The sequence below is a fragment of the Mesoplodon densirostris genome, chromosome 6 (genome assembly GCF_025265405.1).
Source record: "Mesoplodon densirostris isolate mMesDen1 chromosome 6, mMesDen1 primary haplotype, whole genome shotgun sequence".
NCBI classification, from domain to species: Eukaryota; Metazoa; Chordata; class Mammalia; order Artiodactyla; family Ziphiidae; genus Mesoplodon; species Mesoplodon densirostris.
In genome coordinates, this window is record NC_082666.1 from 50,543,326 (window position 1) to 50,615,414 (window position 72,089).

General features: G+C 39.7%; 1 protein-coding gene across 1 annotated transcript; it reads right to left on the bottom strand.

Annotated features, from left to right (window-relative positions):
• Window positions 1-39,145: 39,145 nt before the first annotated feature.
• On the bottom strand, window positions 39,146-40,033 carry LOC132492113 (protein disulfide-isomerase A3-like). The gene is made up of 2 exons (XM_060101346.1): window positions 39,499-40,033; window positions 39,146-39,321 (listed from the first exon to the last, which is right to left on the bottom strand). The coding sequence occupies exons 1-2, from the start codon at window positions 40,031-40,033 to the stop codon at window positions 39,146-39,148; spliced, it is 711 nt and encodes a 236-aa protein (XP_059957329.1).
• Between the last annotated feature and the right edge of the window lie 32,056 nt (window positions 40,034-72,089).

Genomic DNA, 72,089 nt, shown 5'->3' on the forward strand with positions numbered 1-72,089 from the left:
GCACATGGGTTTCAGTAGTTGTGGCACGCAGGCTCAGTAGTTGTGGCACACAGGCTTAGTTGCTCCGCAGCACGTGGGATCTTCCCGGACCAGGGATTGAACCCATGTCCCCTGCATTGGCAGGCAGATTCTTAACCACTGTGCCACCAGGGAAGCTAAACTTTCAATTGTAAAATTCTATTTAGATTGGTATTAAATTTTTAAAATATCATGTTATTGGTTTAGATATGTCTGATTATCTTCTAATTACTTCTGAAATGGATTTTATGCAATTAGTGTCCACATATGTCCTATCTCCTATTCCTGATAAAAGGTCACCTAGGGCACATTATGTTTCCAAGCAACCTTAATTTAACTGGAAGGACTTCAGCTACTGTACTGTTATAGAACTTCACGGTGAACTTTGAGAGCCTCATCAAATGGGAGAAGAGGTATGGTACAGGGGAGTCCTACTTTTCAGCATGGTTTCATCTGAAATGTTAATGAAACACATGAAAATTGAGCACTGGTTTAATATGTAGCTTATTAAGTGTATTAGGATGCCTAATGGAAAACTATATTAGTATTCACCTTTAGCACGCACATGCCCCTTCCCATAGGTTACGAAATGCATAAAGTCGTAATATTATTGGAACAGGTTTTCGTAGTCTAAAACATGTAAGTAAAATGAAATGTTTATTTTTTCCCCTTTTCCTCTCTTTGTTGCTTCATCATGCAAAATACGGCGTGATAGATTTTTACCAAGTTTAGAGGATATGGTCAAGATGTCTTTCTTATAATATAAGCTATGGCATATACTGAATTTACTTTGGGAGATCCTGGGTCGTGGAGGTGGGGGAAGGACCTTCAACGATGCAGACAAACTACTTCCTGTGACTTCTCGTAGCTTATTAAAATGCGAGCAACCGCAGGGAAGTACCCAGTTGGTAACGTTTAGCTAACTTTGTCTTCAGCATCTTATCTAGGTAGTCTTTTTAATTAAGTTACTCTTCCTCCACTGGCAGTCAATCTATGTATCTCTTGGCCATTTTCTTCTCTAAATAGGTCACATCCATTATACCAAATTTTTGGAAAATAATTCTAGTTCTGAGGAGATATTTCACACTAATTAGAAACAACACATAGCCATTTGATCTTTCCCAAGAGGTCCTGGTTCAGATCATACTTATTGAGTGCCTACCGTGTGCCAGGTCCTCTGCTGGGTACCAGATCCGAGATGCATTGGAGGATTTAGAATTTTCAATAAATGTGGCAAGTGACACAACAGAGTTTTCTTCCTCAAGCATGTATCTTTATTAGAATCTCCTACAAAGTTGCTGTGACTGTATCTCCAAAGTTATACATGGTTGTAAATGATCACATAAAAAACGTTTAGCTTCAAGGAAGGGCACTCACATTTCAAGATCTTCCCAGGATGCGGTCAGCAGCCCTTGCTTTCTCTCCTGCCTTTGTCTGCCAACACTAATGCTCCTGGGCTGAGAGTGTAAAAGTGATGGTCTAATGGCAAGGGATTATTTAGGCTAGCAGTACACTGCATTTTCAGGCTAGAAGCTGGGGCTTTTAAAATGCCATTTTCCAGGAACAAAAGGGTTTCTGCAGTGTTGAAAAGTGTCATAATGTGACTGACATTAATATTTAATTGGAAAAATATTACAAGTTTTGGCAAAGGTGACAGTTGAAGAAAATTGATGTTTAATGAGTACTTACTATGTGCTAATTGCTGCAATAAATACAGTCGGTGAATGACTTAAGTCTCGCAATGACCCTAAGATCTTGGTATGCTGAAAGCAAGTTACATGGCAGTGTCACAGCCTGCCTCACCCAAACGCCCATCTATGTCATTATCAGAACAAAGAAACCTTTGCTTCTTGTGGGAGATTGCCACTAATGCTCCTCGTAATGACCAGGGATTTTTTCCACAGAGGTGTCTGCAGCACTGTGACAAGGAAATGAGTCCTTTCATTCTGGAAGAAAATGTACTGTATAAATTGCCTCTTACATTCCTATCTCTTAGGCAGTGGAATCTTAGAACGTTCTATCTCAGAATTCACAGAAAGGCAGAGCCCCGGCCCCACTGCAAACTGCAGCTAGGGTAACTAGCAGAGAGATGAAGAGCATGTGCTTGGAGGTCTAACTACCTGAGTTTAAATCTTATCGCTACCACTTGCTACCTCTGTGACCCTGGACAAGTTACTTAGCCTCGCTTGGCATCACTTATTCCTGCCATAAAATGGAAATGGTGATAGCACTTCACACATAAAGTGATATGAACGATAAGTATATAAAGCACTTAGTCCCATGCCTGGTGCATAAGGGCTCAATAAACTAACTTTTTATGACCCTCTGTTATAAACTATTCACTATCATTAAAGGATGTGACATTCTTATTATTGCTCACACAAGTAAGGAAAGAGGCTGCTTGGTCTTGGATAGTGAAAACTGCCTTTCAGTTTTTCAGATTTGATCTTAATCCCATGCTAAGGGTTTGATTTATATGGCCATTACTATGCTGTACACTGTGTGTTTATCAGAGGACTTAGACATGAGAGATGCCAGAACTTCATCCAGGGGCCACAAGGTGGAGAGCGAGGGGAGAAAGCCAGGACCAGATGGAATAGTGATTACTATGGTATTTGTAAAAATATAATTTGGTGTTAAATTTTATCATAGTAGTTTGATGGTGAAAGCCAGAATCTGTAAGGCATAGCAGTCTCAGCCAGGGTCCAAATGTGCAGCCTAGAAGCAGGTCTGGTGTGTTGCTAGAACATATCTGAACTTCAGGTGTCATCACTGTTGCTATTTATTTAGCCCTTAATTGTACTAAGTCATTTTATATACGTTTAGCCCTTGAGCGATGTTGGGGGGAGGGGGTGTTAGGGCTCCTGACCCTCTGACGGTTGTAAATCTACGTATAACTTATAGTCATACCCATTTCCCCTACATCCCTGATTCAACCAACCATGGATCAGCTAGTATTGATATTATAGTATTTACTATTGAAAACAATCTGCGTGTAAGTGGACCTAATGTGGTTCAAACCGAGTTGTTCAAGGGTCAACTGTATATATACTTAAAAGAAAAGCTTCCACAGACTACTTATTGATCTAGCTGGCTGTTACTCAGCAACTCATGCATTGGATTCTCTGCTGAGCAGACAAGATGATTAGTACTTTTCTGGGGCCAGCATAGAAAGTTAAGTTCTGGTTTGCAGACGTCTGGGTATTCCATATTCCACTGGGACTGCTGCAACCAAAGGGCTCCTCCCACTGCTATTAAAGTCTTATCCTTGCTGGCAGTGGAGGAAATTGGGGTGTACTGAAGGCTAGCAGGTGTAGCTGGGCCACTCATGTCACAGGTCTGGAAACATGAACCAATAAAATGCTCTTTTATTTTTTTTTAACATTTTAAAGAATAGTGCTTTATTGAATGAGTTTTGGGGTGGGTTTTTTTGGGGGGTTTTTTTGCGGTACGCAGGCCTCTCACTGTTGTGGCCTCTCCCATTGCACGCGGAGGCTCAGTGGCCATGGCTCACGGGCCCAGCAGCTTCGTGGCATGTGGGATCTTCCCAGACTGGGGCACAAACCCGTGTCCCCTGCATCGTCAGGCAGACTCCCAACCACTGTGCCACCAGGGAAGCCCCTATTGAATGAGTTTTATTCACAGAAAAATAGTCTTTATGCTGACTGCCAGATTATACAGTAGAAAGCAATTTTCTTAGTTTTCCATACTGCTGGAACAGTTTCTACTAAATGAAAACAGCCATAAAATTATATTCACAAATATAGTACTCTATCTCACACCTTTCACATGATTATTCACAACAGTAATACGACATAAGAATCAGTCATTTTGTCAGGTTAGATAAAGTATAACAGTAATGAAAAAAATGCAAAATCTTCTAACAAAAATTACATTAAAGCCTTTGTTACATCAAATAAAAAATGGAAATTTGTTGCTAAGTATAGAAAGAATGACAAAATATGTAATAATTTTAAATGTTACACTAATGATACACAAGGGTGTGGTAAATGCCAAAAAATCTATGTGCATTTCTGCAAAACTTTAGACTTCAAAATAGAATCTTACCACCCAAACATTAACGTAGTATTGTACAATTTGAAGCTATATGTATTTAAGATTGTCCTGTTGTATTAGTTATAAAGTGTCATTCAATATGTAGTTATGGTTATGGTATGGTATAGAAGAAAAAATAAACACTTGAGACCTCCCTGGAGAGGCAGCTTGAAGCTTTTCACCATCAAACTATGTCCCAGTCTGGGCTATCACTAATTAACTATATAGCTTTGAACAACTCGTTTTACCTTTGAGCCTTAGTTGCCTCATCTGTAAAACAAAGGGAATGAATTATATACTCACTAAGGTCACTTCTAGCTCTGACACCGTATGATTCTATTATGCTGCAAATGAAATTCACATTGTGCTAAATGTACAGGAGTCAAACTGAAACTGATTATGAAAGTGGGAATAAGCCAATTGTTTCTATTAGGAAAGCTCAACTGAATTAGGTAAGAATATTTTTTTTCAAGTTTTTAAAACAGGAATTTAAATATTTTTAAGGACTTGACCTACTTGTTTTTTATAATTTGCATCTTAACAATGACAAACAACAAAAAAAGATGAGTAAGAGTCACTGAAAGAGTTATCATCTAAGTTTTAGCCCAAATTTCCAGAGTCAAGGCAAATCCATAGAAGGTAAAGAGTGTTAGGATGGGAATTAACATTTATAACATTTGTAATTAACAAGTAACATAATACATACATTATGTGTATGTATTTTACACATATGGTCTCCTTGAACTCATAAGTTTGTAAGAGTATTCTTAGGTAGGTACTATTCTCATTTCACAGATGAAGAAATGGTTACCCCTTTTCTTTTTTAAAGCAGATTTGGCTAAAAATAACCATATTTGCCAAATATTCCCTCCCATTTTATTTCTCTAATGGAAATGATACACAACCTATCCTATTTCTATTTCTCCCACCTCTCCATCCCTTTTCTCCATATTCAAAAACTGGGTAATCAGGAAGTAAAACAATGATTTCCGTCTAAAGGGTACAATACGAGGAACTAATGCTGTGGTGGCAATCTCCATTCAGAGTTCAAAATACGAATTTTATCCACTAAAATGAAAACCGGAAAAACACTACCAACATTTAAATAATATAACAACAAAAGATCATAATACACAGGGCATTTTTTTCCCCTTTGATTAGGGACACAGATGGGGTAGGACGAGTGTAATGAATGCATATGATGTGATTTGGCCCTGTGTGTTAAGATGCTGTTTTAGATATGAGTGTCTCAAGAACTACATAAGGGCCCTCTGTGTACTTGGCTCAAAGCTGCTGGCAAAGGCATGGGAGTAGGTGGAGAAAAGGGATAGAGATGTATGTTGGATCCTCTTGGCTATTCCTCTGTCTGAGTGCTGAACACTACATATAGGGATCTATTCCATGGTCATTCCATGAAAAGATCACCAGAGAGGACCAAGATTGAATGAAGAATGGAAGAATCTGACTCTCATTGACAGGTAAACTTTCAAACTTAGGGAACCCAATAGAAAAATAATTTTCTCCTAAATGAATTCCACTTATAATTCTGCTTAGAAGTGCTTTTTCTCTTGAATAGAAATGTTCATAGAAGTGATAATCGGAACAAATATTAGTAAAACACGTAAAATGTTTAAAGTGCCTTGTTTTCTTGTTGTATAATTTATGTCTTGTTGCAATAATGCTGCATAACAAACAGCCCTGCATCTAAGTGGTTTAAAACAACTGGCTGTTTTTATTCATGAGTCCATGGGTGAGCTGGGCAGTTCTGATGACCTAACCTGGGCTCAGTTAATCTGTGTATCTCAGCCCAAGTCTGTAGTAAGCTGGCAGATGGACTAGGGGCTAACTGGCCTGGTACTTGGCTCTCCTGCACCTGTTCTCCTGTTCTCCAGAAGACTGGACTGGACTTGTTCTACAAGAGAGAGTGAGCAGAAGCACACAGGGCCACGTGAGGCCTGGGCTTGACACTGACATTGTCATTCACTACACTATGTTTGTTAAAGCAAGTCATGAGGCAGCCCCAATCTGAAGGTTGGGAAAGTTGAATTTAATGGGAGGAACTTCAAAGTCATATCGCAAGGATTATGGATACAGGGAGAGAAAGAATTGAAGCCATTTTTACAAACAATCTAGCACACTTGCTATTTAAATTTTCCCTGTACTGAAGGAAACTTCAGTAAGATGATAGCCTGGAGGTAAATGATATGAAAACTGAACATAATGACTCCACAGAAGTCTCAGAAGCATGTGGCTGAGGTGGAATGTGGGTCTTCACTCTCCCATCACCCAGCGTTTGCTGCATTGTGCATGATTCTATTTGCGATGTAGTTTTTTCTTTAAAAAATTGTCAAGCTCACTTTTGACATATATAAATTCAGAGTTGTTAACTTTGAGACAAAGTATATCTGAACTAGTTTTAAAGACTCTTTACTTTTTATTAGGCAGGAGAAATGATATTGTGACCTAATCAAGCTCAGCTTGCACGTATAGGAACATCCATAAATATTCTTTGATTCAAATGAGGTAAAGTCATGGAGGTGTTTGGGTGTTTGGGAAGGTGAAACTGAATTTTCAAATTAGTTATATTGGCTGCCTATCTTGTAAAAAATTGCAGTTCAGGACCCATGGCTTTGGGTGAGAGCCATGGAATGCAGGCTGATTCTCTTCTCTCTAGTTTCCGAGTTGTATCCTCTTTTTTTGAATCTGAACCAGCATCAACTTTTCATTCCGAAAATAGTGCAGCATTTCTCCAGGGTGTTTGGGTTTTTTTGTTTGTTTGTTTTTCTGGCTCAGAAACATCTGTGCACATAAACACACAGATGTTTTCTTTTATTATTAAAAAATATTTATTTTCAGGTAAGGTAGCATGTGCTTGTGGTATGACATAAAATGCTTTTAGTGAAAAGCAAGTTTCCCTCACACTGCTATCCCCCAGCTCTTTGTCCAGAGGTAAATGGGACATATTCCTTCAGAGTTGTCCTATGTATATAGTATATATAAGCAGAAGCAAATATTTTATAAGCTGTTTACACCTCTTATTTTAATATAAATACAAACTCCTGTGTACATTGTTCTTTACTTGTTTCACTTAATAATTTTCCTTAGAGATTTCCTCATCTCAGTATAGAGAGAGCAGCCTCATTTTACTCACAAACACATCCCATTTTCCAGGTGATATACTTCTCAGGTGCCCCTTACTTTGTCTCTCTTTTCCTGTTGTCCACATGCTATTCTGGGGGATTCCTATTTCCATACTGGGGACTTTATCTGTCCCAGATGGGTCCTGCCATCTTGATGACTCACATGAGGTAACAAGGAATCCATCTTTCTTCCCATGTCCCACTTTCTGGGAGAGCTGGAATGTTTCCCATGGCATAGGGCTGCTCTGCCTCAGCTTTGCCACTGAGTCTGAAACTGACCAGCACTGGTTCCAGTAATGCAGAGATCGGTCACATTGGACAACTTGCTTCTCAGTTTCTGACCCAGTAGTATTTCTTGTTTTGTTTTTTGACACATCAGAAACGTATTTCATCAGTGCTAAGCTATTTCTCTTATTCTGCTGGCTTATTGAGATTAAAGCCAGACTGTGACGGCTCTAGCTCCTCAGAGCCCCTCAGAAAAGGCACCATTTAAGGTTGATATGTCAAAGCCATACCTCATCCATTCTTGGGTATCTCAATTGTTTTGAAGATACCCAGGATGGGTCAGTTAGAAGGTACCCTTCTCCTGCTATTGTTCTCATGGTCTGGGAGGTGCAGATAAAACAAGACTTCTAGGGTATGACTTTTATATGTCAATGCAATCAGATTTTTGTTAAGCACCTTATATTGTAGAATACAACATAATGTTTAATTTTAAACTATAGTACAATGTTCATGAGCATGAAATTCAGGGTTAGCTGGATCCTGTGAGACCTAAGTCAAATTATCTGACCACTGTAAGTCTCCAAGTACTCATCTGTAGAAAAGATTAATAATACTTCCTAGCTCAAGGGTTCTTTTGAAGATTAAATTAGATATTGTGTATAAAATGGTCACAGAGCATCTGATACAACAGTCAATGGTAGCTGTGCCCTTGAACCAAAGACCAGTATTATCAGCTCCTGCAAAAGCTGCTCTCATATCTTCACCCTCCAGGGATCCTCAGCTCTTTGAAATCCATCCTAACCCCTGGCTTTCTCCATTCCAAAGGGAATTATATATCCAGACTCTGGCTCAGAGACCTCAACAACACCCAGTAGTCCTAGACGAAGCATCTACAATGTTCAAGGCAATTCTTTGGCATTACACAACTAATCAAGAGTTTCACTTTTCTTTTTTTTTTTAATTGAGGTAAAAAACCATAGTATAAATAATAGAATTTGACATCAGAGGGTTTGGATTCCTTCTCTTTCATCTACTACTGTGTAACATTGGGGGATGTGAGCCTTAGTTTCCTTGTGTGTTCAATGGGAATAAGAATACCTACCTCATATGTTTTTAACAAAATACATTGGTTAGTTTGAGGGATTAAATAATATTGATGAGTTCCTGGCACATACTACATGCCTGTACATGCCTGTTAACTGATAATTTCCTTCAGCATGTGTGATTGATATCTATGTAGCTATTTTGTTGGAATGGAGAGATAGCCTGCTTGCTTATTACAAACATTTTATTTATATTCTATCCTCCTGCCTTGAGTTGTCAGGTGAGGGCTCAGCACCCAAAGGTGTATAATAGATGCAAAGTGAGTGATACTTTAACATTTTTTTTTTAAGGCCAAGAAAACAAAGAGTTTCGTTAGAATGATTCTGGTACTAACAAAGGTTGTCTCTTTTAGAAAAATATAACCCGAAAGCAGACTGTAACAAATTCTTTAAGTCAGTGTGCTGTGGGTCTCTGTGTATAGCCATTGCCTTCCTATCCTTGCCTTTCAGAATGCACCAATTCTCTTTTAATTAATATTTCATCAGATTGTGCTCTAAGATCCAAGAAGGTCTAGGAAGATAGGCACAACAGAGTAAAAATGACAGCATCATGATGATTAGTTAATTAAAAACTGGATCCCAATCTTGATGTGACACACAGTGTACAATTATTCTTACATGAATTTCCCAACACGTGTCATCTTAACTGTTCTTTATTCCTCCCTCACTTTCACTTCTACTAGGTCAGTTCCAGGCTTTGCCATTATTATAGTTAACACTTCTCAAGAAAAAGTAATCACTATGGATAAATAAATATGTCTGATGGCCTTCTCAAGATTGTACATTCATTAGATTTGGTATGTCTGCTCTTAATATGACACCAGTATCCAAAGTTGAGAGAGAGAAAAAGACCTCAAATTGATTAGCTACTCCATGCGAGGCACTGTGCTTGGCATTTCATATGTGTTACTTTATTTAATCTTCATAGAGGCCAGCTCTAACCTGGAACTGTAAAGAGAAGGGAAGTGTCATTCCTGGCTTTCCCTTTGTGATGCAAAGGAAATTTTAGAATGGTGTAACATTGATGTCAATACAATAATAAACAGATTGCAATAGTCAACCTATTACGAGGAGGAAGTGGCAGCTTTTCTTGAAATCTGACCACTCTGAGGGAGAGTCTTTTCATAAACAAAGCAAAAGCGCCTTTTAGAAGTAGGTTCTAACCACCACCCAGTGGCTCAGCCATATTGAACACTGATCGCTCCTTAAAGCAACCAGGTTTGGTCTACAGAGCCAAAAGGGGACTAAGGCCAAGGCCAGGGATTATAGAGCCTCACAGAGCTATCTCGGAGCAAGTACTCAGACTTCTTCCCCACAAGGAGGTCCTTGTGCTCACCAAAAGCATACCCTGTTTGGGAATCTTGCTCACAGACAGGATGGTTAGCAAAGCATGTGAGTCTTAGAGTACAATCCTATCCTTGAAGATGGACACTGAAACCTGGGAGGTGCTTTTAATTGAGTGGGGAAGCAGGCAAGGAAGGGTAGAGTTATAATATCATGGATCAGTACCAAGACAGAGGTAAGCACCTGGTGCTTTGGGAGCACCCGAGTGTACCTGGAGGTGGGAACAATAAGTGACAAGTGTAAATCATTATGGTGATGCCAGAGGGAAAGTTGGAGCCCACTAACTGAGGCCTTATAAGATTGCACAATCACTACAAAGGCATCTAGAATTTTGTCTCTGATTTTCCTGGCTGAAGGATGATGAGATGGTAGGACAATTCAGACAAAGAGGAAATGAGGAAATGGTAAGAGTCAGAAAAATTCAGAGTGAGAGGAAGAGATCCAGAGAGGGAGGGAGGGAGGGAGGAGGGATAGAGAGAAGGTGAGAGGAGAGAGAGAACTTTCCCTTTTCTTAACTGGAGTATTCCCTACTGTGATGAGAATAGAATTTAATTTAAAGATATTAAATAATAAAATTCAGATTAGAGAAACTAAAAAATAGAGACTTTGATAGCCCAGTTTAAAGCTTTCAGATCTCTATTATTTGCCATTTATCTATTGACATTTCCAAAATGTTTCCTTGGAAAGCCCTGCCCAAATGTTACGCACATGTTTTATAGCTAGAGGCCATACCTGCTCATTGTAAGAATGGAGAAGTTTTATTAAGATGTGACTTATTTCCATGCTAGACCTCTAAGGCTTGACCCTAAATCAGACAATCAATAGCAAGATTTTTTCTTTTTCTTTCTTTTTTTTTTTTTTTTTACTCTGACTCTTCATAATCATATTGAAGGCTTTGTACTGAGTTTGGGTACGAACTGGTTATCATACTTGTGATGATGTGACATAATGTTCCACTGCAAATCTGAGATGACGTCTTTCAAAATCAGCAGTTGAAGGTGATAGCCCTAAAGTTTCATCTGTCTTAATAAGGTTTCAGAGGGTGATCTTCTATTTTATTCACCTTTGATGTGCTTCAATAACCAAGGTGATGTAGGAACACCCCCCCACCTACTTCTTGCAGGAAGGCATAGCTCAACAAAATGAAATTATTAAATCGGAATTTGAACGGGTGATAGTACCTGTCAAGCGTAAAGATCAGATCTAATTAAGAAGGTTTCTATGACCAAGAAGTCCAATGTGTAATCAGAAAGCAGCACGTTAATTGATACTTGACTTTCCATGCAATTCTATTTGCATGGAAATGATAAAGACATCCCCTCAGTGTTTTCACTGCATATTGGTTCTGTATCATTATACACATTTAGACTTGCTACTTTTGTATGTTGTACAAGCAAAAGCACACTTACTTTTGGAAAACATTGCTACCATTCAAAGAGAATCTATTCTGTGCTACAAACTCAGCCAGGCCCTTTTCATACATTACCTCACTTAATCTTTATAATACATCTCAAATAGAAGGATTGTACTTCCCATTGTACGGAGGAGGAGACTGATGTTCAGATCCATTAAGTAGATTCACTGAAGGTCACACAGCTAGCAAGTAGCAGATCTGAGATTCAAAACAGCTCTCTCCATCTATGTAGTCCATTCTCTATCCAGAATACTGCAAAACCTCTCTGAGCTTTGTATTGGAAATTACCATGAACTGTAACTGAATAAATACCCGTCTTAAGTTCTGAGTATTACAGTTGGGCCCAAATAAACATTCCCATTACATACCACCATAAAAGCCAGGACCAATTCTAAAATTCAGGCACCTTTTTTTTTCTCTTTTATTTTCTTTTTGAGGATTTTGCAATGGTTCATCATAAGAAGTGATTTCTTCCAAATAATTTTGTGTATTAGCTAGATGTAAATAAAATATCAATGTAAAAAAAAAAAACTCCTTTACAGTGTGAATCTCAACCAGAGGTGATTTGCCTCTCCTCCCTTCTGGGGCCATTTTTGGTTTTCAGAACTGGAAAGGTATGATCGTATCTGCTGGGCAGAGGCTAGGGATGTTGCTAAACAACCCACAACAAACCTCCTACAACAAAGAATTATACAGTCCAAAATGACAAGAAGAAGACAACCATTTAAAAACCTAGAAGCAGAGAATTCCAGGCAAAGGGAGCAGAAAAATCCACAGTCCTACCTAAAGCAGGAAGGAATCTGGTATGTTCAAAGAATAGAAAGAAAACCGGTGTGGTTTGATTCTGATGAGTAGGTGAGAGCAAAAGGAAAAGCAGCTGAAAAAATTCTACCAGGCCAGATCAGGTTGGGGCTCATATTCCCTGGTAGAAATTGAGATATTCTTTTTGTTGCAATGAAAAGCTTTTACAGGATTTTAAACAGGAATGTGGGAAAATCTGATGTGTGTTTTGAAAGATAACTTTGGCTACTCTTTGGAGAATGTTCTAAGGGAGGCATAAGTGGCATTGGGGAGACACATAGAAGGTTTTGGAAATCAGGAAGATTTTGTGGGTTTAGACTATGATGTATCCGTGAAGATGGACAGAGTTGGTTGTTATCAGAAGTTATTTTGGAGGTAGAGCTGACAGGCTTGGTGACGAGCAGGTTGAAAGGAGAAGACGTATCAAAGGTGATAACCGGATTTTTGCCTTGAGCACCTGGGTAGGGGATGATGCTGTTTACTGAGATGTAGACACAGCTGAACAGAGGAGAAGGAAATATCACATCATCTGTTTGGAGCTGAGTTATGTTTAATGTGACATTCAAGTGAAGGTGCCGAAGATTCAGGATGTGTGAATCTGGAGATCAATGAAGAGATCAGAGATGGAGAAGTAAATATGGGTGTCATCATCATGAAAATGGCATTTAAAACCTTGGAACTGACCAGAGTCACCTGGGGAGCCTATGTTTATAGAGAAAAGAAAGAGACTTAGGAAGAAACTTGGGGAAATCCAACCTCTAGGAGTTGACATCTATTCTTGATAAAAATAATTGCGAGTATCAACAAGTAGACAAGAGTTAGTACGTGGAGCAGAGGAGATCTGAAAAATTATTATGCTTATTTAGTGTGCACTGAACCAAACAAGAAGGGTGGGGGGAAGGTGGAGAGAAAGTTTTATAAGCATGAAGTAGTATAACAAATGTAAGGTAGCATTAATAGTACTTTTAGAGTAACTGACAGGAAGAGTATGGGAAACATGAAAGGAAAAGAAATAGCCTACAATGCCTTTGAAGAGATTAACTTTTACTGACTGGGTCCTTCCTGGGGTCTTTTTGATGCAGAGAGTAGAAGTGAATGTTATCATCACATTCTTGTATTGAATACACTCTTCTAAAACCCTGATGTTTTTACCTTCTAAATTGATAAATTTTACTAAATAAGTCATGCTTATATTCAAGTGTTAGATTTTCCAATTATCTGTATCTAATTTCATCTTTACAGGCTGTTGAGGTTTTTTTGAAACTCTATTCTGCTATTAAACATATTAGTATTCTTTCCTGTTTCTGTTACTTGCAAATTTAACCAATGTGTCTTAACACAAGTCTTACTTAAAATGTTGATCAGACAAGGACCAAGGACCTGAAGGGCTTCACCATTTCCCTGGGGATTTCCCTCCTGTTGGATATTACAACATACCTTGGCTCCTATCCATTATGTATCCGCCAAGTGTTGAACTATATTTTCATCTTTATCCCCCCCTTTTTTAAGCAAACTGTCTAGGTGAAATATGCTCCCACTCTGTCTATAAGATGTCACTAGTAGAAAAGTCTAGAGATTTTACCCCTAAATCAAGCAAGGTCAGTTATAAGTTACCAGAGAATATTTGGTAGCTCCCATGATTGCCTTTTCTAAATGTTCACAAAACTCTTTTTAAAATAGTCTATTTTAAAATCATATTGAGAAGTGTCTTTAAGTTCACTAAGATTTTTTTGAAAGTCAAGGTATTGTCCCATTCGGTCCTTTAGTGCCTATTCTCTACATATTTCTCAGATATTGCTGTTAGCAACGTTGCAATCTAAACTTCAGTTCCATCTGGGAAGGAGACACTCACTTCTTGAGAGGGATGTCACCTTGATTGGGGCTCCATATCTTCGCACTAAGGCATGGCCCTCTCTTACCAGCGTGAGCATCCTTCTCATTGGTACAGATGATGGACTCAAAGTAGGAGTAAGGGAGTTAAGTTTTGCTTTGTCAGTACACCACCAGCATACTTTTAGGCAGGGACCATATTTGTTTGTTTTATTTGTTATGCTTTAAGTTTTCAAAAATATGTACTTTTAACCACCACTTAACTATAATGACATTTGTGACAGATAAATTACAACCACTTTATTCTCTAGATCATAATCAGATTAGCCCTGTTCTTTCAAAGAAATGGTAGGATAGGTTCATTTTGACAGTACCTGAAATTTGAGCTTGAGTTTATCATCAAATTGGGGATGTTTTCTTCCTTTTCTTATGATTTCTCTCTCTCTTTTCCTCCCTCCCTCCCTCCCTCCCTTCCTTCCTTCTATCCATCTTTTTGGCAATTATATCAAAGAATACAGCAAAGCCCTGTAAAAATATCTGGGTAACATTGGAGTGAGTTTTGGTTATTAGTTTTTGCAACTCATTTACTCAATTTAGCTGGCATTTTAATGAAACTACTTTTCCCCAGTGGTGCTTAAATAGCACACTTATGTTGTGATTCCTTTGTAGCCTAAGAGGTTTCTGTTTTCTCTCTCTGTGAAGAAATACGGGAATGGCTTTGATCCATTTAATTAAATAGGAACATGGCTTCCCAGAACACAGAAGAACTTAGTATTTTTGAGTGAATGAATAAATCCATGAGTGAATAAATATAGCTAATAAAATTTGACAAATATACAACTTATATACAAATTTATCAGCTAACTCCTTTCCTATAAGATAGTATACAAAACATGAACATATTTTATTATGGCTCATTTGAGCAGATAAAAGCATATTTTATATGTGATTTTTAGAAATCAGTCATATTCAATGCCCTTTATCCCTATATTTAGACTTTCTCTTTTTTTTTGGCTGTATTGGGTCTTCATTTCTGTGCAAGGGCTTTCTCTAGTTGTGGCAAGCGGGGGCCACTCTTCATCGTGGTGCATGGCCCTCTCACTATCGTGGGCTCTCTTGTTGCGGAGCCCAGGCTCCAGACGCGCAGGCTCAATAGTTGTGGCTCACGGGCCTAGTTGCTCCGCGGCATGTGGGATCTTCCCAGACCAGGGCTCGAACCCGTGTCCCCTGCATTAGCAGGCAGATTCTCAACCACTGCGCCACCAGGGAAGCCCTACTCTTATTTCTTAGAACATTTTGAAGTATTTAAGTCATGGGCTGAATATTCCTTCATTTACTCTACAAATGAGTAGTATAAGTCTATACCATTTAGTGGGAATACATCTTGGTGTTCCACTGACTGTCAGTGTTCTTATAATGTCAGACTTTTTTTCTGGTCATATGTCTACGTCAGCAAAGTGTTTTTGTCTTACAGTGACTCACTATAGTTCTATATGAGATAAAACCCTCTGAGCTCTGCAGTCACGCTTTATTCAGTCAGGTGAAAAATGTTAGTGAAAAGTATTCCTGCTTGCCATGGTCACTACATATTTCCTATTTCCAACTTTACTACACAACTTCCAGTGTCTTTTGTTGAAGACCAAAATGAAAGAGCAAGGTTTAGAATTTCAGGAGGAACTCCTTGGTTTAAGCCCTCAAAAGCAGCCAGAGGGAAAAGATGACTCACAAAGCATCAGCAACAAGTTTTTACAGGTAACTTTTCAACAGCAGTTGTGGAATCCAGAAGATGATTGTGGAATGATTTTTTAATGGATACAGAAGAGAACTGTCAATCTAAAATTTTAAACCCAATGGAACTATGTTTTCAAGAACCAGGGTAAAACAAATTCAATTATAGAAAATTGACTTCCGAAGAATATATTTCAGAAAGAAAGAATTGATACCAGAGGAAAATCTGAGATGAAAAAAGGAAAGTGAGCAAAGAAAATGACATGTATGTTGGTAGATTTAAGTCGATGTTCTTTGAAAAGACGAACATAGTAATATCTAATTGGTAGGACTAAAAATATTTTTAAAAAAGCTTAGAGTAAACTGTCAAAAAGCAATTTAAGGTAAGCCAGAAGGGGGTCAGAATTTAAAGTACTCTAAGATCTTTTTGCTGTTTGAGAGGAGATTAAAGACACTGATTAGGGCTTCCCTGGTGGCGCAGTGGTTGAGAGTCTGCCTGCCGATTCAGGGGACACGGGTTCGTGCCCCGGTCCGGGAAGATCCCACATGCCGTGGAGCGGCTGGGCCCGTGAGCCATGGCCACTGAGCCTGCGCGTCCGGAGCCTATACTCCGTAACGGGAGAGGCCACAACAGTCAGAGGCCCGCGTACTGCAAAAAAAATACACTGATTAACTTTAGACTTTAAATATTCAGAGTCACACTTTAATGGTGACAATTAACAGACTGTAATTTGTGTATATAAATATCAAACCATTAGAAGGAAAAGATCAAATGAGAAAAAAAATCTGATAAATCAAGTGCATTTCCAAGTAAATCCTAATATAATTGTAAAATGTATACAGAAAAACAAAGGATCAGTGCAAGCCAATTCATGAAGAAGAAAATGCAGGGTTAGTTGTAGTACCAAATATCGAAAATTGATTAAAAAACAGTAGTAATTAAGACATGACACATAGGTGAAGGAATATGCAAATAGACCATAGAATAATAAGGCAGACATAACCTTGCAGACCACTAGGGAAGAGATGAGCTATTCAGGAGCCATTACTGGAACAATTGTTAATCTGTCTGGAAAAAAACTCCACAAAAACAGGAAAACCTGGCTGTTTCCTTCAAACCATCACATGATACAAAAATCAGAAATAATAAAAGAAAACTTAAATTTGACTACCTTAAAATTGTAAACTATTCATCAAAGGATTTATAAAAATGAGAAAGTAGTCACAAAATGATAGAATATATTTACAATATGTAAAACCAAAAAGGAATTAGTATCTATGATAAATAAAGAACTTCTTCAAATTAGTAAGAAAAAGACAAGCTACTTAAAAGAAAAAACTGAAAGGCAGAAGAATAAACAGGTGAGTTTCACAGAAGAGAAAACTGAACATTCCACTAAATACATAAAAGGATATTGTCTCATTTTTAATCAAGGAAGTGCAGATTAAAACCATAATTAGATACTATTAGACCCACCAAAATTGGAAAAATTTTTAAAGTAGGTTAATAAGTCTTAGTGAGATGTGGAGAAAGGAGACTTCTCTTATGTTTCTGGTATGTGTATAAATTATCCAGTAAGATTGCTGATGTGGGCATTTAATGACCCACAAATTATTTTCCTATGCATATAAGCTAGGAGAAGTTCTACATATGTACAACAGAATAAATGTGCAGCATTGATTATAATAATAAAAGCTGGAAACAACAAATTTCCGTCAACAGGAGAATGAATAGGTAAATTTTGGTTCAGTGCTAACTAAACAGCAGTGAAATGAATGAAACAGCTCCTTAAATCAGCATGAATTGCATCAATGTAACGTTGAACAGAAAAAAAAAGTGAGAATAATACATATGCTTTGATACTCCTTGTATAAAATTTTCAAATATGTAGAAATAATACTTCAGGCTATATGCATATGTATTATAAATATGAAGAAATGGCCAGGGAATAATAAAAGTTCTGAATGCTGATGACCTAAGAGGGGAAGAGAGGGGAACAGCCTCATAAGGGGCTTCAATGATAAATGAAATATCCTATTTCTTAATGTGGGTGTTCTTTTAGCATTTTCATATATTTTATACATAATACATTATAAATATAATTTCATAAGTATAAAATATTCTATAATTTAAAAATAAAAAATAAAATTCCATAATTTAGAAGAATAAAAAGAAAAAGTTAAATTACTCATACTGCACCCTTATCACTTATCCTTATATAAAATAAAACCATCAAAATGAAATAAATTCATTACAAATCTTCTTTTAGTTAAAAAGAAATTAAATTATTCCAGGACAAAAAAATCAACATACAGTACATACAATTATCATTGTTTAGTGCATGTGTCTGACCTTGAGTAAGGTACTAATTTCTCCAGGCCTCAGTTTCTTCATCTCTAAATTGAGATGCCTGGATCAGCAGACTATTCTAAGAGTTGTCCCAGTAAGTTTCTATGTGCCAATCTGGTCTATAACTTGAATGCCCTCTCCTCTAGACAGGCGCACACATTACAAGCTGTGGTTTCTGAAAGGCAAAAGCCATGTCTTTCAAGGGCATACCTGCAGTGCATAGGTGTGAATTACCTGACATATGGTAGATGGTCAGTGGAGTAAAGGATTCTGGTATTATATGCTAGTGAATGCTGGGCATGCTAAAATCTCATCATATCCTGAAGTCATTATAAAACCAATTGGATAGTTTTACAACCACCATTGCAGGGATCATGGATAATAAAATATCAAAAAGATGAAACACTCATCAATTTTAGGAAATATATTTTTCACATTTTGTCTTCTCTGAACTCAAGGTAGGTCTTGCAATAGATGACAACTGTGTCAACTATTGTCAGCCAGGGAGCATTTGCGATGCAGTTGTCATTGCCTGATTATAAACTTAGTTGTTATTCCTGGTGGCATGACACACAATAGAATTCCTTTGATGTCTCAGTCAACAAATCATTTAAGGAAAGAATGAGTCTTACTTGTCCTCTCTGAAAAGCTTTCGTGAAATAATCTGATAAAATTAAGAAAACCCAGCTTCAGAAATAGTAAAATAGATATATTTTAGAAGAAATTCTTGGAGAACATCACAGAGCACCCTTTTAAGAAAATCTCCATCAAAAAATGACCTTGATGGCACAGAGAATAAGACTGATTTGAAAAATACAAAGATAAAGAAATGTGAGTTAAAAATAATTCAGAAGAGTTGCACTCTAAATGTGAATAGACTTTAGGAAAACCTTAACCAATGGGTGTGGCCTACACCTTCTATATATGTAAACAGGAGTATATTTTTTAAAAGTTTCTCCTATCAAAAGTGTTAATTCCCACTGTTAAATCTTAGTTACAGAAACTGGGAACCAGGAGAGGGCAGCAGAGAACTAACCTAAAAAAGAGTTTTCTGTTGTATTTTAACTGTATAAAGGGCACTTCATACTTTATGAGGTTCTTGAACATATATCAACTTATGGCATCCCTACAACATAGCTGGGGCAGGCCAGTTATTTCCATTCTCATTGGAAAGACAAACTGAGACTTGGAGAAATAAAGTCACTACTTTGAGGTGGCCCAGCTAAGGGATGGCCTTAACTTTAAGAAGGAGTTGGACTTCATGTGCATTCTGCTCCTTCAAATGCTGGTAAAACCACTGAGAAGCCAAGGGGGTGGTCAGAAGGAGAATTAGAGATGGGGTCTGTTGAGATCCAGATCAAATAAGCTCAGGACCAGGGTGTGTGTGGAAGACATCATGAATCAGGATGAAGATGTGAACTAAGAAGTCAAACCAAAGACCAAGGGAGTATAAGTAAATACCAAACCAGTCCATGGTCACTAGAGAGCAGAGACAGGTCTGAACCATCAAATGCAGACCTAAGACAGAAAAGACAGGAAACCCCAAATGGCGTGCTGTGTTATCAGAGCCCCGTGAGTACTGGTAGGGTCCCAATCCCTGCCCTTTCTGGTCTTTAAGTGGACTAGATTCAGATATATTAAAAAACAGAATAGCTCCTGGCCCCTCAGCAATAACATTTGAGCAAAACTCCAGGGTATTTTGTGCTGGTGAAGTTACAGATTAAATGAACAAAAGATATTTGCTGTGTTCCTGCCTCACTTCCTAGCAATTAAAAACCAAAAACAACAACAACAAAAACAATCCAGAGGGAGAGTTTCTGCTTCGTTTACCAAGTGGTTATTGCTTAAAAGCTCAAATCAGAAAATGGAATATTTTGAAGCCCTACTGGGAAGGCATATATGATTCTTCAAAGAAATTGGACTAAACCTTTTGGCCTGATAGGTGTAGTCTAGGTGAATTATTACTTTGTGTTGTCAAGATTCATTTCTTTACTGAGCAGTCACTTCATAAAGCAAGCTCTGTGGTTGGGATTTTGAAGGCTTTTATTTCTGCTAAATACTCAGAGATGGGAAATGTTCTGAGGCAAAGAGGTGTAATCTCTACTTACTATTCCCCTGCATGGCCACCTCTTGGGAACCAACCCAAAGAGGAAGGTTGAAAGGTATGCCTACAGCTGTGTTTTCTTAGGAAGATCGTTCTCAGAATGCAGAATAGAGAAGTAGAGTGTCCAGACTCTGTCCACAGTGTGTGCAAGACATCAACTGAAGGAGTCAGTAAATACAAATATTAAACTAGTCCTCCTCCCCGAAACCACATGAGCAGGAAAATAGAAGAATTCGGCATTCTTTATTACTCATTTAAATAAATCATGCTTTGTGCTGGTGGATGGAAGAGAGGATATTTGTAAGTAAGCACTTATGTGTAGGAGGGTGATGAAGATAGGATGGTCATTTCTTGTTCCAACAAAATCTGTGCTTTACCTAGACCATTATGTGCACATTTTAGGAGGGCTTATGCAGCATATGACAGGATACAAAGACATTGAGAGCTGAATGATTTAAAGTCATACAGTCATTTTATTAATGATCTGTCTTTGACTCTCCTTGTTTTCACTCTAGGATAACAAATACAATTCCTACATATATTTTTCTATTTATATCTATATTCGTGTCTACATTTGTATTTATTTCCAGAGTGAAGGGAAAGCATCACAGAAAGAACTCAAGCTTTAGGATCAGATGGACGTAGATACGTAACATATATCCACTTTTTATCACTCGTTTATTAGTTGATTTTGGGTGAGGTACACAATATCTTTGAGCCTTAATTTCCTCATCTGTCAAGTAGAGATACAAATACCCACATTATTATTATTTTTAAGGGAAGTGAATAGGTATATATTCCCTGTGGTCCTTAGGTTAAAGGCAGCCAATCTTTTCTTTCTATGGAAGCTCCCATAGATACACCTTGAGATTTATCTCCCTTCCTTCAGAATGCCATTCATATTATTTCTATGCTTGGAGTTAACCTTTGCTAATTTAATAAATATTGAGCACTTACTAAGTGCCAGTAACTGTCCTAGGCCCTTAATAAAAGGGACAAAACCCCTTTCCTCAGGGAACTGACAGTCTAGTGAACCCTCTATTCTCTTTTTCTTGCTCGCTTACATCTTTATTCCACCTGTCCTCCAAACTTCACCTCAAGGGCTTCCCATTCTGTGAACAATTTTTCTGAGTTTTTCCTACCGGAAACAGTCTTTGTGTGCTTTGAAATTCTGTAACATTTTCCCACATTCCCTGCTCACGTGGCTGTTTATCTTCTTCCCTGTACTGTAGTTTTTTTTGCACATGTCCTTTCAAATTGCATGCTTCTGACGGTAAAAGGTCTAGAATATAAGCTTCAAAAGGACAGCATGATTCAGTGTGTTTTCACTGGGTGTCCCCAGGAACTGTAGTGGGCAAATACAGGTTTTCTATAAATATTTTGCATGAACGAATGAATGAATACCTTTGCATCTTTCACATTACCTTACTGTATTGTGTATGGAGAATTGGATTTGTACTCAGAAGTCCTGAATTTAAAAAGCAAGCTCAAAAGTTAACTTTCCCTCTCTGAGACTCAGCTTCCTAATATGGAAGATGGAAATAAGATTTTAGCTTAACATATTATAGAATTGCTTTTAAGATCAAATTAGTGGGATGTATATGGAAAATAACATTGTTTGTTCACTGCTAAATGAGTAAAAGTTGTTACAGGTAACCCTGTAATGGTTACTGTTGAATGAATGAATTCATACCTTTAAGTTTTGGTAAATGTGCAATATTCTTATTAACTTATTTTCAAGGTGCAATTTAATAGTGCGTCCCTGGAGAATGGAGTGGCAGTTGCTGATATTTAATTTTTCACAAAGATTTTTAAATGGCCTGGTACTATAAAAATATTTTGTGCCTGTAAATATTTTAAAAGGTGTGTGATCCTGAATATTTTGAAACTTTGAGTGCTGGCATATAAGAAGAGGACTGAGGTTCATAAGCCATATCTGTAGATATTAGTTATTAAGCAAGTAACAAGATGGGTGGAGAGGTCTAGATGGTATTTAAACCTCTGGAGGAAGGATGGCGATGAGAGGTAGAATTTTAAAATAGAATTTTGAATATAGCCTGTAACTAGGCACATGGTAGGAATTAAAAAGAAATTGCTTCACTAAGCGCCATTATTCTAGGAATGGTAAGAATAGCAAGCAAAGACATTGATGACCTCATAGAAACATGAATAACATATTACAGCTCAGAGTATATTGACAGCCTAGCCTGACTCCCAGGAATTTAGAGCAAATTTGGCATTCAGAAGCCAGATGGGTTTCTTTAAGACCCCCCCCCCTTTTTTTTTTTAAAGACCTTGTTAAGTCGGCCTTGGAGGAAGAACAAAATATATTTTTTTCTGGAGTGAAATACATTTCTTCCCTCTAAATCTTATCATTCAATGGCAGTTCAATAAGGGAAGACTAAGCTCGGGATTTTGAGCCTTGTGTGGAAAGGGACCTGGCTCTATCCTCTGGAGTATTCCTATTCTCCTAGCTAAGATTTCCGCCTAGGAAGCCCCAAAGGGGCTGAGGTCACGATACAATTTCAGGGCCACGGGGAGCGCAGCTGAGAAACTTTTCCTCTAAGCATGAGATCATGGCCTCTTACTGTGATTGTTATGGTGCCACTCCTGAACTCATGCCACACAGGCAAGTAAAAGCCAGGATCTCAGTATTCCTTTGACCAAATGAAACATAAGCAACCACTGATAACTTCCAAGCTTTGTTCTCTCTAGCTGACCACAAATATATAGAGAATATGATACATGGCAGCCGATCTGGCAATCAAAATCATGGGGAAATCCAGGCTCTCTCTTTGGTATAACCAAGTCAGTAGGCTTCATTTGCTTAAAGATGAGGTAAATAAGGGAACAGGTGTTGATTCTGCCACACTGAAGATTTGCAGGGGCTTTGCACAAATCAGACCATGGCATCCTTGTTCAGGACACGCTTCTCTGAGGTGCTCTTTTGGGCATAATAGGATCCATAAAAGAACCTCTTTGGCTAGGTCTTATTTTTGGTATGTTGTCAAGATCTATATCGAGAACACTATCTGTGTTAATGTGTTCTTGTGCGCGTGTGTGTGCATATATACAACTCAGTCAAAGTTCTTTCCTGTACCTGTGAACAATTGAATATTGCTGTGTTTAATGTGCGAGCTGCTGCTGTGAGTTTCTTTCTCATGAGAATCAGAACTTTATCATTATCATCATCACTAACAATTACTGAGCCCTTTACATGGAGATTAAGGTAGGTGGTATTAGCCCCATTTTATTATAGATGAGGAAACTATAGTTTAGGAAGTTTAGATACGTTTTAAAGTTTACATAGCAAAATTTTGGCAAAGTCAGTTATTCAAAATCGGGGTATGGCTTCAAAGGTGCCACCTTTTACCATTACACCACGTTGCGTCCAACACATGCTCACCCCTATTCCCAGGAAGACTTAAAATCTAAGGAGTAATAGAGGAGTTTTGTTTATTTAGTAACCAGTATCTTGAATCTGACTCTCTTAGACTTTTAGAAGGTGTATAGTTTGAAAAGATAATTAAAAATACATATACTGTTAAAGGTAAGAAAGACCCAACACAACATGGCAAATGTAAAGCATTACTCTTTTATCCATGCACCTATTAAATATGTGCTTTTGGATAATTGCTGCCCACCCCTCTACCCCCTCTTTCACAGTAGCCTCTTTTTAGGTCATTCACACATTTATTCGACAAGTATTTTTGGAAACACCTGCTTTGTACTGAGCATTGCTCTAGGGGCTAGCAATATAGCAAAGAAAAATCAAATGCAACACTCATCAGAATACAGAATAAAAATGTGCTTATTAAAATTGATATTAAGACAGTGGTTGGTTTATTTTTTTATGTAGAGTCCAAAAAAACCAACAGTTTTATCACTTCCGATCTCGCTCTAAAACAAATCACACCCACAAGTTAGGCTGTACACATCCTGCACAGAGGGTCTTATACTAATTTCTATGGAGCTGTCAGAGAGAAGAAAACGTGTCTTGTCCTCAAGTAGCAAGGGCAGGGAAACTGTTCTTCGAAGAATTTGTATTTTTCCAAGACTCTTTCTAGGATTCATTCTCCATAATATATCCACTCTTTAATATGTTCACTGAACCCTGTGTGTTTTCCAGGTGTTCTATGGTGTAAGTCTTCAGGGATTAGTCATTTCCATTTGCCAGTGCCATGCCTAGCAAGATCTGATGCAAAAACCATTTCCCCATCATGCCAATTGGCAAAGGCTTGGGGTTGGGCTTTGTTCAGGCAAACAGATGAGCCCTCTAAGAGTTAATTAGGAAGCGAGCCCCTTTCAGCACCTGAAATTGTTTACTTCAGTCGTTTTCATGCAAACTGCCATGTTTCACTTGGGTACTAATTGTGCCTGATGGACCCATTATTTTGTAACCAGAGCAGTGCCTTGGCTAGCTCTCCAGGGGTTAATTAAATGAAGTAGTGCCCCGGATATTATTAGCAGAGAGGACACTTGAATTTCTCACCAACCGTACTGAAGAAAGTCCTCTTACTGTGAACAATCAGATTTCTCAGCACCAGTGGTGCCTTGCACAGTTGGAGTTTATTAGGTTACTGTATCAAGACAAGCCCAGCTGATCCATCCATGCAGTCCTGCCTGTTTTGGCCTGTGTCCGCTCACAGAGGAATTGTGCCAGTGGGCTCTGGAAACCCCACCTGCATAAGGCAGCCCTGTTTTCTGCAGAAGATGATTCCTGCCCCGGGTTAAATGTGTGCACATCGTGGAAATGTTGGTGTCTTTAAGCCAAAGGCACTTAGAAGCTAGAAAAACAACAATCTGCTCGGAACACACTGCACTAAACACAGCAAGAGCCCACAATGATTGGTAAGGTGATCGGACGTTTTTCTGATATTGTTATGTCACTGTTGCTGCTGATGGGGGCTGACCTTGTAATCTGCCAGTTCTTTTCCCCTCATTTCATTTCTTCTCCCCCTACTGAATTTCTAACGCCAGACTCTGTGTAAAATGACTGCATGTTATTTTTTGTCTTAGGTTATTTTTTTATTTTGCAACAAGCCCACTGGAATTTAATAACCAGGAGAGAGAATTGTGTATTGAGGTGTGAATGAGGAGAATGGTAAATTCTAGAGCTCAAATGTCTAAGCCCTTCTGCATTTGGGGCCACTGGGGGAAGCAGCAAACCAGGAAAGAGGGATTTTTTTTTTAACCTGATGCTGAGTCCTCAGACCCACAATATCAATTATAGTGAAGCATTTCTGTTGCATATAGAAGTGTCTGAACTATAATCATTAGGTAACTTTAAAAAATGGTCTTGGAAGAGTATAAATTGTTTCCTATGGACTTAGCTCTTGCACAGTCTTTATACCAGAAGGACTTTATACCAGAAGGACTGTAGTTGTTTGAGGGTAGAAAATGTAACATGATGGAAAGTGCACACGATGGAGAATGAAGACTTAAATTCAATTCTTATTTCTTCCATGTATGAGTTGTGTGATTTGGGGCAGCTCACTTTACTTCTATGAATCTCAATGTCCTTATCTCTATTATTTTTTAATAAACTTATTTATTTATTTTGCCTGCATTGGGTCTTCGTTGCTGTGCACAGGCTTTCTCTAGTTGTGGCCAGCAGGGGATACTCTTCGTTGCGGTGTGCGGGCTTCTCATTGCGGTGGCTTCTCTTGTTGCGGAGCATGGGCTCTAGGCGTGCGGGCTTCAGTAGTTGTGGTACATGGGCTCAGTAGTTGTGGCTCGCGGGCTCTAGAGCACAGGCTCAGTAGTTGTGGTGCATGGGCTTAGTTGCTCTGCGGCATGTGGGATCTTCCTGGACCAGGGCTCGAACCCGTGTCCCCTGCATTGGCAGGCAGATTCTTAACCACTGTGCCACCAGGGAAGTCCTCAATTTCCTTATCTTTAAAATGGGAATAATAATACTGACCTACTTTGTGGATTATTGTAAAAATCAAACATAGTGCCTGGCATATATTTTATGGCTCAATTAATATTGTGTGAAAGACTAACTGGATTAAATTTTTAAAACACAGTATTCCAGAAAAATGTTCCAGAGGTATTAAGCATTTACAATCATATGTAAGACTTAAGGGCAAAAGACTTTGTAGTGATACATTATATTTTATTACATTCCTCCATTTCCATACAGACAAACAAGTATGAACTATTACTCGCTATATTCTGCAACTTATGGATTATTCCAGAAGCTAGCCTGATACTGAGAGCTTTCTTGGGTCTTTCTTTTGTCTTGGGTCTATAATTTTCTCCTGTCAGGGCAAGAGAATGTCACAGCAAAGTTACATCCTTCCGAACCCGGTAGAACGTTGCAGTGTGGGATAAGGAATAGACGTAGTACTAAAAATATATTAGGTATGTGAAATGTCCAGAATAGGCAAATCTATGGAAACAGAAAGTATCGTGTTTGCCTAGTGCTGTGGGTGGGAAAAGTGAAGAGGGAATGACTGCTGATGAGTACAGGACTTTTTGGAGAACTGATGAAAATGTGGTGATGGTCACACAATGCTATGGATATGCTGAAAACCATTGAATTGTACATTTTACATAGGTGGATTGTATTAAATGTGAATTATATCTCAGTAAAACTGTTATTCCAAAAAGGTACATTTAGAAATTATACTACACTTTCATACATATATTAGGGAACACAGTGCTAGAACTGGGTAGATATTGATGGTTGTATGGCTCTGAAGTGGAAAATACTGATTCCTTAATTAAACGTTCTAATAGAGAAAGAGGAAGAGAGCAGAAGGTAGTCCCCAGTGCTGTGGCCTCATAGAGCAATGCTTGGGAGGACCGCATTCCATGGGAATTGGACAAGGTGTATCAGATTCAGATCTCAGTCTGCAGCCTCTCCATATCCCACTTCTCTTTCAGCCTTGAGTTACTTTTTTCTGTTTCTGCACTTAACTATCTGGACTCATCAAGCCTATGCCTCTGGGAAGTTTAGACAAAGCATTGGTCTAAAGACTTACTCACAATGAGACAGAATGCCTTTCATACCCCAGAGCCATCCCATTTTTCCCCAGTGCTTAAGGAATATATATATTAATAATACATCTCATATAATAATAAGGATTATATTAATATATAATATATAATAACTAGTGTATATGTACAATTGTTGCATGCCTAAGAAAAATAGTAAATGTTAAATAGACTAGATTTAGTTGGAATAATCTATATTTTCAATGTCTTAGAAATTGCAATGTCTTTAGTCTTTATCCCATCATCCACTAATCTTAGCTAATGTATTATGAGATGATTTAAGTTCATATTTCAAAATTTCTTGATCAATTGGGAATTTTATGAGGTATTTTTTCCCCTAATTAGACTGTTACTGTGTTTACCTTTTAAACTGGTTGAAAGTTTATACTAGAAATTGGAAGCAACTTAATTCTGCAAGTTTCTTGTAGTTCATTTGTGCTTATATAATTTGCATTTTTGCTTTATCTTCAAACTCTGGTTTGCTTGCAAGGAAGTTTTTAAAGCCATTTGTCTACTTTGTGACATTTATTTAGTTTAAGCCTGGTTATAGAAACTGTACATTTACTTAAGCAATTGCAGTGTGTTGAAAAACAAGGAATGAGTTAGGTCTCTTATATCTATTTTTATACCTCTGTATGGTAGCACTTCCTCTTTTGCCTAAAAATACCTTGGATACCTTGTGAGATATGGACCATATATGGGTGACAATGAGTATGTCATATATCCATACAGATTAAAGTTTTTTCTTAATTACAAAATGCATATATATAATTATAATATATATATTTTCTTTTGAGCATGGCAGTGATGGCATCACACCTTCTCTGCCCACCACTATTAGTGAGAGCACCCCATCTTAGAGACCACTGGAATTGATTTTCATGATGATAGGATCAAGTACTTTTACCATTAAACCTTTTCCTATCAGCTAGCTGCTGGAATTATTCACCGGCAAACATAAACAGCTAAGAGGGATGACTTTCTGACTGGCACAGCTACTTGCTGAGAACTTACCAAATGTCAGGCACTATGCTGTCTCTAGAGATATAAAAATGATCAAATCATATTTTTGGCTTTAAAGGAGCTCGAGGTTTAATAGGGGAAATCAATCGATGAAAAGAGTTATGTTGCGGTGTGATCTGTGCTATGATATAACAGGACGCAGAAGCAAGGAGGACATTAGGGAAGGTGGCAATGATGAAGCTGATTTTTGAAGAATAAGGAGTTAACTACACGTAGAAGTAGAAGGGTAGCCCAGACACAGAGAAGATCCTATCTGATTTTTACCCAAAACTTAGGATGTTACAGGCTTAAAGAGCAGTTAGTAAGTAAAACTGGTATTCAAATCTCTGTATTCTTGATTCTCTACCATTCTGCCTTATGAAATGCATAAAGAAGAGAGATCTCTTCTTTACTTGGATAGTTATTTTAATATGCATTAGCAACTGTCAAGCACTATATACAAGCTCATTTTAACAACATAGATTGGAACTTCCCAAAGTGTATCTTGTAGAACACTAGTCCCTGAAAATGCTTAGTAGTAAATGCTTCCATGGTTAAATAAGCTTAAGAAAGGCCGAATATTCTGTTTCCTTCTTGTAGATTAAAAACGCACATTAACGTAAATTGAGTTCTGAGAAGGCATGCAGTTTAAAAACAACAACAATAATTTTAACTTTGTTTAACTTAGTGGTTCCAAAATGAGTTAGGCATGGGGTATATTTCACCCCAAATAAATTGGAATAAAATTAGTATACCCAATACCTTATCAGGAAGACAAGGACAAATTGGCTTAAGTTAGTTTGAATTTTTTGGTAATGGATCATCAGTTATCCCATTCATAAGTGTAACAGCTGCTACTTCAAAATGAGAATAGCAAACTTTATATCATCATGTAAATTTTTATTTTATTTCATGGTGTTCTTTGGTCATTTTATATAGCACCATCTATGGAAACCACTTCTCAGATTAACCTAAATCAAGATAATCCCTTAAAATCCAACATAATATTTCTGTGAAAATTGTATAGTATTTCAGTATAAAGTCATATCCATTCTATCATTCTTAAAAGAAAAGAATGGACTGAGTGAGTTTGCACATGTCAAATATACCACGACACTTCATTATAAAACAAATGCTATCCCCTCAACTTCGCTCTGTATGGACTGGGAGTCTTTGGAGTTGCAAGTGGCAGAAATACAACTCATACAAGTTGAAGCCATGGGGCCTGGTTCTTCCGCTTCAAAAACCAACAGAATGACTGGTGGCAGTACCAAGATCATTCTCAGAGCTGCAGATTCTATAGTGCATTTACCTTGATAGCTCCTGCCATGGGCTGATTGGCTTGGGTGAATCACTGCCAGGAGTGGAGTAGTCAAGCCTGGGTCATATGCAAATCACTGGAGCATCACTGGAATGTGAAGGGGTGGGGTAGTGGGGCAGATCAGCTGAACCTCATGAGCTCTGAATATTTATTCAAGAATGTGGGAAGGATAGTTTACCCATGGAAAGAGTGCTAAGACAGGACAAAAGCATACACTTTTTTTTTTTTTTTTTTTTTTTGCGGTACGTGGGCCTCTCACTGTTGTGGCCTCTCCCGTTGTGGAGCACAGGCTCCGGATGCACAGGCTCAGCGGCCATGGCGCACGGGCTTTGTTGCTCTGCGGCATGTGGGATCCTCCAGGACCGGGGCACGAACCCATGTCCCCTGCATCGTCAGGCAGACTCTCAACCACTGCGCCACCAGGGAAGCCCCCAAAGCATACACTCTTAACATTTGCCATATACCTACTCAAACCAATAGAGGTTGTGACCACATAGAATAAGTAAAAACTTACACTTAATTCTTCTAAATCAAATCATATCCATAGGCTTCAAATAGAACTAAAGAGAGCTATTTAAATTTTAAAAGAAACAGAATTTTGAGTATATATCTTTTAAAAAAGATAATTAAAATTTTTAAGCAACATAGCAGATGGTTAACGAAAAAGTTTCCATACGTTTTTTTCTTCCATGAAAACCTAACTTAAAAGCAAGGCTGCTTTGTTACCTAAGTCCATGAAATAGATGAAAAAGTATGAGAAAATACACTGAAGTCCTAACATTCCAATGAAGAGTCCCATTCAATGTGGAAGCCACAAAATTTCTTCATAATTTAGTAAAGTTGGGCCCTATTCCCCTTCTTCCATAAGTTTTAATGCTTTGTGCATTAGTCTTGCTGCAAATGCCCTTATACAGTATTGAATGTGATGGAAATGGGCAGTGCCCACAGTGGCCTAGCCCTGCAGCGTCCATGGCTGGTACTTGTTCATTGAGCTCTCCTTTCCCCACCACCTACATCTGCTCTGTCAGGACACTGCTAAGCCATTTATAAACAAAGCAGGAGACCACACTAGCACAAGGAAAAGGAAAAGAATTTGAGGCCTGCTCCTTATTCATAAGGAACTAAGTCTGTGGGAATGTAAGAAATAAAACCAATTCATGCATGAAGGTAAATCACAAGGAAAAGGAAGAAAGAGTTTTCAGCATTTTGCTTTGAAATGCATTCCGTAAGTAAACCATACTATGGTTTCTGGAAATTCCTTGATTGAAATCTAGAATCCCTCTGGGAGGCTGTATATTTTATTGTAGATTTGCATGGGATTTTTATTTGTTCGTTTTAATCAGAAAGCAAATTATGTTTTGGTAATGCCCATGTAAGGGATTTACATTTTTAGAGAAAAGGAGAGGATACATTCATTTATATAACACTGTAGTATGAGGCATGCACACAAAGATTGAGGAACGTGTGAAAGTAGGGCTTAGGTAGTTAAAAACCTATATTTCTAAAATAACAATAAAAATCAAAAGCTTAGGCTCAATATAAAAGCTTAAGGAAATATTGAAAATTAAAAATCTTTGGAAATTATACTCTGTAATATGATCATCTCTACTTAAAATTCAATATCCATAGGTAATATCAATGTGATGTTTTTGGTTTTTATTTATAAAACTATTTACTATAATTTTTAGTAAATTAATTTATAGAACATAAAACCTGTTCACAAGGAAAGACAAACTCAAATTAATGCCTGTTCCTTGCTTTATTTTATTTTAGAGGTAGGAAGAAAAGAGGGGGTGATAGAAAAGGTTTAAGTGTCTTATTTCTAAAATTCTGATAAACCTAGATTGTGGAGCATCACATTTCAGCCAATAAATATAACATATATTAATTCTCTAAAACCCATAATAGATACTATGTCAGTTAAGGTGTAGGTAGGAAGAAGCTTCTATATATGTATGCAGGTGTGGCGATAACACTTGGAAACCAAGGCAGTCTTATCAAATGTCTACCTCATTTGTGAATGACACCCTCCATAGTCTCTAAGTAATAGTGGTAAAAATAACCAAACCAACAGAAATGCCACGTCACAAGGAAAGACTAAGATGTAACTATAGCTCCTCTGGTTCAACTAAGTGAAAGTAAAAGAAAGTGAGAGAAGGTTCCTGGTCCTCTACGAATTTGTCTGTCTGGCCCTCCTTCTTTTCTTGTGGTCAACATTTCTCTTGCTACCCTGATGATAAGTACAGGAAGGGTCAGGGTTTCCAGTGACCCTCTAGCATGAACACCTTGAGTTATATTCCAGGCTCCCCCTCATCTCTCACCAGAGTCCCACTCCCACATCACACTTCCGCGCAGCTCCGTTACATCAGCAAATCCACTCCCAGGATTTTGTTTCTGTCACCTGGGCTACAAGCTGTCCCCCCACTCCCCCCGCAACCCCCAGCAGAGTGCTGGGTCAGTGAGAGGAGGTGGACCGAGATGTGTCTGTAATGAGGAGACGTTTTTGAGTGGTACCATTGGCTAGTAGAGGGGATAAAGTTTTCAGCAAAGCGGCAAATGGGTCGGACATTCCGCATGACTCTGAAAGCAAGATATCTAAGAGGGTTGTTGCCCATAGAGTGCCCTGGATAAATCTCATGAACATGGTGTGATAGAAGGAGTCAGTTGAGTGTGATCAGCTTTGTCTTGAAGGATGTGATTATTTGACCCCCAAATAAGAAGCTCTGAGCTTCATTTTCCTCATCCTTGCAACAGAAATTAACTTATCCATTCCATATATACTTATTGAGCACCTACATTGTGACACATCTTGTGCTAAGTGCTGGAGTTACAGAAGGACTTAGAGTAGACCCTCATCAACTGGTAACAGATATTAAACACAGACTGGGGCTTCCCTGGTGGCACAGTGGTTGAGAGTCCGCCTGTCAATGCAGGGGACACGGGTTCGTGCCCCGGTCCGGGAAGATCCCACATGCCGCGGAGCGGCTGGGCCCGTGAGCCATGGCTGCTGAGCCTGCGCGTCTGGAGCCTGTGCTCTGCAACGGGAGAGGCCACAACAGTGAGAGGCCTGCGTACCACAAAAAAAAACAAAAAAAAAACCCAGACTGTATAGTGCTTGCCCTTCCTTTCTCCCCCATGGCTATTGTTCATCAATAGTTGTTTATATTTTATTGAATATTTGTCCTGCAGCTAGCTGTTGAAAAAATAGTAACAATAATTATAATAACAAAAAGTCAGAAACCATAGTCCCCAGTTGCAAGCAGCCCATGGTCTAGCTGAGAAGATATAATCAGCTCTGAAAGTCGAGAGTAGTTCAGATTCTTTCCTGCCTTTGGCATTTACATCTCTCTTCTTTAAAAATACCAATATCCAATCCTAATATAGACCTATTAATTCAAAATCTCAGGGTGAGACCTGGACAGCAGGTTACTTTTAAATTCTCCAGGTGATCCTAATTTAGAGCCAGAATTGAGAACCACTAGTCTAATCGTTGGCAACCCCTGACCCTGGCCACGATACCTTGATGGTAAATATTGCCAGAACTGCAGCAAACTATGTTATCTCCAGAAAGAACTCAGAGCTTAACACCATCAGGTGAGGCTTTAGACTCTTTGAAGTTGGGATTAGTACTTCTTTAAAAGTTTGACCAGATTTGGTTTCTATGCTATTAATTTTGATATAAATACAGATATATAAATATATATTAAACTGTATACAATTAAAATTCTTTAGAAAAGATATGCTCACAAAAGCCAGTGTTTGCTTGGCCATCATTTATCACCTTGTTTCTCCTTAATGTTCCAGTTTTATCCGTTTTGATCTCTCCTTGCACCCTGAGATCCAGCCGTACTCAACTGCCAGCAACCCCCCCAAGAGTTTTTCACCTTCTCTTTGCCTATGTTGTTGCTACTGCTGGATCCACTCTCTCCCCCTCCCTCTCATCTAATTCCTGTCCCTTCTCTTGGACTTAGTATAGATGCCATTTGCTCTGCTAAATCTTTCCTGACTCCACATCGAGTTAGGAAGCCTCCCTGTGACTCCCATTACACCTTACATTTCGTCTCTCTAGGCCTTATCACATAGTCTTGCTTATGTATTGCTCTGTATTCCTCTCTGGACTATACGTTTCATGAGAACAGGAAGCATACCTGTAATAGTTACCATTTCATCCCCATTTTCTACATACTGCCAAGCATGTAGTAGATGCTTAATAAATATCTGTTGAATTTATATGAATACAGATGTTTATTTATGCACACATACAACAAGTAAACTGTGGTATCAATTATCTAGCTCTTGCAAGCGCAGATCACTTTCACATTAAAATTGTCTTATAATTGGTGTTTTCCTCTGAGGAAACCCTTTCATGCCAGATTTCATGCATTTGAGAACTAATAGATGTCACTTCTCTCCCACTTATCTTGGCCTCCTTGGGCTTTAATTCATTATCTGTAATTGTAAGGCCCTTCCTGTCAGAAAGGTTGGGAGTGAATAGCTTAGGCTGAAAAGAGCTTTAATTTCTCAGACCCATCCTTGATGATGCATGCCATAAGTTCACATAAAATTAGGTGTCTGCTATTGTGATTGGTAAAGGACTTCCTGGGCCGTATCACGCTCTCTCTGACAGACGGTGTTAAAGCCAGTCCTGGAGTGTCTTGGGAATTGATGTGCTTAACAGTGAGAACCAGAGGTCCCAGAACTAAGCTCTTCTTGGAAGCCCCCAAATTCCCTACGGTGGATACTGACTCCTATGCGTGAGATGTGAGCAATGTGCTTTGTGTTGAAGTGGAAATAACTTTGCTCAAATGATAGCCTAATAAACTACTCATTACTTCTAATTGCTGGCATTAGGACTTTACATTTCCATTCTCCAGGATTAGTGTCGCTTTCATTATTCAGCAGCTCTCAAACTTGCAGCACTTTCCAACTTTGTCAAAGATCAAGTTGCCAAAGGAATAAACTGGGGCTGTCTTTTTCAGAATTCATGCTTTTATTGCTCAATTCACTACAGAGAACTGCATGTTTCTTTAATGAATTAAAATTTAAATCAGGAACACTGGCTGGGCCCAATTCACCCCTGCTGATGCAAAGCTGCTTAGCATATCAAAGTGATAGGAGCTCAGAGAGCACAGTGCAAGAGACAACCCTAACCGTATAATGAGAGAGAGGACACACGGAATTTGAGGGAATGCCTGCAGTGCCCAGGGCAATTGTGATTTTGAATATTATATACTTATGGTTAGATACAAGAAATTCCAACACTTTGCTCTGCCAACTTTGTCCCCCAGACTCTCTTGCATAATTTTAGATGGACTGTGTATCCTATTTTTTATTAACTTGGGTTCTGTGAAAAGTATATCTTTGTTCTTGATCAGATCTTTGTTTAACTACATCACCTTGCAAGTTCTTCAAATTCCAGTGATGCTGAGTTATTGGAAAGAAGGATTATATAGAAGAAAAATTGGTAGCTTGGAATTTGAAAGAGTATAGTTGGAATTCAGCTATAACATTAGGCAAGGTTTGAAATCTTACCAAAGCTCCCTTTCAGATTTATTGTGAAGATTAAATGAAATCATTAATGATGTTTGAATGAGGTCATTGAGATGTATTCAGCTCCAAGAGGCAGAGGTTTATATCTGTTTTGTTCAGTGCTATGTCTCCAGTGCCGCGAATAGTGACTGGCCCATAGTATTGACTTAATAAATACATTTTGGATAAATGAATATCATATATGCAAAATACCAGCCATAGTACTTGGTGTGTAGGCGTATTCAGTAAATGGAACTTGCTAGGATTGTTGCCAGAATTAATGGGAGACAGGAAAAATCTACTCAGTAGACAAGATTTCAGGATGTAGAATGCTGTAGAGTGACATTTTGAAAATGGATTAAATTTTCTGCAGGAGACTGAGGATTTGTCATATGTCTTATGAAACTGTCCCAGTAATGTGTCTGAGTATATCCTTTCTTATGGGCACATTGGAGAAAATGGAGAAATATCCTTTCTTCCCATTGGAGAAAATGAAAGCTACACTGGCTGATTGTGCAGAGTTATGACATCAATGGTGTCTGTTTCCATGATACCCTGGAATGTGGCTCACCTAACTGTCAAAGCCAGAACTCTTGCAAAGTAAAGGTTTTCACAGAGTATCATGTGTAGGAAAATAGAACTGTGGAGAAAATCTTGGAGGAAGGGTTTAACTAAAAAACTTTGTTTCATCTTCTTATATTTCTCCTACACTTGTTACTGATATGATCGTATACAAATGTCCAAATTTGATGATTTTAGTTGAAAGAAGAAAGAATAATAAAATGAATATAAAATGAATATAAAGTCACCAAATCTGAACATTTTGCCACATTCACACATGTGCTCTCTCTATATATATTCATAATATCTCTATATATGAAATGTACATGTATTCATATATCTATACATATAAATATACATGTATACAAATAACGTACATATTTGTAAATAAGTTACAGGCATCATGGCATATTACCCTAACTATTTAACTATCTCAGCATCTATGTCTGAGTACCTAGAACTCTGTTCTACATAACCACAATAGCATTAGTATACCTAAGACATTTAACAGTGATATGATAGTACTATTTGATTTGTGTTCCATAATCAAAATTTCCCGGTTATCATATTAATGTCCTTTGAACTATTCTTATTATTATGCAACCAATGATCATACATTGCATTTAGTTGTCATGCATTTTTTTTTTTTTTTTTTTTTTTTTGCGGTACGCGGGCCTCTCACTGCTGTGGCCTCTCCCACAGGCTCAGCGGCCATGGCTCACGGGCCCAGCCGCTCCACGGCATGTGGGATCTTCCCGGACCGGGGCACGAACCTGTGTACCCTGCATTGGCAGGCGGACTCTCAACCACTGTGCCACCAGGAAAGCCCCCAGTTGTCATGCATATTTATTGTCCTTCAACATTGAACTCACTTTATAAAAATCTTTCACAATATTACTTGTGAAGAGTCAGATTGTCTTTGCAGAATATCTCCTAATTGGGATTTGTCTGATTATTTCCTCATGATTAGATATTTAATGGTTTTTATTAAGAATCCAGATAGGTGACTTTATACAAACAGTCTGTATTTTATTCATCTTCATTTTTATGTCTTTCCTACCAGTATGTGAGCTTCTTACAGAGAGGGGCCATGTCTTATTCGTCTTTGTAACCTCAGAACTCAGCAGTGCCTGCCGCATGTGGGCACCTAATAACTCATCATCGTCCCCCAACCTGTTCCTTCTTTTCATTTCTAATTTTAGTTGCTGTACTACCATTCACCAACTACCCATACCGGGAAACTAGTTAGTGAACTTGACGCCTCACTTTCCTCTCCTTTTCCTCCCATCTCTAAATAATCACAAAGCCCTACCTGTTATACCTGCGGAATATTCCTCCAGCCTTTCCTTCATTTCCATTCCTATATTAGGCCTTCAGCATCCTCTCCAGAACTATTAGAGCAACCCACTAACAGTCCTTCTTACTGCTGGTCTCAGCCCCATCAAATCCAACTTCTAGCCAGTTTTGAGAGTGACCCATTTAAAAAGCAAACCTGACTATATTGTTTTCCTGATTAAAATCCTTCAAAGGCATCAGTGATTTATGGTATGGGGTCCAGGCTCTTTAGCCTGATAAAGAAGCCCTCTATGATCTGATTGCCTCCTACTTCATATCTCATCCTGCCTTGTACCTTTTGTTCCAGTTACCACTGAAACCCTTGAAACAGCATTTCATTTGTTGAGGGCCAGCTACATGTCAGGCACATTAGTGCTTCCTTTACATACAAGATCTCCTCTAATCCTTATGTCAGTTTGTAGGGTAGGTGGAATTATTTGCATTTTAGAGATGAGGAAATGATTTGCATTACCCAGCTAATAAGTGGTAGAAACAGGACTTAAACACGAACCTGAAGGCCTTGCCTTTCCACCCTGCCGAGGTGGTCTCTACTCACCATGCTATTTCTCACCTTTATGCCTACTCCCTGCATGTAACACCCCTCCCCCAGCCACTTATTCTTGTCGCATTATAGAACTCAGAGCTAGTATCTTTTATTACATCTTGTGCTGGATTAGGTACAAGGTAAAATAAAGTATTAGGTAAAATATCCTGGGGGACTTCCCTGGTGGCACAGTGGTTAAGAATCCTCCTGCCAGCGCAGGGGACACGGGTTCAATTCCTGGTCTGGGAAGATCCCACATGCCACGGAGCAACTAAACCCGTGCGCCACAACTACTGAGCCTGCGCTCTAGAGCCCGCGAGCCACAACTACTGAGCCTGAGCTCTAGAGCCCATGCGCCACAACTGCTGAAGCCCACGCACTCAAGGGCCAGTGGACTGCAACTACTGAGCCCATGTGCTGTAACTACTGAAGCCTGCGCTCCTAGGGCCCTTGCTCTGCAACAAGAGAAGCCACCGCAACGAGAAGCCCACACACCCACCCAGCGAGCCCCCGCTCGCCGCAACTAGAGAAGGCCCGTGCGCAGCGATGAAGACCCAACACAGCTATAAATAGATAAATAAATAAATTTATTTTTAAAAAATCCTGATATAACTCTAGTGCTGTACCTACATTATAATTTAATGATCACTCTATATATCTGTACGTCTGTCTTTTCCACTCGACCACCGGAGCTGAGACCATATCGCATCCTTGTTAGATATCCAGAGTAGAGTCAAAGTAACAACTCAGTAAATATTTGCCGGTTCAGTGCAGTGGATGATGACAGACCACAGAGCTCCTGATACTGCCATGTTACACACTGCTGACTTGTATAAAGACTTTGTATACACTTAGCAAATTTTCAGACACAGATTTGCAGTCGAAAGAGGTAACTAAGTTGTGTGACAGAACTCAAATTCAGTACTGTCTTTTCTTTTAGAGGGGGCGCATTTATTGTCACTGTTCCCAAATGTACAAAAAGAAAAGATAGAAAATAAGTCCCCAACACAGTTCCTCCCACCCCCGTAACATTGCCCCCAACACAAACAATTTTGCCCAAACCACAAACATAAACTGATTCTGGTATTCTCATAAACAGTGCAGCTAAGAAACAGTTTAGAGAAAGTTTAACAGGATTCAGATTCTATCCATTCTGTCCTCTCAGCCCTGAGAGGTAATAATCCTATATGGGTCCCAGTCCTCCCCAGTGGTTTTCCCATCTCTGGTGGAAGAGTCCTTTTTTTTTATTTAGTTAGTTTTGGCTGCATCGGGTCTTAGTGGCGGCACATGGTATCTTCTGTTGCGGCACGTGGGCTCTTCATTGTAGTGTGAGGGCTTCTCTCTAGTTGTGGCTACACGGGTTTTCACTTCTCTAGTTGTGGCCTGTGGGCTCCAGGGCACGTGGGCTCTGTAGTTGGGGCCCGTGGGTTCCAGAGTGCGTGGCCTCTTTCCATTTGCTGCACACGGGCTCTAGTTGAGGCACGCGAGCTCAGTAGTTGTGGCACGTGGACTTGGTTTTTCCGAAGCTTGTGGGACCTTAGTTCCCTGACCAGGGATCGAACCCACATCCCCTGCATTGGAAGGCGGATTCTTTACCACTGGACCACCAGGGAAGTCCCTGGAAGAGTCCTTTTACAAAGTGGTATATTTGGCTGCTGCTTTAGAGATCCTCCTGTGCTGCCTTCTTCTTCTTGGGTTTTTCTTCTTGAATTATGGGGGGGGGCGGTGTTGTGGCCTCTCACTTTAGATAGCTAATAAAATCATTTAATTCATGGCCACCTTCGTATTTCTTTGGATTTAGCTTCTTGTTGGCTGGAGAGAAGCAGATGGTAGGAAAACCTCTAACTTCATATGGAGAAGGCGCTGTGGCATCCATCTTGGCTATGATAATATCTAGGTCTTTTCTGAGCTTCTCTCCCAGTTCTTTTTTTTTTTTTTTTTTTTCTGTTGCGGAGCACAGGCTCTGGACGCGCAGGCTCAGTGGCCATGGTTCACGGGCCCAGCCACTCCGCTGCATGTGGGATCTTCCCGGACCAGGGCACGAACCTGTGTCCCCTGCATCGGCAGGCAGACTCTCAACCCCTGCGCCACCAGGGAAGCCCTCTCCCAGTTCTTTATACTTAGGCTCCAGATTCTTACAGTGACCACACCAAGGAGCATAAAATTCAATCAGCATATCTTTAGTTTCATCACTCACTAGTTCATCAACATTCTTTGCTACCACTACCTTTACGGGCCTATCAGTGCTCTCTGGGATAGGCTCAGACTTCAGGTATCTCTTCAGGTTACCATCAAAGTAATCCTGCAGGAATATCTCAAGAGCCTTGCCATCACGCGACAATTCCTCCTGCATGACAAACTTCTCTGCTTTTGTAGTTCTGATAGCAACAACAGCAGTCTCTCCAGTAGCACTTTCCAAGCCAAAATCAGAAAGTTCATGACTAAAGCTTTTGCAGCTAGCCACAGCAAAGTTGAGTTTCTTCCCAATATCCAGGAATTTCTTTGCCACCATCATCACTCTGTTTCTCCAGTAGTTGGAACATTTAGCATTCTTTTCATAGTCCACATCATAGGAAGCCATAAGTAAGTCCTTACCCTGTATCAAATCTTTATTTTCTTCTGTCATGTAAGGTCAGATACCACAACTGGTTTCCTGAATAAATTGTTTTAATCTTTCCACTGGTCATTTTCTGTTTTGTATATGCCACAGTCTTGTCCTCAAACCTGTTCATCAGGTATGAAGGACAGGGGCTTCCCTGGTGGTGCAGTGGTTGAGAGTCCGCCTGCCAATGCAAGGGACACGGGTTCGTGCCCCGGTCTGGGAAGATCCCACATGCCGCGGAGCGGCTAGGCCCGTGAGCCATGGCCGCTGAACCTGCGCGTCCGGAGCTCCGCAACGGGAGAGGCCACAACAGTGAGAGGCCCGCGTACCGCAAAAAAAAGAAAAAATATATATGAAGGACAAAACAAGGTGATACCCTCTCCGTCATCATCATACTTGTTCACCAGAGACGCAACATTGGTGTGTGCAAATCGGTAGTTATCTCTCAAGTTGCTGGCTGCTTTTTGAAACTCTGAGTTAGCTTCACTGAATAAATCTTTGAAAGGACCCACTACAGAAGCATCTTTATCACTAAGGAACTTTTCAAATTCTTCCTCAGTCCTGAGAGGAACTGAAGCTGGTCCAGCCTACTTCTTCAGGTGGCTGACAATTCTATCAGCAGTCCTAGGCCCATCATAGCACCTAAAACAGAATGTAAAACTTTTCAAGAATAGTGCTTAAATAAATAATGATTTAAAATTAAAATAATTCTCCTCTTATACTGTTAGTCCTTTTTTCATTTTACAGACCGCCGCATTTACTTTGTTACACACAGGATAAAATACATCCTGTGGGCATGTAAAATGCAAAAAGAAAAATGCATGCATGAGCTATTTTCATTAATGATGGTGTTTAAAGCATGTCTATATAGTCTTCATCATTATTTTGATAACTATATAAGATTTTGCTGAATTATTTTATTATCTATTCCTGTAATCTTGGACGTTTATGCTTTTTTTTCAGTCTTTTGGAATCATAGATAGCTATTCTGTGCATAGGTTTTTGTTTCTGTTGAATTATGCCATTAGGAGAAATTCTGGAGTCTAAAATTTGGATCAGAGTATATCCATCTTTATTATTCTTAATATATAGCCTTCCAGAAAGAATGTATCAATTGAAATGATCATTTTAAATAAGTGAAAACAACAGATTCCTTAAACTTTAACCAGCAGTGGGTACCATTTTTAAAATTTATTAGCTACTTAAATAGGTGATTAAAGGTATCTCCAGGCTCCATCAAGGATGGTCTTTTCCCCTGTTTTTCTTTATTACTGATATTTCTCTATGTAATGTTTGTGTTAATGTCACGGCTTATTCTATTTTTAGGTTTTGAGGTTTTCCTTCTGAATTTGAATGAACTCTTCATATATTACAAATGTTAATTTACCTGACGTTTTCAGTACAGATATTTTTCTGAATCAGTTGTTTTTATAGGACAAAATTTAATTTACAACATTTTCACTTACAGAGGCTTTCAGTTTCTGTATATTCAGTAGTGGCAACACATCCCTCTGCGTTTCCTCAGTGGATTCTTGAATTGTGTAAGGTGTAGCTCTGACACTTTGGTTTTCTAAATTGTCCTATTTTATCTTAATGCAACTTATTAAATAAGCCTTCTTTGTCCCTCTATTTGGGAAAACTGACTTAGCTTTCCACATATGTTTTGGGTTTATTTCTAAGGTTTCCACCTTTTCCTATTGGTGTGCCTTTCTGTGTTTATGTCAATACCACAGTTTTAAGTTCTAATACTTTTGTATAAGTTTAATGTCTGATATGGCTAGATTTCTTTCTCTTTTCTCCTGCTTGGATTGTCTATCAGAGTTTTGCCTTTTCTTATATTTTTCATGCAAATTTTGTTGCAATTTAAAAAATCATATTGCCATTTAAATTTTTTATTTTATTTATTTTTGGCTGCATTCGGTCTTCGTTGCAGCCAGTCAGGGCTACTCTTCGTTGTGGTGCGTGAGCTTCTCGTTGCGGTGGCTTCTCTTGTTGCGGAGCACAGGCTCTAGGTGCATGGGCTTCAGTAGTTGTGGCACACAGGCTCAGTAGCTGTGGCTCTCAGGCTCTAGGGCACAGGCATAGTAGTTGTGCCGCACGGGCTTCATTGCTCCGTGGCATGTGGGATCTTCCCAGATCAGGACTCGAACCCGTGTCCCCTGAATTGTCAGGGGGATTCTTAACCACTGCGCCACCAGGGAAGCCCCATGTTGCCATTTTGATTGAAATTGTGCTAAGTCTGTAAATATCCTTGGAGTGAACATATAGATTTATGATTTCCAGTCTCACTGAGGCAAAAACTATACCTGTCTATTTATTTTAATTTTTTTTACATCTTTATTGGAGTATAATTGCTTAACAATGGTGTGTTAGTTTCTGCTTTATAACGAAATTAATCAGTTATACATATGTTCCCATATCCCCTCCCTCTTGCGTCTCCCTCCCACCCTCCCTATCCCAACCCTCCAGGTGGTCACAAAGCACAGAGCTGATCTCCCTGTGCTATGCGGCTGCTTCCCACTAAGCTATCTACCTTACGTTTGGTAGTGTATATATATCCATGCCTCTCTTTCGCTTTGTCACAGCTTACCCTTCCCCCTCCCCATATCCTCAAGTTCATTCTCTAGTAGGTCTGTGTCTTTATTCCTGTCTTACCCCTATGTTCTTCATGACATTTTTTTCTTAAATTCCATAAATATGTGTCAGCATACAGTATTTGTCTTTCTTTCTGACTTACTTCACTCTGTATGACAGACTCTAGGTCCATCCACCTCATTACAAATAGCTCAATTTCATTTCTTTTTATGGCTGAGTAATATTCCATGGTATATATGTGCCACATCTTATTTATTTTAGTTTTTTGAAAATTTCTAATAAGGGTTTGTAGGTTTCTGTAAAAGACTTTTGCTCTTACTTTGTACAGCATAAACTTTAGTGTTTTAGATTGCTTTTAATAAAATAATAATGGCTAACTATTACTAAGCACATAATATGCACCAGACGCTATGCTAAGCACTTTGTATATATTATCTCATGAAATACCTCTGTAAGGTAGCTACTGTTATCACCATAATGCCTGTGAGGAAGCCAAGGTTTTTGCTGGTTACGTAATTTGTCCATGGCCACATGGCTGTTAAATGGTAGAGCTATGATTTGCACCCAGGACTGTCTGACTTCAAAGGCCTTGTTCTTAACCACCATCCTATACTTGGTAAACTGAAATTATGAGCTAATAAGATAATGAAATTTAGCCAGAATAAAAGCAAAATTCTTATTTCAAGTGGATAAGAAGAGAAAGGTCAGTATCTGTTCAGAATGTGAAAGAGTTCAAAGAGTGTCATAGAGACCTTCTATGGAGTATCAACTACTAAAGTGGCATGATTGCTCGAAACAAAGTAATAAAACCCAGTTCTTTGTTAATGGATATATGACGTCAGCTTATGGAAGGGGATAGTACCAGTGGATCAGTATCTAGAATGCTGTGTTCTCAGCCCCGTTTTTTTGTTGTTTTTTTGTTTTGTTTTGTTTTCTGCGGTACGCGGGCCTCTCACTGTTGTGGCCTCTCCCGTTGCGGAGCACAGGCTCCGGACGCGCAGGCTCAGCGACCATGGCTCACGGGCCTAGCCGCTCCGCGGCACGTGGGAGCTTCCCGGACCAGGGCACGAACCCGTGTCCCCTGCATTGGCAGGTGGACTCTCAACCACTGCGCCACCAGGAAAGCCCTCAGCCCCCTGAGGGGTCTTTATAACTGGGAGTTTCAGCAGGGGATGATAACGTGGTAGATAAAGAGGAATTATGTAGAATAAATGGTTGAAGGATGGGAAGTTTCAGCTTGGTTAAGAGAAGATATCTGAAGAGTTGTTTAGAGCAGAAAGGAATAGACATGTGGTGAGCAAAGGTTTCAATGAAACATATTTTGACTCCAGTAAATTCTTACAGAATTAGCCTGTCCAACAGGGAAACTGGCTTCCTTGCAATTTAGTGAGTGCCTCATTCATTGAATTATTTGAGCAGAGACCAAAGGTTACAGAAAAGTGATTCCTAAATTGCAAAAGAAATTGATGTAGATTAATGGTTTTTAAAGTGCAAGTCCAACAACTGTAGAATCAGCCAGAAACCACAGTTGTTAGAAATGCAAATTAGAGGACCCCACCCCAGACTAACGAATCAGAAACTAAGATGAGGCAGCAGTCTGTGTTTTAACTAGCCATCCAGGTGGTCCCTGATTCATGCTAAAATTTGAAAACCACTAACCTAGATAAAGTCTAATGTTTCTTAAAACTCTGAAGTTTAACCCTTCTTACTATTTGTCATGCAGTACACTTTTATATCAGTCAATGTGATACTAATCGTGTACTACATCTAAGGGAAGTTCATTGTTGAAATAACAAAGGGACCTCATTGTAAAGTGGTTTCATCCAATAGATGGCTTCATGATGTCAACTGTGAAACACTGTTGCAGCTAAACTTCAAGGTGTCCCAGTAAATGATTGGAGGTCTCTAATACGTGCACAGCAATCTGTATCCACTAGTAAGGGCATTACCCTCATTATATGTGTATTTTTTTCCAAGGATAGATATGTAAATGCAAATGATCATACTAGTTTCATGCTTTTGTTTTCATCATCAAACTGAATTGAAGTCCTCTGGAGGTGGTTTGGAGTAGATGGGAAAAACTAAATTTCTTATAGCTGGGAAACAGTAGATGTTGAATTCCCTTTGCCACTTATCCATCTGTTTCTTCCACCATGCTGTGAATTCCTCTGGCATTGGGAGCATATCTCATCCATCTTTGTATTTTCCATGGTGATTAGTGCAATGCCTGTGAAACGTTAGTGCCCAGTCATTGCTTGTTAAATATAATGTATTTAAGGTAATAAGTTCTCTAAGTTTCAAAATATGTTTTTCATACAAAATCAAAGTATTATGATTAAATAAAACAGAGAAGACTAGAACCCAAGGCTGCCCAAACCAAACACAACCACTATTTACATTTTGTAATTTGGACAAATTTACTTTTATACAGATTACATTTGTAATGACTCTTGATCTTTTCTCCCGTTTTCTAAAGCTTCGTTTTACATGGTTATAATCATACTTTGCACTCTGCTTTTTTCCCTTTTCATTGTAGATTAGGGCATCAGATTACATGATACACTCACATGTGCAGAGAGAATACAGAGTTTTAAATTTCTGGAGCTAAGTTGATCTTTCTCATCAACCTGGTAGGTAATTGGAAAAGTTGGCAATTAATGATAGCTTAGTCTTTTCCAGCTAAACAGTCTGTATCTGTGAAATAGTACGTTCAATTGAGTTTATTGCAGAAAAATGCTCAGTGTTTCAGATTTCTGTCCCTTGTCTTCTTTACAAGATGGCATCTGGGTGGGGATTTTTGGGGGTGGGGTGGAGTGGGTAGGTGAATGGATTATGTGAGACCATGGTGATGAGGCAAGAGGTCTCAGGTGTTTCCATTTATTCCAGTGTCTGGCTTCTGCTGGTTCACTGGCCTTCTCAGAAACTCCACATTCACTCTCCTGAGCCAATTGAGACATTGGGGCCCCCAGAAGAGATGCACATTCAGTATTCAGAGCGAGTCAGAACCGTTTTAAGGTCATCTATCTAGCCATATTCATCAGTCAGTTTTACACCATCTCTCCTGCATTACCTGGGGTGCCGTCCTTAGTTGAGGTGAGATTCTTTCAAATGGAGAAAAGGCAACAGATACTTTCAACTTTCTTTATCAACTTATGGAAGAGTCTCCCCACCCTTAAAATACCTGCCTCAGAGAAGTCAAGACACGTGAGCTTCCCACCTTCTTCCCCAAATTCTTCTCCCTTGTTGTTTGGACTCTCCCCTGTGTCAGCACAGATAGAACGGTTCTTTCCTCTTCCTGTCTGGTTAGAACTACCATACTGTACTATTTTGTGTTTCTTGTACACTTAAAAAAAATGAAACCAAACCAAACAGAGAACACTTTGGTAAGGCCCAACTCTTGATTTGAAGGAAAGGGAACTTTAAAATTTAGAAACCCTAAGAAAAAAAAATGTCATGAAGAACCTAGGGGTAATACAGGAATAAAGACACAGACCTACTAGAGAATAGACTTGAGGATATGGGGAGGGGGAAGGGTAAGCTGTGACAAAGCGAAAGAGAGGCATGGACATATATACACTACCAAACGTAAGGTAGATAGCTAGTGGGAAGCAGCCGCATAGCACAGGGAGATCAGCTCGTTGCTTTGTGACCGCCTGGAGGGGTGGGATAGGGAGGGTGGGAGGGAGACGCAAGAAGGAGGGGATATGGGAACATATGTATATGTATAACTGATTAAATTTGTTATAAGGCAGAAACTAACGCACCATTGTTAAGAAATTATACTCCAATAAAGATGTAAAAAAAAAAAATTTAGAAACCCTTGCTGTCACTCCACAAACCTGGCTTTCAGATTGTCATTGTTCTTAGGAAAGTCTGTTGTGAGACTTAAGGCTGACCCATGATGCCATGATGTATGAGGCCGTCCCCATTCTCTGCTTCCCTGAAGCACCAGCCTCATTGCTCAGCTGCAGCCTAACATGATTTTAGGGGGAAATAAAATGTCCATTAAAAATTTATAATTATTATATATATTAAAATAATATCAAAACACCCCTATATGCTCTGGTGTTATGTAATGAGCATTGTGACTGGAGATGTATGTACTTTATTTAATCCTTGGGTTTAAGTTATTTAATCCTTTATTCTCATTTTACAAATAGATACATTGAGGCTCAAAAATAAACCTTGCCGTAGGTTTCACAGAGAGGGCATTCTTTCAACCACATTGTGCACGATAGTTAACCAAATGCATACACCACTGTTTATTTAACCATTCCTCCATATTTAGACATTTAAGTTGCCACAGGTTGTTTTAAAGGCAGATATGCACCTCCTAGTACAAGGATCTGGAGTTTAGAATTCAAAGGCTACTTCAAACCAGATGGGGAAAACTTACAGATTAAAAGAAAACTAAAATATGTATCAACAACCAATTGCAATGTAATAACCTTAGGTGAATCCTGATACAAACACAATGTAACAACAACAAATAGAATCAATTGTAGAGGATTGGGTGGAGGTCAGGAGGATAGAGGGAATGAAATTGGCCATAATTTGATCATTGTTGAAGCTAGGTGATGGGTACTTGGGGGGTTCGTTTTCCCATTCTTTTGTATATGTTTGAAACTTTTCATAAAGAAACGTTTTCTAAAATGGAATAGGATTCCCTACGCTTTCTGAGTTTTGAGCAAGGAAGAGTTCTTTTTCTAATAGTATTAAGTAAATATGCATTTGTATGATTTTGGTTCCAGTCTCCCATCCCCCAGCCCCCTACCCTCAACCACATTCCTCTTACATACTGTATATCACTTGACAAATTTCTCTTGGGTGAGCCATGTCAGATGAAAATTCTTCTTCATTGTGGAGTAAAAAGAGATGATCAATGCTCTTGAGTGATGTGTGTGTGTGTATGTGTATGTGTGTGTGTGTGTGTGTGTTGAGGGCACACAGTCAATGCAGCTGGTGAGCACAACAGTTCTCTGAAATAGTCCCTGCCAGAGCCTCGTTATCCCACTCCATGCTGCAGTTTTATCATGTGTCTGAGAAAGTGTTTCCTCTGCCAGGCAGGAAGGAAATTTGAAAATAAGTGCCAGCTTCAAATGCCCGGAGGGCATACACTGACATCTCCTTTCCTGGTTGGTGAAGCCAGGATGTGCTGCAGAGTGTCTCATTAACACCAGGGGCTTGGCCAGGCAGGGTGCCCCAGTTTGAGCATGCATGCTATCCGGGCACAGTTTTTATTCGATCTATGAAATGTACTAACGTCACGTTGCATTAGACCCCCGAAGTGAACTTGCTTTCTGTAGAAATGTTTACACTGTTTCCTCCCCTCCCCTCGCCCTTTGCTACTGAACCAGGTATCTGGCAATTCCAGCCCCACTGACATGAGAGGAGGTAACATTTCATTCATCTCTCTTCCCCTCTCAATCTTATTCAGAATTGTCATTCACATAATCATTAATATTTGTTAAATGGAAGAAGGGGGAAAGGGTGCAAAGGTAACATACGTGGGAGAGAAAGTGAGGGACAGTAAAGAATGTAAGATATTGTTCATTGCAGAATATGAATGAACAAGTACATTATCACCTTGAGATTCTGGTGGGATTCTGAAATGGAGACAAAATACTAAAAAATAGATTAAAGATGTGAATTTTTTAATAAAGAACACAATGAAATTTAATATGTAGGGGGGAAAATCCTTTGAATTTTATAGCTTCTTCTCATACCCAGTACAAACTAATTCCAGGATTCAAGGGTGAAAGATGGTGGCCTTTGGTTATGTCACCTTCTTTAACATCTCTACAGAATTCAAAGAAACCAGGAAAATGTCATTAAAAAGATACCCATTACAGTCAAAGACAAATCTCATCTTCAAACTCCCAGTGTGTACCAGTGACTTTTTCATATCTTTTTCTCCAAAAACCATATCATTGGCCTTGACAGTTTAATGCAAGTTGACAATTCAGTAAGGAGCACATTGATTTCTGTAGAGGAGAGCCCAAGGGGCAAGTTATAGGTGATGAATGTGGTGGAGATTAAAAGGTATTAATGAAGTGAATTTTCTAATCTCATTCTTTGAAGAACAGCCATTATCAGGAAATGCTTCAGAGTTTTGAACTGAAAGCAAATGGAAGAAAGGGAAATATGAAATGCTCAGTTTCTGTCTTATCTGTATACACCATTTTTACCAGTCTTAGGCAGGCTCTAACATTTGTACCAGCACTAAGCTGGGTAATTCACACACTTAATTAAACCTTTAGAAACATGTACATAGGTACATTTTATTCTCCCCACTTTGGAGTGAGGAAACAATTTAGAAAAGCTTGGTAAATTAGCTACAATCATAACAACTAAGAAGTCACAAGGCTAAGCTTCTAACACAGCTCTGTCTGAATGTAATACCTGTTTCCTTTCTACTGTACTTCACTGACTCTGTTAGTGTAAAGGAGATAGTGCTAAAGTAGTTTGTGGTTTTAGAAGAATGTTCCAAAATGTCAGTTCTTTTTACTTATGGTTGACGCCTATGTCTTACACACTTTACCACAGGCATTAGGGAGTCGTAAAAGTTTCCATATTGCAATAATTATAACTGAAAACTTGTATGTTGTAGGGTGAGGTGCCATGGAATGGAAAATTTCATAAATTATAGTCTGTCACTAACTATTTGTGTGGACTTGAGCAAATGTCTAAATTCTCTGAGCCCAAATTATTGCTGCCAACTATAAGATAATTTATTAGGTTAAGTCTAAATTATCTTTTTCTTCTGTGATTCTCTTTTCCTGGTTGATGCACTGTAAGTTCCAGTAAATCAGAATTGAGATTTTTACTGTCACTGTTTGTAGATGACATGATACTGTACATAGAAAATCCAAAAGAAGCCACCAGAAAACTACTAGGGCTAATCAATTAATTTGGTAAAGTCACAGGATACAAAATTAATGTACAGAAATCTCTTGCATTCCTATACACTAACAATGGAAGATCAGAAAGAGAAATTAGGGAAACAATCCCATTCACCATTGCAACAAAAAGAATAAAATACCTAGGAATAAACCTACCTAAGGAGGTAAAAGACCTATACTCAGAAAACTGTAAGACACTGATGAAAGAAATCAAAGAAGACACAAACAAATGGAGAGATATACCATGTTCTTGAATTGGAAGAATCAATATTGTCAAAATGACTATACTACCCAAAGCAATCTACAGATTCAGTGCAATCCCTAACAAATTACCAATGGCATTTTTCACAGAACTAGAATGAAAAAAATCTTAAAATTTGTGTGGAGACACAAAAGACCCCGAATAGCCAAAGCAATCCTGAGGAAAAAAAAAAAAAAAAGAAAGCTGGAGGAATCAGACTCCCTGACTTCAGACTGTACTACAAAGTTACAATAATCAAGACAGTACAGTACTGGCACAAAAACAGAAATATAGATCAATGGAACAGGATAGAAAGCCCAGAGATAAACCCACACACCTATGGTCAACTAATCTATGACAAAGGAGGCAAGGATATACAGTGGAGAACAGACAGTCTCTTCAATAAGTGGTGCTGGGAAAACTGGACAGCTACATGTAAAAGAATGAAATTAGAACACTTCATGACTCCATACACAAAAATATACTCAAAATGGATTAAAGGGCTTCCCTGGTGGCACAGTGGTTAAGAATCCCCCTGCCAACGCAGGGGACCCGAGTTCAAGCCCTGGTCCAGGAAGATCCCACATGCTGCAAAGCAACAAACGCCACAGCTACTGAGCCTGCACTCTAGAGCCTGCCAGCCACAACTACTGAAGCCCACATGCCTAGAACCCATGCTCTGCAACAAGAGAAGCCACCACAAAGAGAAGCCCTTGCACTGCAATGAAGACTAGCCCCCGCTTGCTGCAACTAGAGAAATCCCACACACAGCAACGAAGACCCAATGCAGCCAAAAATAAATAAATAAATAAAATTAATTTATTTTAAAAAATGGATTAAAGACCTAAATGTAAGACCAGACACTATAAAACTCTTAGAGGAAAACATAGGAAAAACGCTCTTTGACATAAATCACAGCAAGATCTTTTTTGACCCACCTACTAGATTAATGGAAAGAAAAACAAAAATAAACAAATGGGACCTAATTAAACTTAAAAGATTTTGCACAGCAAAGGAAACCCTAAACAAGAAAAGACAACCCTCAGAATGGGAGAAAATATTTGCAAATGAAGCAACTGACAAAGGATTAATCTCCAAAATATACAAACAGCTCGTGCAGCTCAATATCAAAAAAAAAAAAGCCCAATCAAAAAATGGGCAGAAGACCTAAATACACATTTCTCCAAAGAAGACATACAGATGGCCAAGAGGCACATGAAAAGATGTTCAACATCACTAATTACTAGAGAAGTGCAAATCAAAACTATAATGAGGTATCACCTCACACTTGTTAGAATGGGCATCATCAGAAAATCTACAAACAGTAAATGCTGGAGAGGGTGTGGAGAAAAGGGAACCCTCTTGCACTGTTGGTAGGAATGTAAGTTGATACAGCCACTATGGAGAACAGTATGGAGGTTCCTTAAAAAACTAAAAATAGAATTACCATATGGCCCAGCAGTCCCACTGCTGGGCATATACCCAGAGAAAACCATAATTCAAGAAGACACATGCACCCCAATGTTCCTTGCAGCACCATTTACAATAGCCAGGTCATGGAAGCAACCTAAATGTCCATCGACAGATGAATGGATAAAGAAGATGTGGTAAATATATACAATGGAATATTACTCAACCATGAAAAGGAACGAAATTGGGTCATTTGTAGAGATGTGGACGGACGCAGAGACTGTCATACAGAATGAAGTAAGGCAGAAGGAGAAAAACAAATATCGTATATTAACGCATATATGTGGAATCTAGAAAAATGGTATAGATGAACCGGTTTGTAAGGCAGAAATAGAGACACAGATGTAGAGAACAAATGTATAGACACCAAGGGGGGAAGGGGGGGTGGGATGCATTGGAGATTGGGATTAACATATATACACTAATGTGTAAAATGGATAACTAATGAGAACCTGCTGTATAGCACAGGGAGCTCCACTTCACTGTATGGTAGAAACTAACATAACATTGTAAAACAGCTATACCCCAATTAAAAAAAAAGAATATGGGAGAGAGAAATGACTGAGATGAATGTGTTTACTAAAATACCAATAAGTTTGTTAAACTTTAAAAAAAATTGAGATTTTAAAAAATATGAATGCTCCTTTGGGTTGGATTTTAAAAATCTTCTTAAAGTGACCTTCCATTTTAGCTAATTTCTCTTAGTGTCTCTCAGTCTCACACACACACATGCACGCACTGCATACATGCACACACAGACACCCAGCACAGCCTGTACAATTAGCATTATTATTTATACTCAAAGAAGGACAGTTCAGGGTTGGTTTCAGACACAAAGCACACAGATAAGGAGGAGTTCCAGGCAGTTTAGTTATTCAGCACAACTTGAACATTAAGACAACAGCCCATCTGTCCATCCCACTGTCCTCTACCACCCCTTGTGAACTCATGGAAGGTTGTTGATCTGGACCCAAGTCTAGAATTCTGGCTGCTTTGCTATGAGTCTATATTGGCCTCACCTACCTCCAAGCTCTCAGAAACCAGACTTTGATGTGCAGTATGAAGAAATAGATGTTAGATTCAGACACAGCAGGTCTTGGGTATTCTTTTGAGAGGATAGATTCAGACACAGCAGGTCTTGGATATTCTTTTGAGAGGTTATTTTTTCAGCTATCCACAGTGGTAACTTTTTGGTATTTCACTGTATATAGACTTTGGGTTCTAAGGAGGAAATGTTAACCAGCAATGCTGTGGCATGATTCCACCTAATGAGGGAATGAGATTCTTAGCTTGACGAAGTCTTTCTGCCACAGATACTATCAGTATGTGACTGTCTTTCCTACCAAACTGATAACCTCTCAAGAGCCCACTATGTACTGTAGACATCCCTTTATTGCTATAGCACTCTACTCAGTGGCTGATACATAGCGGCAGTACATCAAGTAAACAGCAGCATGTATTTTGTGGTGAGGTAAAAAAAAAAACAAAAAAACATGAATTTTGGAGCCAGGCATCCCTGTGTTCAAAGTTCTGGTTCTGCTAATTAACCTGTGTGTTTTAGGAAATCTTGGTTAGATTCTCTGAGCTTCAGTTTTCTTATCAGTGCAATGGGATGAATACAACTTCTTGGGATGTTGTTTAAGGTTTAGAGACAGTATAGGCAAAGCAGCTATTGAATTGTGGGCACTCACTGGGCAATAGCCAACAGCAGCAATATTGGAGGTAGGCAGGACTAAATAAATGTTAGAACAATAGAATTATTATCAAGAGCTGGGTTATAAACCACTGTGTCATAGTAGAGAAAGAAACTGCCATGAACCTATCAGGAAGAAAGAATTTTTTTCATTTAAAATACAAAGAAGTGTTTTAACAATTAAGAGTGGTCTGTCATATGAGGTGATAAGATGCCCGCCCAAAAAAAGGAAAGAAAAAGAAGACTTCAAGCAGTCTTTAAACCAGTAAAAGGTGGAAAGGAAGTTACACTGGGCTATTACTGGGAGACTTCCAATTCAGCAGTTTCTCAATTTCTGATATCCGGGTTCATTTTCAGTTGTGAAGGCTTCCCAGTCAAACATGAAGCCATAATGTTCAAGGCAGATTATTAGTTGTTTGTCTTTGCTGCACTAGCATAAATTCTTTGGAGAGGAATTGAAAAGACCACAACTAACTTTTAATGAAGCAATCTGTTTTGCTAACATCAACCAAAAAATAACAGGAAAGAAGGCACAATGTAGTTTGTAAGGAAGGTAGTGATAATCATTCAACATTTGATTTACACTGTAAACGCAAGGAATGGAGGAAAGTTGTTTTGAAAAATCTCCCAGGACCAAAATACAATCACTCACCTTATCTCATGCTGATGAGCACATGCGCTCCGGCTTGGCATATGTTTTCATAAACTTCCCATTTTCAGGGAGTGTGGCAAATGTGTAAAGAGGAACACATCTGTGACCCCGTGGAGCTGATGTGTTAGCAGAAGGCACAAGGTCGTGGGTCAAAGGGGGCATTTCTTGGGAGAAAAGACAGCAGAAATACACCTCCTCATGGGCCCCAACACCAGATGAGCGGAGCACTGGCTTTTGTGTCTATGCAGAACCAACATTTTCATTAGGAGACTATTGAAAGACTAAATTGTTCTGTCTGATCAAATGACATTGGGATTTGAGATTTGCTGTGACTGAGTTAGCCCTCACTCACTCAAAGAGTAAACGCCATGAACTCACAAACATTCTCATCCCTTCCTCTTCTGCAGTGAAGAGCTGGTCCATCCAGATGTGAGGCTGTTTACACACAGGGCCCTAAAGACTTAAATGTACTCAATGGATTCGTAAGGGATCCCACTTTTATTATGTCCTACTCATACTTTTACACAGGCACACACACACACAGAGACACACACCCCTCCTATGCTTCAAGCTAACCTAGAAAGCATTTCCTCTGGTAAACTTTACTTCCCCTGCCCCTCCCCACCTTTAATTTTGCCTCTATTATTAGTTAGAATGTGTATACAGTAATGTGTTTTTTCTTTCATTTTGCCTAAATGAAAATCTGAGGGTCTCTTTACATTTAAATTTTTTATGTAGAGCTTCAAAAACTTTTAAAATTACGTAGTCAGATTTATTAATTTGTTGTTGTTCGCCTCATTTCTTGAAATTAAGGGCACAGCCTCATCCCTTTGAGAAACATTTATAGACAATTATACTTCATGAGTGTCCAGTCGGCACAGCCCCACTGGCAGGCAGCTCACACTCGGGTTCTAATTCTGGGAAGGGGCGGAACACTTGTTAATATAAAACACTTCCTTTTGCCTGCTAAAAGGATTCTGGCTGTGCCCTAAACTCTTTCTCCTGCCTTGCCTTCTTTCAATGCCAATCTCCTTTTCTGGGATGTCATGGCACAGAATCATGAAGAATAGTGGTACAGGAAAAGGAAATTCAGAAAGTTCATTCAGAAGAGATTTAAAGGAAAATGCTGGGAAGCAAGCAACCATGGTGTCTCAGAGAAGTGAATACAGAAAACAAATGGGAACTTTAATATATTGCTGTGGTTTGTGAATATCCTTCACAGTGTTTGAAAAATACAAGTTAAAAAAATCTGTGTTTTTTGAAAATAGATTTTGTTTGTTGGAGTGTTTTTCTGTGACCTCAACAGGGTTCTGTACTACTACGTGTATTATGATTTTATAAGCAGTGCTTTTAAAACTTATGAATATGAGCATGTGCACATCTCTACAATTTTCTACAATATATGTTCCCAATACCTCATATTCTTCGTCTCCCACATCACTCTCTTTTTCTCATTAGAGGCCCCTTCTGGTCTCATAGTGGTTTCCTTTTCCCCTATCACTTAATGAACAGTTACTTAAATGAACCGTGATAAATGTCTGTCCTGGCATGGTCTCAAGTTAAATTCATTATAAATGTTGGGTTGCTTAGGCTAAAATGCCTCTTATCATCTCAGAAAATGAAATTGCAGGCTCATGTTCCAGAAGTAGCTAAGGAAAGCTTGCACTCATCAATCCTCTCACAATCAGGGTGGAGCAGCCTGGTGGTTAAGAGCTCAGCTCTGAAGCTCCTCCCCATGGTTCAGCCCTAGTCCAGCTACTACTGTCTGTTTTTAACCTTGGGAAAGTTACTTGACCTTGTCATGCCTCAGTTTCCTCACTTAAAAGGAGAATATTTGTGGTGCTTCCCTGGTGGCGCAGTGGTTGAGAGTCCACCTGCCGATGCAGGGGACGTGGGTTCGTGCCTCGGTCTGGGAAGATCCCACATGCTGCGGAGCGGCTGGGCCCGTGAGCCATGGCCGCTAAGCCTGCGCGCTCCGCAACAGGAGAGGCCACAACAGTGAGAGGCCCTCGTACCGCAAAAAAAAAAAAGAAGCTGTCCTGCAAATATTGCATGAGAAGTTGGTAGACTTGAAGGTGACTCTATTTGGTGATTCATATTTGAGTTCCTGGGTTCTGATATATCCATTCACTCATTCAGTGGTGGTTCATTGAGCCCCTGCCATGACAGTTATGACATTATGCCAGCAATCATGGCACAAAGATGAATAAGACACAGTTGTTGACCCCAAAGAGTCCCCAGACTACAGAGGGAAAGAGTGTATAACAAACAAAATGTAGCGAGAAAGTGCAAGAATTTTTTTTAAGCCTATAAGGTACAAAGCGCATGCAAAACAAGGACAAAGTTATTATTGTCCAGGAACTCTAGGAAGATTTCCTAAATGAGATGAAAGATTAGTTGAGTTGTTGAAGGGTGAACAGGCACCCACTAGGCAAATGATTGGAAGAAATCAATTGCAGGCAACGTAAATAGCGTACACAGTTATCAAATAGCAAGCAATTTATACTGGAATATAAAGTTTGAGTCAAGAAATGGGAAAAGATGGAGCTAGACCAGTGGGCAGGAGCCACGAAGACCTGTCAGCCTTTTAAGATAGATCTAAGTCAGAGAAGGCTGCTGTTTATTACACATCTAGTGTTTATGTAAGTATGGCCCCAACTCAAAGTTGCCTCCATACCCTGAGCAGACTGCAGTCATGACCAGGCAGTTATTTAGTTATGTCCATACTCATCATTTTCCTGCATTAGCACCATTTGAATGGAGTGCTTGAGTTTGGAACCTTGGAAATAGGAATTCCTCTAGAATAAGCAGAGCAGCAGCATGAATGAATTACACACAGATATATCAAGATGTGTGCACAGGCCCTGACATAACTATTTGCAATAAGCATTACACCTTTCCCATTTAAACACCAATTCCTCATTTGTAGAGATTAATACTTTTCTAACTTCTGGATCCAAGTTTTCATTAGAACCTCTTGTCCAGACTAAGCTAGTCATCATTTCCTCTTTCTAGAAATATTCTGGTTTCTCACCCTTCTCCTGAATTTTTTTAAACTAAGTTGCTAAGGATCCTTTCCCTTAACTTGTCTTCCATCTTACACACGTGCCTATTTGCGTTTTTCCATTCATGCTATTTCAGTACAGTGCTGAAAGGGAACCACTTCCCTCCATCTAATTAAGTACTTAGGAGGCATCTTGGTTTAGGTTAGGTTGCACCAATCTTTGGGCTAATGTATTCTCACTTCGCTTGTCTTTCTTCATAGATTTCCCAAAGCAGCACTTTTTCTTTGGACGCTTTTCTAATGAAAACCATTTTTTGCCAAAAGATTATTACCTTCATCGATTACAAACTCTGCCCCCAGCCATAGGTCTACTAGAGCTAGATTGATAACTTCAATCTCTGTGGTTTTCCTGACAACCACAGTTTGGCTAACCAGGAGCCCCTGTAAAGAATCTGGCTACCAAGCTAAAGCTATTTCTACCCAGGAAGTCACATGTGTCCAGCCTGTTCTAATGGTTCCTCTTCTTTCCCATGACCTGGGACACTTCTGTATCCTTTTGCTTTCCTAAAAAGGAATAACTAATTAGTTAATTGCTGGTAAGAAGATTGTCTGCCTCAGAACAGCATGTCATTTCTACATGGTCTTTGTCTGTTTTCCCTTTCAAAAACTTCCCTTTTTGCCTACAAAACAAGACAGTCTTGTTTAATATGTGATGCTTTGGCTTCTCTTATAATTTCTTCCTCCCCAATAGAAAATCCCTTTGGGGCTCATTTAAATTCTTTAACTCTTTCCTGACATTCAGCAGAGAGGTTTCCTAAGAATCAAAGCACTTTACTAAATAAGTAAACTATATTCCTATCATTGGCATTGTTCCAACAATAATTTTCAAAATTGAAGGATAGATATTGAATGACCACATTGGATCAAATACCTGATGAGTCAATATTAGTATTGTATATGCATGTGTTATGTAGTTTTGCTGTTTCCATTCCATTTAAATAATAAGGAATTCAAAGCAAGAGGATATATAAAAGCCAACAATGATAAGCTTTTACATTCATATAGAGCCTCCTAACTCTTAACAAATACATTTTCAATATACATACCCCTACTGTGGTGTCAGCTCTGTACATTGGAAAGATTGATATCACTTCAATTTTTATGTCCTAACACAGTCTTAGAATTTTACTAATAATGTTGTCCCTGAAATACATGTAATTATTCAGGGAAAAGTCAATAAGATATGTAAAGTAAATGCTTCAACTGAAGACAGACCTGTATAACATTCATTAATTATGTGAATGGGTAATGTATAATAGCATGTGTGGTTAATTATCAAATTATGTTGAATTTAACAGAAATTCTACTAGTTCATAGTTGCTAACACTGGATCCTATAATATACTGTATGTAGCATACCAGAAATACTATGACAATTGTCAGAGGAAGTCCTATTAACTGTGAAAGGCCTTCATAAATGAGACACTGCCCTGGAAATTATTGAATTGTTTTGAGAAAAGCATTTATAGCCACAGTGAGAACACAGGTCCTGAATTCAAAGTAATATTTAAAATACGCCCTATAAGAAAATGTATGGCTTTATCCACTTTGCCTATACAAGTCCCTCTGAAGCATAAATCATAAGACAGAGAAAAAACACCTATCAGCTGAGTAGCAGAGTGCTGACAAGAACTAGGAAAATAAAAGCAACTTCAGGCCGTTATACCCAAAGACCCCGAGGGTTGAATTTCCCCGAGGGCACGTGCTGTAAGTTAATATATAATTGTTGCTTCTTGAGAAAATATTTGAATATCCAAACAGGCACTGGAGTTGCATGGATGTAGTTAGGTCTGTGGTTTGCAATGTCTGTGGAATGGGAAGGGACTCCAGAGCTCACAGCTAGCCACAGTCACCCTGCACCCTTAATCTGTAGCTCATTCACCTGAAATGGTAGTTTGGTTCTGCTTTTAAAGACTGGAGTCAAAACAAGTCAGAGGGGGGAAAAAATGAGTTCTGAAGAAGAGAAGATAGCAATTACTAGCTTAAATATTGTTTTCGAACTCATATGAGAAAAATGTCAGGTCACTGGCTATCCTCCCTGAGAACCTGTTCCAGGAGATAAATCCTTGGTCTCCAAGCCAAGGAGATGGGATGAATTCTCTGTTTGTTCTATGGCCAAGAGATACTATCATTGTTTTCTAGGCTGATTCGCAAAGCCCTATCCTTCGAGTATGACACATAAAGATACTTGAGTTCATTGTGAGTTGCTAAAATTCTAGGCTTCTGGAATACAAAGTAAGGCCAGGCTGAGCTTTGCTAACAAGGATCTCTGTAAAACCTCCAACGAACTGCCTGGAATATATACATTTCAGAAAATTGACAGAAAATGCTCCCTAGCAAGAGAGCTAAATGGAATGGGCTGCTGGGGAAACATTCTAAGTAGGAACAGGATCCCAAAGCAGAATTTCCAAAGGAAAGAAAATGAATAATCAGCCCTCTCCCTTTCACAGCTGCCCCTCTCCCTGTTCAACAACCGGCAAAGGAGCTGTGTTGTTACAAAATGCACACCCGGGAGTGGAGTAGCAGCTGGTGTGCAGGCAGCTGAACGCCCCGGCAAGCCCTGGCCCCAGGAAACAAACACCTCCCAGGTTTAAGGTAGAGCAACAGGGGAAATGAAGCTGATTCACTTAGGAAGAGCCTGCTAAACTATGGGGAGGACCCAAGACCTCCAGAGTAAATGAAGCCTCACCAAGGCAGAAAGAAGAAAGAAGACCTTCAGACGTTCATAAAAATGAAGTGCTCCTTTTTAGAGAAACTGATATTTAAAGTTGTGTTTACAAGAATAGAATCCATAAGTGCCCAGGGGAAAGTGATGAACAGGGTGGGGGGGTAGAGGGAGGGGAGTGTGAAATCATCATGTGCTAAACAAACGTCCTTCAAGGAAACTAAACACACGACTTGGGCCAAATTCACACCAAGCTTTAACTGAACTCAGCAAAGCCTTCTGCCCTCTTCCTAATAGATTTAGCAAATGATCCTGGTTATTTCTTAACACTTCTTAATATTTCACAGATGAAACAAGCTCATTCAGAACGGTATTAATCCTAGGTGGAATAGAAACACTTGAAAATTTTTCATGTCATTGTTGGGATTTTGCCAATATGAAAGGAATTCATTCTCAAAATATAAAAACCTAGGAGAAAAAGATCAGTCCATCATTGTTACTGAATCAGGTTCGGCTGCTCGCCACTCAAAAAATCAATACGAGAGAGAGAGACAAATGTTGGTAGAAGAGAAAGGTACCTTTAATCAGAATGCTGGCAATTTGGGGAGATGGTAGACTCAGTGTGCCCCCAAAACCACTGGTGGACTCAGTGTTCCACCAGAAACCACCCATCTGGGGAGATGGTGAACTCAGTGTCCTCCAAAAACCACTTCCGAAGATTCTGTTGGGCCATGAAAGTTTTAAAGGGAAGAAGGGAAATAATCTCAGTTAATCATTGAGATGGGGGGGGTTTCAGACTTGTCACCCTCCCCCCACCGTAGGCAGGCTCATCGATCCTTCAGGCTCATCGATCCTAGGAGAAGAATACAAGATCCTTCTCCTAAAATTGCCAGTGTCTACAAAACTCTTCAATGAGCATTATGTTTAAAGAATGAATAAATAGCTATTTAGTGTAACACACTGGGCTGGGCCCAGTGGACATGTACAAAGGGAGTGAAGACACATCTATCTCCACATACACAACTGAGGACACATAAGTAACTAAAGGGATAAAGGAAGCAAATGCCTCTAGATGTTATCGTGTTCATACAGTTTGGCCACACCGTTTTTTCATGAGATTACTGAAGGGGAAGCTATGGAAGAGATCTGGTCATCTGTTAATTACTTATTCTTCATTTCTACTTCTTTGATCTATGGGAAAAAATGACAGGTCAGGCAAGGTATCGTATGATTAAAAGATCTGAAAGGCATGCTTAGGCTGGAGATAAGTAGAGCATGTGGGTCCTCATTTTAACAGTTAGTTACAACCTAGCTTTGCTAAAGTGACAAGAAAAGGGGCTTCCTGCTGAGGGCAGTTTCCTGCAAAGAGCTGCTTACATGATGAAATTACTTAATTGATATCTTGATGTATTTACTTTCTGGGAGCCTTTTAAAATTTATAACATGGCAACTTACACCCCTACTGCTGTGCTTCTGCCTACCATTAACAGAAGTATGGCCGAGCAGTGAGCCAATGCAGATGGGCAAGAGCCTTTGGATGACTCCTAATACCAGATCCTTCTCCTAAAATTGCCAGTGTCTCCAAAATGCTCTTCAATGAGCATTTTGTTTAAAGAATGAATAAACAGCTATTTAGTGTAACACACTGGGCTGGGCCCAGTGGACATGTACAAAGGGAGTGAAGACACATCTATCTTCACACATACAACTGAGGTCACATACATAACTAAAGGGATTAAGGAAGCAAATGCCGAAGGGGACAGGCTTTGTGTTATCGGTTGCAGTAGTCCTGGCTTCTGTCGATGCCATGTTTTCTAGTTTTCAAGCACATTGCTCATCTCAGTGGAGAGCTGCAGGAATTTCATTTGGACAAATAATCAGAGAAAGGATGAGGATAGCAAGAGTGCTCTCTCCTTAAATGTTCAGGCTCAAATCTCTTTCTTACACAAGAGAAGGTGAAGCTTGATGAAAGGCTTCATTTTAAAATTGTACCCTTTTTTTTGCTGCACGCTGTTCCCCTCACATCAATGGCACTGAAGACTAGATGACTTAACCAAAGTAGAATGTTCAGATGGCACAGTGTTTGTTTGTCATGACCTTGTAGGTGCGTGTTTCTGGCAGGATCTCCCTATGTCAGTGTATATTCAGTAGTGAGTTACAGGTTCTTTTCCCCAGATTCCAGGTCTGTCACCCACTGGTTCTGTGGCCTTGGGTGGGCTGCTTGACCACTCTGGGTCTCATCATCTTCACCTGTAAAAGAGGTTAAGAAACTCCATTCTGCCTGCCTTGGTGTGCTACTTTAAGACCCAATGAGGACTTCCCCGGTGGCACAGTGGTTAAGAATCTGCCTGCCAGTGCAGGGGACACAGGTTCAATCCCTGGTCCGGGAAGATCCCACATGCTGCAGAGCAACTAAGCTTGTGTACGGCAACTACTCAGCCTGTGCTCTAGAGCCCGTGAGCCACAACTACTGAGCCCATGTGCCACAACTACTGAAGCCTGCGTGCCTAGAGCCCGCACTCCACAACAAGGGAAGCCACTGCAATGAGAAGCCCGCGCAGCGCAATGAAGAGTAGTCCCCGCTCGCCACAACTAGAGAAAGCCCGTACGCAGCAACGAAGACCCAACGCAGCCAAAAATAAATAAATAAATCTATTAAAGAAAGAAAAGACCCAATGAGAGTGCCTGAAGGCACTGAGAGATGAAAGATATTTGTGTGACCTGCCCCTGAGTTATCACGGGATCCACACACACAGAGTCGAGTGCCTAGACTCATGAGGTGTGAGCACTTAGTTATGTGAATCACATTTAATTGTCAGCAGGGTAGCAGCTTCTTCTCCTTCCCTGGCGGGAGCCTTTCTATGGTCAGCATTCCTGCCATCCCGGAGGCTGAGTGGGGCTGGGCAGAGAGAGTGAGGGAAGTGTGTGGACTTTTGTAATAGAAATAAAGCAACAAATGCCTCCTCAGACAGAGCAGCAAGAGGAAACAGTCTGCACCTGGCCCCGGGTTTTTATCATGTTGTTGATGTTGGTTTTTCCCTCCCAAAATTAGATTAGGCCCTGTGTGGAACTGTGAATGCCTGTACACCTACTTCATGACAGGACAGCAGAGCAATCTGTTTTCAAAGGCCAAGAGCTGGTTGGTTTTTTTTTTTTTTTTTTACCCTCAGCTCTGCGGTTTTTCTCTCTCTTCATTCCAGTGAGGCTTTTTTTTTTGCCATCATTTTGAGTCAGCAGCCTGCCGGTAACAAAGGTACCCAGCTGTTCTCTGAGTTCTAATTTCCAAACAACTTTTAATAGGTACTGCCCGCCTTCCCGGCTGTGGGCTGCCTCAATGACACACCAGATTGCAGGTATTTTAAGGAGGGTTCTGAGGATTATGGTGAAGTGTGGTTTTGCCCAATAGTTTTAAGAATAGAATCGCTAATATCTCCCTGTAATAATTTGTTCTCCTTTGATAGATGAGTGTGTGTTCTGGACAGTTTACTGCAATGCAGACCTGAAAGGGAACTGGCAGGGTTCTCCCAGATGTACTGCAGCAGCCCTGGACAAGCAGTAATCATAGCTGACGCCCGTGAGCAGGTCATAATTGTCTTAACTAATCCCACCCCAACAAGAACACTGTGTAGCAGATGTCTCATTATCCCCATTGTATAGATGAGGAAATGGAGCTTTGGGGAGGTTAAGTAACTAAGGTCACACAGCAAGCAAATGGCAGACCCCAGGTTCCAACGCAGGCAATCTGACTCCGTCAAAAGCCATTGACTTCTACTGAAGTGGGTAGCAGCACAGACTGACTGCTCAACTCGTGCATAACAAAGGAAAACATGATGGGATGATCCTGTTTTCTTTAGTGAGTGTCTCCAAAACCTAACACAAGGCCACCACTGATGTTTTCAATATATCAGAGAAATCACACCTCTATAGGATCTCAGTCTCTAGGAAGAGTTATTGTTTTTTCCATTTTAAAGACTCATTGATTAGCCAAGAAGAAGCTTGAATATGGGGAGAACTTGACCCAACACTATAAAGCTTCATTAAACTAGACTCCATTAATTACTATCATAGAATCAAACATCAGAATCAAAAAACTATGGAAGTGACTGTATGATTTAAATCCTTGTGTTCAAAAAGAAACCTCTCTCTCTCCCCCTCCTCCTCTCTCTCAAGTGCCCTATGGCCCTGGGAAGTTCAGCAGCTTGTCAAAAATGCACAAGTAGGGCTCCCCTGGAGGCGCAGTTGTTGAGAATCCACCTGCCAATGCAGGGGACATGGGTTCATGCCCCAGTCTGGGAAGATCCCACATGCCGCGGAGCGGCTGGGCCCGTGAGCCATGGCCGCTGAGCCTGCATGTCCGGAGCCTGTGCTCCACAATGGGAGAGGCCACAACGGTGAGAGGCCCGCATACCGTGCAAAAAAAAATAAAAAATAAAAATTCACAAGTAAATTCAGGATTCAGAATTTCTGTATATCAGGACAGGAGTGTGGGCTGAACTTTAGCTTTGTACTGACTAGAAGATAATGTTTGCTAAGCAAATTAATCAGGTAAACGCACTTGTAATGGAATATTTAAGCTAGTCAAGAGAATAAATTGCTTCCAAGCATGTATTCACATGCAAATGATTGATATACTAATTATAAGTCACTCATCTTTTCATTAAAGGCTGCTCCCTGAGGACCTCTGTTAGGTACAACTTTATTAAGTACACATTCCTGAATATATCTATCTTAGGAAAACAAGCTATCTTAATTCAGATTTTTCATTGGTTCAGATAGACATCTGGCCCTCCTACCCCCAAACCCAGATTAAATATTTCACCCAGAAATAATTATTGAGTGTATCCTACGTGTCAGGCCCTGTGTTAGGCCCTGGAAATCCAAAGGTGGATAAGATATGATTCCTATTTAGAAAAGGTCCATATTAGTTGAATTTTGTTCTTCTCAAGAGGTCACAACTTTTCCATTCATGAACACTTAAGACCACATGGGCAGCACTGGGGTGTGGGGAGAGGATTAAAGAATCACCAGATGACACCTAATTTCCTCTGAACAACGTGATTCCAGATTCATCTGTACTGTGTGGACCCAATAGGTTTGTCAACTGCCATGTGTTAGTATTATTACACATTAAGAAATTGAATTTTAATTCCACCATTGGTATGACAATGTAACAGAAATTAGAAAGACCCAGTAGAAGGGAGGGCCTGATTTTGAAAGACAACAATGTCTCTTCTAGTCAATATCTTTGGGGACTGAGGGATCCTGTGACAGAGTTTTCCAACTCACTGAATCCGTAGGCTTTTAAGCACCAAACTTAGTTTTATGGTATCCATTCTGAATTGGAATCTTTTTCAGTGGATAAAGTATACTTGCTTACACTGTTGAGCAGCATATGTTGATGACTTCTATCCTTTTGGTTGTTCAGGCCCAGCGTCAATCTTGGGTCCTTTCTTCTTCTCCCACTGCCTGTCAAGCCTCCCTCATTATATATTCAGAATCTGACCACTTCTTACCTTCACCTCCACATGCTGGTAAAAGCCACGTCATCTTTCATCAGCATTATTCCAGGAGCCTTCTAAAGTTTCTGCCCTTGCCTCCTTGGAATCTCTTGTGATCCTTTGAACTTGTAAGACGTCAAACCCTGCAGTGGTTTTGCACCTACGGCCAGGTCATGTGGCCTACAGAGACCTTCATGATTGGGCTCATCTCACTGACTGTCTCCCCCTGCGCCCTCTCTTTTTCTCGCTGCCCCCTGCTGTTTCTCAAACAGGCCAGGCATGTCTCCATCGTGGGGCCTTTGCATCTTCTGTTCCTTCTGTCAGAAATAGTCTTCCTCCAGATATCACCCCCCACCTCACTCCCATCAAGTCTTTGCTCAAAGATTTTTTTTTTTTAAACCTGTCCATTGAGGGGCCATTTTTTAAAATATAAATTTATTTTATTTATTTATTTTTGGCTACGTTGGGTCTTCATTGCTGCGCGTGAGTGGGGGCTACTCTTCACTGAAGCGCACAGGCTTCTTATCGCAGTGGCTTCTCTTGTTGCAGAGCACGGGCTCTAGAGCGCAGGCTCAGTAGTTGTGGTGCACGGGCCTCGTTGCTCTGTGGCATCTTCCAACACCAGGGCTCGAAACTGTGTCCCCTGCATTGGCAGGCGGATTCTTAACCACTGTGCCACCAGGGAAGCCCCTCAAAGATCATTTCACGTGAGGCTGTCCTTAGCCTCCCATTTACAACTGCTGCCTTGCCACCTGGCACTCCCTTTCCTCCTTCCCTGATTTTTTCCATGGTACTTTTCACTGACAAGACTATCTATGCATCTTAATTATTTTGATTTCTCTACACTCATGCAGCGTAATGTAAGCAAAACAAGGACAGGGATTTTCCTCTTTTGTTCACTGCAGTATTCCCAGCCACTAGAAGAGTGCCTAGCACATCATAGGCACTTATTAGCTGCCTATGTAAGTAATTAACCTATGAATGAGGGACATCACTACCAACCCTTAGTTGAGGCGCTACTTGCACCTCAAGATATATATCAGAGTCTCTGCAGGTGCAAAGGAAGCATGTATAGTGTGCAAACAAAGGAATGCTGCGGTCCACTGCTTTGATTTGTTTCCACATTTGTAAAAGAAATACATGAATTTATAATGTTTTGGAAATAGTAACTAAATAACTTCACAGTGTCCTTTTGAATCCATGTCTGTGTTTCACAGGTTGTCTGTTTCCATCACTAATGGACAAGTCCCTGTCACTTTCTGTTCTTACCAGCACCACCTTCTCAAACTACATTCTGGTCTGTTGTTTATAATGTATGGTAGGGTCAGAGCACGTTAGAATTGTGCCTCAAATACTACTAATTAACTTCAGAGAAAAACCTGTGTGTGACTCCCTCCCTCAGATTGAAGTGATGGCACATTCCTGCAGGGTCACTGTGATACCAGGACCCTGCACACTTACTATCTGCTGTTAGATAGTTAATGCACATTGGCTACTTGATGCTTTCTTTATTTTGTGTTTCCGATCCATTTTGCCTGTTTGTGATTGCCAGATATTTAGCTCATAAATGAGAGAAGTTTCTCTGGGCCCTTTTGTTTTTGCATCTTGCATGCAGTAGTAAGCTTTTTATATTTCTCAGGAGTTTTGTAAGACTTTTTCTAAATTATTTCCTTAAATAACAGTGAGTCTGTTAGTTCAGGGTGTTATACTTATTAGTCAATATGTAAATATCAAGTCTATTAATTAAAAGTCCACATTATTTGTTAAAAGGAAATTAAGATAAAAGTATATAAATATGCACTTTCTATCTCAGGATCTCAGAAGTGGCCTCACGCAAAGAAGGCCATTTTCTCATGTCCCAATTTGTGTTGAACATGAATCATTCGTGGCCAAGTTCACATCTACCGCTATTACTCCTTCCCCATAATTTTTGGCCTTACCAACAACTTCACTGACAGCCAGTTATGGCCTGAAGTATAAGGAAGATTTTAACAGGTCAGAACACCTTCTCCTTCGAGATCAGGTTTTTGCTCTCTGATGGCCTTGCATCATCCTCTCTGATTTCTGGGATTCCAAATTCATTTTCTTATGCTTATCACTGGAAATTTGTACTTTGCTTCAATAGGAACTTTGCTGCTTCTCTAGAGACTATGGAATTATTGTGCCTTTAAGCTTTGCTCTCTGGCTTACAACCTTGACCCAACTAACAGGAAATGCTCTCCAAGTCCCATAATTGCACATTAATAATTAATAATAATAAATACAGTTTTTTATTCTACTTGCCAGAAACTGTTCTAAGATCTTCCCACACATTATTATATTTAATCTTCACAGCACCCCATGGAAGTTACCTTTAATCTCTAAAATAGCTAACAATTCCCACCAGCCAGTGATGAAATGAATGCAGAACCTATAGAGCCATGCATATGTGGGTATGTGTCTGTGTGTGTGTTGGGGGGTGGGGGGACTTTATTTAGACAACAGGGGGGAAAAAGTTTTCATTTTAAGTAGGAAAATAACCAGAGAAGTTTTTCTGTTTTTTTGTGGTATGCGGGCCTCTCACTGCTGTGGCCTCTCCCGTTGCGGAGCCTAGGCTCCGGACGCGCAGGCTCAGCAGCCATGGCTCACGGGCCCAGCCGCTCTGCGGCATGTGGGATCTTCCCGGACCGGGGCACGAACCCATGTCCCCTGCATCGGCAGGTGTACTCTCAACCACTTGCACCACCAGGGAAGCCCACAAGAGAAGTTTTTAAAGAAACAATAATCAAAATAACAATCTACTACCTATTTCCTAATTGTTGTAAGATTTGACTATGCCTTTAAAATTTATCTTTTATTCTTGTGTATCTCAGGTCATTTTTCCTATCTCCTAACACCACCTCCTTCATCTTATTTTTGACTCTTCTTTGTATTACAAATGTGGTTCCTTTCATAGCCTCTCCTAGTGCTGGCACTCTGAGTGCTAAATTTCTCCACCTGCATCTCTATTTCGAAGCGGCTTAACCATTTCTTCTGCCAAACAGATCAACAAGCCTTGTATCCTCTTTCTCCTCTCTGTCTTTTGAATAGCTCTGAGGAGTACCCTGTCTGCTTTTAATTTACACCTTAGTGATTCTCAATGTGTTGGCCACAGATCAAAGGCAGCAGAACAGTTGGGATGCTTGTTAAAATTCAGATTCCTGGATCCCAGTCTCAAGAAATGATGATTTGGTGGGTCTGACCTTGCAATCTTGCAAGAGTCTAGTGATAGTAATACACAATAAAATTTGAAAATCACTACTCTAGATAAAAATTGTTTTACCACTTGATTCTTAAACTGGCCTTGCTTTTCAGACATTTTTAAATCATCAAACAAAATAAGAATTAAATAGGTGTCTTCATAGGAAGAAAGACACAATGCTGGAGTTCTCTACATAGAGGGCCTTTTATATACTCACTCTCATCTAGGCCTGCCAGTCCTATTTCTGAAAGCTTTTGTGAGCCTTCCTAGTAAGCATCTGCTAAGTACTTGTCTGTGCAGCGTTTGATGGTTACCTTGGGGCCTGATGTAACTCCCCAGGGTCACATAGCTCAGAAAATGGTGGAACATGGTTAGTCTGACTCCATCTGCCTCTCACCTTATTCACTGTTTTCCATTCATGCTTGATTCCCTAGTATCTGTCTTAGCCCCCTGCACATAATAAATTTTGTGTGTGAGTGATTATGTGTAGCTCAATAAACGGGCACAGTTATATTCTTGGTAGTCTACGTAATTTTAGGCATCATTTGGGCTACCCCTCTGTTCAGTATAGCATGGTAGGTCAGATCATGAACTTCTACAACCAGATTCCTTGATTTGAATCCTTGAGTCACCACTTGTAAGACCTTGGATACATTACTTCTCTGTGCCTCGATTTTCTTATCTGTAAAATGGGGATGCTTGTTGTAAGGATTAAATAAACTGATATGTATAAAGTGATTAGAAAAAATCTGGCTTACAGTAACCCCAGTTAAGTGCTTTCTAGGATTATTGTTTTTGTACAGAAGGGAAAATCTAGTGTTCAGCGACCTCTCTGTTCAGTAATGTTTTATGATGCAATAAATATGGGTCAAGTTTATGTCAGTTAAACAAGACTAGCATGGTGCTTGCTTCTACGCAGCTGATAGCCTGTCAGGAAAGATGGGCGATTAGGTAAATGCAATAAGCTATGGGGAGTCTCATGCTGAATTGGGGCAGGTGGGCAGGAAGTCCAGGTTGTGAAAAACCTTGACTGCTGATATCTCCGTCAATATTTTAGATAAAGGCAGGGCATGGTCATCATGGTCTCTGAAGCACTTAAAACTGGCAATAAAGTCAATGAGGGATTCATAGGGCAGGCAGCAGTGGCCAAGAAAATGATTAGAATGTGGTTATAATAGTCCAAAGGTAAGGTTAGAAGGTTCCCATCTAGAAGGGGAGGAACGGAGATGTACAGGGGATACCGCAAAGGAAGAAGCAAAAGGATTAACTGACTAGGAAGAAAATATCAGGGACTGCTTAAGGACCTCCAGCTGGTTAGTTGCAGAGATGGATCCAGAATGCACATCTCCTCACTTGGGACCCCCATGGTAAGAGCACATTTGTGGAAGGGCTTCCCAATATTGTGTGGTTCTCAAAGTGTTGTTCCAGGACCATCTGGGAACTCATTAGAAATGCAAAGTCTTGGGTCTCACCCCCATGAATCAGAACTCCTGTGGTTTAACCAGCTGCCCGGGTGATCCTGATGCCCCCAAAATTTGAGAACTATTGCCCTCATTCATTTCTTTATACAGCAACTATTTATCAAGGGCTGATTATGCCCTAGGAGGCTACATCTGTGAATCAGAGTCCAGGTGTCCTTAAGGAGCTTACAGTCTAGTGGAAGGACACAAACACCAAAAATTTCAAACAATCAAACAATTACAGGAGCAAAAGTGTGGGTGGGCACATTTGACAGAAGGACTTAAACTTGCCAGAGTAAATAGGAAATTTTTCCTTAGGATGAATTTTGCAGTGAGAGCAAGAGTTTTTCAGGTGAAAGTATGCAGTTGTGGACAAGTAAAAGAAGGCCTGAGTAGCTAGAGCATAGTTAGGAAGGGCAAGAGGAGGCTTGCTGTGGATGGAACATGAGCAGAAACCTGAACACGTAGGCCTGTTGGCCTTGGGACAAAGCCATGTGAAATGGAAAACCCAGGGAAGGGTCTGGGGGAGAGGAGGAGCCTGATGAGATTTGCACTTTTAAAAGACCGCTTTGGCTCTACTCGTGTAGATTATACTTAATGCCGCTGTAATCTTCACAGGTATAAATTCAGCCATCCTTAGCGGTGCTCCCGAAACCCATACGAGCCTCCAGTTTGTCCAGCCCTCTGCCTTCTGGGTGGGGAGCCCAGCCCTGATGCTTCCTTTCAAATCTGTGTGCTTTTCTGACCCTAAAATTCTCCTGGCTAGTTCAAAAGCAGCTATTAAGTTTGAGTTTTCAAGTGGCCTCCAACCATGAAACCACCAAGAGTTTCATTTTAATTTCCCTTTCATGCCCTTTCACACCTTGACTCCTTTTGAAAAAAACCAACTATTGATACTGATAATAAAGTCATTTTATGCTTTGGAAGGAATGAAAATGCTCAGCTGAATTCACCATTAAATACACTCCTCTCATGATGGCGTCTACATTTAAGTCAGGCTCCTATTAGCTGAGAAAAGAGTGTCCACTGAGGTATGACATGTTTATTGTGACTAGTTCCTGCAAGCGCTGCCAAAAGAAAGATAGTATTTTCAATGGCTAAAAGCCACAATGCACAGGACATGAATTGTGTATGCCTGTCTCTTTAAAACAAATCAGCATAAATTATCCCATAGGGCAGACTGCAGGAATTGGGGGCCCCTAAAAGAAATATTTTGTCTTGGTCTTCTCAGTATCAGAAACCTTGGGATGGGAACGTAGTGACTGAATGAGATTCCAAATCACAACCTTATGATGTCTGAGGGGGAAAAGGGTAGGAATGAGCGGTGACCTGCATTTGCGAGCATCATCTGTCAAGCGACCAGTAATCAACATGTCATTAGTATTCTCATCAGCCCAAAGCATGAGAGTAAATTGAGTAAAAAAAAAATCTTCACATTATGTGAAATGATTACTGCCTTGGAGCCATAATAAACAATGATCTTGCCCTAGCGCTAGGCAGCAAAACAAATGAGGGTTGCCCACTGCTGGTGCAGGGCCAGAATCATTACTAGGTTCTATACCACCAACCCCTCCCGTCTTGTAAGGGCCTGATTTAATCATTAGGGCTGGGAAAATGCTGCTCAAACCCCCCTGTTAGATGCAACCTTTGGCTCCACACTGGGGATGTTGGCTGCCTTGCACAAGTCTTCTCTCTTCCACCCGAGTTTACATTCACCACTTGGCTTCCCAGAACCATGAGGGAGTCCATTAAGGGACTATGATTGTAGAACACAGGGACACACTTGTTGCTTTCAAATGTTAGTTAGTCAACCAGGCTCCAGGCAGGTAAGAGGCAGCAGGAGGCACAATAAAGATGAAGAAATTGTCAGGCAAGGCTCTGACCTTCCCAGAGAGTGAGGCTGGAAATTAGTGAAGGATCGGCAAGGACTCTGTGCTGGTGGTCCAGTTCTATCAAGTCCTCATCAGGTTGGAGAAATTCTAGGGGTAGGTCTGAATGTACCCCACAAACTAGACTGGGAAGAGCCCTGGACAGTTTTGTAGGATGGCTATCATTGACAGGTTCCCGCTTGGATCTCCCTTTTTCCAATCTGCAAAGCAGGGTCAGCTGTCAGCCCACAGGGCACCTCTGTGCAAGTTACATGCCATCCCTTCTTGCCTCCTAGGCTGGGTGCCCTTGTGTAGAGCACACATTTCACAACTGTAGGCAGCAGCCCTTAAAACACTTCAGTGTTTAAAATCATACAGTTTTGCTCAAAGGTATTACTAGTTATACGTAATTATAAAAGGGGGCCACTTCTGGTTTCCATTCAAACAGCTTGGCAATGGTTATTCCTGTTCTTATAACTAGAAAAAGCTGAATGAACTGAAAATCAATGACTTTCCTTGGACCTGTCAGAGAATTAAGGATGCCGGGCAAACTGCCATGCTGAAACCTAAGCAGACAAGTTGTCTACTTTGGGCTGTTACAACAAAATAGCACAGACTGAAAGACTTAAATAACAAATATTTATTTCTCACAATTCTGGAGGCTGGAAAGTCTAAGACCAAGGTGCTGGCAGATTTGGTGTCTGATGAAGGTCCACTTTCTGGTTTGTAGATGGCCGCCTTCTTGCTGTATCC

What these genes read in the sequence shown, in the direction of transcription:
- LOC132492113 (XM_060101346.1), bottom strand. Translation starts at nt 40,033, where the DNA reads ATGACAGAAGAAAATAAAGATTTGATACAGGGTAAGGACTTACTTATG. An exon ending in ACTGGGAGAGGGCTTCCCTG is followed by an intron (nt 39,322 to 39,498) that starts GTGGCGCAGGGG and finishes AAGAACTGGGAG; the next exon opens with AGAAGCTCAGAAAAGACCTA.